The 72089-nt window shown below is 38.8% G+C and overlaps 1 protein-coding gene across 1 annotated transcript; it reads right to left on the reverse strand.

Annotated features, from left to right (window-relative positions):
* Positions 1-4692: 4692 nt before the first annotated feature.
* LOC149247867 (uncharacterized protein At2g24330-like) lies at positions 4693-45949 on the reverse strand. Its single transcript, XM_089458308.1, has 6 exons — positions 45568-45949; positions 38229-38493; positions 36410-36554; positions 8540-8649; positions 6781-7201; positions 4693-5392 (listed from the first exon to the last, which is right to left on the reverse strand). The coding sequence occupies exons 2-6, from the start codon at positions 38487-38489 to the stop codon at positions 5109-5111; spliced, it is 1221 nt and encodes a 406-aa protein (XP_089314434.1). The 5' UTR covers positions 38490-38493; positions 45568-45949; the 3' UTR covers positions 4693-5108.
* Between the last annotated feature and the right edge of the window lie 26140 nt (positions 45950-72089).

Below are 72089 nucleotides of genomic sequence, written 5' to 3' on the forward strand. Positions count from 1 at the left end.
TTAATAGGACACTTTGTAAAATGTTGTCAAAATGTTCAAGCATCTCAGCCACTTTCTAAGGCAACTCCATCTTCTCAGAACGATGACAATTGAGGATCACTGAAACAAGTTTCAATGAAAGCTACATTGGTCTCGGAGGACTCAATTGGACATTAGGACTAAGACACACCTGCTTACTTCCACCAATAACAAATTTGGAGCACTTAAATCTCTAGCGGAAGAAGATGAGGATTTAGAGCCCCATATTGGATCTCATTTACTCTTCCATTCAACCATTGAGCATTAGCTCAAGTGCAATGCATAGAGCATCAATCCTCACATTGAGGAAGATATACCATACGGGGAAAATCCAAAATCTTTATTTGAGGACTTAGTTTTAGAAAAAGAGAAATCAAAAGTTGAAAAGGAGAAAGAGAAGGTATATAATCCCTCTTTTTTTGTTTTTCTTTGCAAATGCTTTAGAAAAGAAATCCATGCTCCTCACCTCCATTAACAAAAGGCAAGAAAGATTACAAATTCACAATCTAGGACCCGACATTCTCTTGACTCTCTTGGATCTAGTTGGGGGTTAATCTTGCTCAAATCTTAAAAAAGTTTTGTTTTTGCATCATTTTGTATAAGCAATTTGTAAAAATATACTCTTAGATCTGTTAAAGACCCTATTGACCCTAAGGACTCGAAAGGTGTGTACCTTGTTCCTTGCTCCTGTGGTATCCCCTACATTGGAGAAACAGGTAGATCTATTAAATAGAGGATCAATGAGCATGCAGCAGAGATCAGACACAATCTCTATCGCTCATCAGTGTTAGTTGAACATGCAAAAAAATCGACGCACCATGTCTGCATTGAAGAATCCAAAGTTATCGCTAAGATAGATCATTTCCACCACAAGAAGCTTAGGAAGGCGATTGAAATCAAAAAGCATGCCAAAAATCTTAATAGGGATGATGGTTGGAAATTGAGTAAGAGCTAGATTCCTGCTCTTTTATCATAACTCATCATCATTTTTTATCCTTTCTCCTCTTCTTTTCTTTTTGGTCTATTTTCTTATGTTTTTGCCTGGTTCCCTTATTTATTTTTTTATCAAAAAAAAAATTTAACAATAGTTTGTCTTGATCCCCTATTTTTATTTTTATTATTATCAATTTTCTCTTTTTATTTTTTCTTATATATATATATATATATTTGCATCACATTCAATATTTCCAGTTATCCTTTGACTCTTTACTCAGATTTGTTTTAATTTATCATGGATACTTTTTAGGGATTTGAGCATCTGTCTATCAGTTAATATAAACATGATATTATTATTAATAATAATATTAATATAGAAATTAATGTTATTAATAATTAATGAATTATTTGAGATTAAATATATTTTCCTAACAGCTAGTTTTCTAATATGAATAAGTCAACCCATAACAAACAAGATGATATAAACTATTTCTACATCAATCTATAATATTGGAATATTATCTTTTTATTTAATTATTCCTTAACAACTATTTTTAACTAAATATAGAATATTTTTCCTTACCCCTAATTCCTAAATAATTAATTTCTTTACCTACTAACTAATTCACCAACAGCTAATCTCTAATGGCTAACTTTGGGCAATGTTGCATCCTTGCTATCTATTCCTTCTGATCAATGGATTTCTCACCTTGTCCCAAGGATGAACCACATTCGTGTGTTCGAAACGCCATCCAAATCTTAACAATGTAATTAATCCGAAAGACTTATTTCTACATTATAGATCACAAAAATAATAAATCTAACAATAAATAATCTCTAAAATATATATTCTTTATATCATTTTTTCCAATGTACTTCCATACAATTTCACTATTATGATTCAAAAATAATAACAGAAATATATTACTTATCTCATTATGAAATTAGGAATAAATTTTCCAAAACAATAAATGGACAAAATTGTCCTCAATCTAATCTTGTAATGATTTTCCAAAATGCCAAAACACAGACAAAAACATTACTTAAATGTAAAATACCCCTGCATACAGTAATTTAAAAAGAAAAAAACAGACCAATGGAATGTAAATTTTGATAATTTACATAGCGTGCCCTCTCTAAATAAACAACTTCAACCCAAGGTATGACCATCAATTTGAGCTCTAAATTCAAACTCCGGCTAAGTCACTGTGAACTTGGAGTCGTCCAGAGTTTTAAAAACTATCACATTCGTAATATCATTCTGAACAAGCAATAACAAAAATGTTCACATCATTGCATTGCATAACAATAATTCTAACTCAGATTCAGAACTACCCTTTAAACGTTTATTCATTAAAATTAACACTCGTACAATGATTATAAAGACACGAAACAGAAAACTTAATCATTGACATCAAAACGTCTAGTGTCCTAAAAGTTAAACATAGCAAGAAATGGGCAGTGAAATCACCTTTTTTCAGGAAGAGGAGTGGAATCACTTTATTGTTTATACATCCACAAGTTTTCCAACCAAGAAAAGAACACCCAAATCACTTCACAATTTTTCCAACAAATAAAAGAACACCCAAATCACTTCACTCTTTCACTGTTCTCTCCCTGCACCCAAATCACATCACTCTGTCACTGTTCTCTCCCTAAACTGTGGGAGAGAAACCGTGAAAAGGCTTCACTGTGAGCAAGGAAATCATAAAAATGAAAGGGGATTTACTGTTTTAAGTGTACAGGAGAGTGTTAGGTAAGTCACTCAATGTAGATTAGTTGGTTTGAATGGAATTTAGTTCCCATCAAGTCATTGGTTCAAATCGCATAAGAGGGGAGCAGTGTAGTTACCATATGTGGGTATACATAGAAACTGTCTCATGTAACATCTAGGCATGGCCAGGGTTTACACAATTTTGGTGACAGCATCCTGCAGGTAAGTGGAGCATTTTTCCATCTAACAATGGGGTTGACCCCAGCCAAGACTCATTCTAGACTGAAAAAAAAAGTTCAGATGTATTACCTATCCTTGCTATTTATGACCTTTTCTTCATAAAAAGATGATTTTTTTAAAGGAGCACAGCCAGAGTCCCCTAATGCACACAATTCGTGATTTAAGTACCCATTTTGCACTGTCGTCCCCACATTCAGGCTAGAAAGTACCCAGATTCACAAGAACCCCAGTGCCCCAGTGCCAGAGGGTTTGTGGAATGGCATCCCTTTTCCTGAATCCAGTACAGGGGAGAAGGCTCAGGAACCGGTTCAGCACCATTGCCTTAAGTGCAAGTATGCGTGCAACTTAGAAACCTGATCAATATAAATGTATTAATATTGAAAATGCACTCGGAAGGAGCGAAGCACAACAGAAGCAATTGCTGAACAAACTACTTCAAGGGAGAATGTCTAAGCAAAAAATTTCTCGAACTTGGATCAACTTTGGAGCCTAGCTGCGAAATGTTTAGCAGAAATATTTGCTACCAGAAATATTGTAATAAGCTAGATGTAGTTGAAAGTCACATTTACCTGGTCTGCTTGCAGTTGCTACACAGCCAATACAATACATTTGAGTGATGATGTTATATTCTTTGAAGGATGACATTTTACACTTTATTTGATATAATATTATCGTTTTATATACGCTTTGGGATGACCGTTACATCCATTTCATATAATCTCTCAAGGGATGATAAGTACAGTTTCACTCCAAACACACAAATGTTACTTCAATATGGAAGGAACAAATGATTGATTCTAGTACAAATGATGTGAAAACGTTTGTCCAAGGAAATTGGTATTAGCTATTACACCCCGGAGATTTAGGTAGGCATTTTAAGGTTAAAACACACTGATTGCAAAGCATCCACCAATTTTCCTCACAAAGAGTGTGTATATTAGTTTAGAAGACTAGGCACACAACAAAATACCCAATATTCTATTTGAAAAGCTTTATTTACCGTATTTTAATGCTGAAAGCAAAAGACTCGAAATGCTATGATAAGCTGTGGATTATTTTTTTCAAATTTCCCTTCATTTCCTTAAAACAATGTTTATGCAATTTAGCCCCTAGGTGTGGAGTGCAAGAAACAAAGGGATTGGTGTTGTACTAGTGCAGAGATGTGGTTCAAAACCCCCCAGAGTAAGTGTGGATAAGGCCAAGTGCAAGTTGCAATTGATTTTGATGGCAAAGAAATACCCCAGTGTGGCCGCTTAGCCAAAGGACAACTGTAAATTTCTATAAGCAGCGTTTCCAGAAGAACATTACTTATGCAATTTATTCATGGATGAAATTTATTATGTTACTTCATTCCTCTCACTAACCCAGGTTAAAGACACTAAAATTAATTCGATAAAATCCGACAGGCTGTATTTCAGACTAAGTAAATACACCAGCCTTCTCAAAATTCATATGCACAACCTACTAGAGTGATCCTGCAGTATAGATAGTTGTAAATGTTCAAAGTACGTGCAACATTGTTTATATCAAAAGCTTTGCCACAGGTCTTACCTAGAGTTTTAGGAAAATCCTCATCTTGTCTGTGCTGTCAAGAGTAATAAAAGCTTTCATAATTTGCTCAATCATATTATGGTAATGAGCTTAATATTGAACTGTTTGCCAATTTTAGATGCTAAAACCAATTTTGTTAAGAGCCAAAGATAATATTCTTTTTGGTGAGCACCATTAATCTCATTACATAGCCCATTACAAGAGTGGAAATATCAATCCAAGATTGTACTAAATGAAACTAATGGAAAAATAATTCTCTGCTTATTTCACAACTCCCTGTATAAATGAATCCCAACTCCACTGAAAGCTCAACTAGTGTACACATGCCTGAACTCAACAGGCAAAGAAATCTAAAAGCTTTCAAACATTCTAGCTTCCTGAATTGAAGAAACTGGAAATTGAATGTCAAATATCATCTGGTAGATAAAATGATTCTTCGGATTCATATTTTCAAACTCTTCAAATCAGCCATTGATGTTAGACCACTTCAGAACAATCAAATTTGATCATCAGCTTTTCCTTATTAACACACACAACTGAACTCATAATTGAACAAAGCTTTCCTGTTAACAATAAATGCTCAATTTTCTATACATATGAACTGAGATATTCGTGCTCAAGCAAGTTTACATCCAGCAAAGTGCTATCTTCAATTGGCCAGCTCTCTGGACTCTGTTCCCTCAGTTTCTTTGGCAGTCTCAGAAACTGAGGCATTCACCAACTTGCTGACGACTTCAGAATTGGATATATTCTTTGCATCACTGCTAGGGACCTGATTTTCACCAACCTTGCCTTCAATTCTATCGGTTCCTAAACTGGAGCTTCCTGACGCAGCTACGATATCACCAAATCCTGCTTGACGCGAACCATTTAGCACATGGCAGTGTGGGCAGTAATATGTTACGTATGGAAAATCTTCTTTCCTAGCCAAACCTGCAAGTAAAAAGAAAATACCCATTCAGACCTGTTACCTGCAGCAAGATCAAGTGAAACTTTCTCTCTACTAATGTGTTCATATGTTACGAAACAAATTAGACCTTCCACAAATATTTCCATGTATTAAGGTGAAACATTAGAGGAAATAGATTCCAAGAACATTTTGAAATGCATATATGAAGGGATAAATATGTAGTGAAACTAAGCAGACTTCCATATATCTGGAATAATTCAATAAACCAAATCATATAAACCTATAGAAAATCCCAAAGGGGTTCAACTCAATGATGAGGAGCAGGGAGTTTTTCACCATTGGACAAGGTTCAATTCCCATGAGAGATTTCCTTAGAGCGATGGGATCACCTTGAAGTAGTGGTTGATGTGTAGTTGCACCAAGAGGGATTATATGAAATGAGCCTGTGATCCCCACCAGACTGTGGTCTAGCAGCAACTTGGAGCAGTTGTTGTGACAATGACCCAGGTTGAAATCCTAGCAGGCATGCTCCTCCACTGCGTGGGGTTCATGGGGTTTTCCAAATGTGACTATTGATCATATTGAATATTGTTGACGTAGCTTTTGGGCAGATTATTGTATGGCACTTTATTCACTTAAAAGTGACGGGTGGAACAAGCTTATTTCCGGGTTTACCATCTATAGGAAAAAAATAGAAGAAATAAAATATGCAAGCATGGAAAACTTACCAAAGTTGCATCCAAAGTCAACAATAATACACATTTGCAAATTGCATATTTGAAGAAATACGCCACAAAAAAAGGCTTTCATATAATTGCACTGTTCATAATACAGCAAATCCTAAACATAAATAGAAATTAAAGGTAAAAATATGTGTATCTAATCAAACAATTCACCCAGCACATTATCTGTCAGAGCTTAGGATAAGTGGGGGCAAAAGGGGCAAACATGCAACTTAGAAACAAAAACGAAATAGATAAAACAATAATATATTTCGATAAAAAAAAAGGCAAACAGTCAGTACCGGCTTAAGCACAGTAATACACATTAAAGACTTCCCAAAGTAAAAATTATATAATAAACACAAGACGATGAATGTGCTTAGATCAGTAAAGACAACTTCTCAACAGATGATGCCAAGTTAATTCTAGGTTCTCAAATAACATCAATCAGCATTTTGAGAAATATAAAAACAACTAGTCAAAGTTTCTACAGTTGGCCTAGGTAGAGGCAGGCTCAAGGAAACTTCAAGCACAATATCAAAAGGCCTAACAAGAGGACTAGGATATCAGTGAAGATGAATGCCTGAGAAATTGCGATAGAACATGTCACTCACAATGCTATGTTAGAATTATTGACCACGACAAAAGATACTGCATAATGGATGTAAGCAATCATCCAAACCACTCACCATTGTGCATGTGACAGTTACCACAAATCAGGGCATAACATTGCGATGGATCTTCACCAACAAGCATGGCTGCAAGTCGAGAAATCCAACCTCCTTCACTCGCACTACCCCTTTGATGATGCTCAACTACATATCCCTGCTGCCTTGTGCCACCTTGAGGGTTTACCAATGCTGCAGAACCATCTTGATCGTCAGCCAATTGCTCAGTCGAAATGCTACCATCACTAACACTCCTTCCATGGGAATGTTTCCTGTTTCTAAGCCCAGCAGATGGTACAACTTCGACATCATGGCTTTTTGCTTGGTTTTGGATAATGCCTGCATCATCTTGTATGGTGAAATTCAAACCTGACTCTGCCCCTAATTTGGATGCTAAAACACTAGCAGCAGCTGCCTTTGCAGCAGGATCAAGGTCATATCTCTGTGATCAAAGAAAAATAATCATGTTAAAACAACACTTCTGCACTCTCATATATTTAGTCACAATTAATTGTGAAGATTCAGCATCAGAAATCAATTTGATTATAAATTTTCTAAGCCTAGTATCTATGCATTCATTAACTGATACCTCTCAATTTTTGATAGTCTGTTTCAAAAGGAACTCTTGAGTTGAGAGTACAACAAATTTGCTTCTAAGCCACATGCATCCCATATTGGTTGAGAACTTATCTCAACCAATATTGATCAAATATTGGATAAGGAAGAATACAATCTTGCACACCTGGCATTCTTTACTGAGAAATTTATAAACCTTATACAATGACATGGTATGGGATCATATATAATATGATACAATCTATTTGTAGTTGCAATATATTTTATTAGATAGAGTTTATCATTTAGTCATTATACCCATGCATAGTAGTTTTATGTTTTGTCTGTTTCAGCAGTTTAGAATAGGAAAGCCAATGTTTTCAGACAATGTGGTTTCTAGTATTCCAGCCTCAATCAACTCCAATGTTGTTTTCAAGAAAAAAATTCCAGTTTTCAATACCATTAAGAAAGACCATCAATGATATAAAGTATCACAGTATGGTTGAACAAGGGTTCAGGAGTTCGTCCTTTGTATGCACAGATATAAATAAGAGGATTTGTATCAACAAAACAGAATGTTGTGAAGAATAGAATATTTGAAACTTTGGCATGGAAACCAATGTTACAAGACGTGAATGTGGCCTGAATCATAAAGTTCATGGATCTATTTTACCCAGTAACTCCCACCCAGAATCATTTCTGAAACAGACACAAAACAAGTCCCAGACAACCCAAAATCATTTCCAGCATCCTTATCTTCATTATAACTTGCCAAAAATATTTGTATAAATAGTTGATTCAACTGTGACCCTTTTTCCAACCATGTGGGACAAAACAAGGGCCCCACTAACAGAGACCAAAGTAAGTAAACAATGTTTAAACATTTAAAATAAAAATGCTATCACCGTCCTTAACCTTTCTATTGTTTCTCCTATAAGAAGGAACTCTATTAGATATATTTAAATTATACACCGTAATTTTTGCATTTTCCATGACTCCCAGCATGTTTAGATTAGGGAAATCAACTATAATTTGGATAGCCTCAAATTGAATCAATATACACATCTTGTTTAGATGATTTGGGAGAGAAATAGTTTTACGATGAAATTAAACTTACCTTGTCTGTTTTCAATGAGGATGCAGCAATAGACAATTCCAATGAAACATGTCAAAGCCTGTTAATGGAAAAAATGACTCACAATAAAATGATTAAATTCTCACTGACCTGAATAAGCTGCTGAGTCAGATAATAATTTGTCCGCTCTTTAAGTTCATCAATTTTAGCTTGTCTTTCAGCACGCAATTTATCAAGAGTCTTTTGGTCCTTGCGCTCACCTATGATAATTATAAAAGAAATTTCACTATAGTCAATGGGAAAAAAAACATTAAATAACTTCTAACATGCAATCAACTTAAGGCTTTTAAAATTGCTTGTTTCATAGTTGCAACTCGCAATAGTGTGTTAGCCCATCAGATACTTGTAGATAAATAAGCTCCATCAATTGTCCACCAAAAAACTAAATGCAATGGCAGGTAGAGAAGGAAAAAAAGAACAAATATATTAATGTCATTGAATGACTAAAAGAGTTAATGGGAGAAGAAGTAACAGAAAGTGTAGCAAGGGATTGTGTAAGGCATCTCCAATCAGAAAGCCTATAGGCTATGTCCTAATCAAAGAGAAATTTAATGATAACTCATGTCAAAGTCCTCAACAGGCCATTCATAAGTAGATTGACCCAAGCCAACTAATCTTGAAGAATGTAGTGATCCAGGCACTCATGGCACACATTTGGATAATTTGTACACAGATCATTCACAACAGTTAGGGACAAAACAGGTTCAGATGATTCAAGTAGATTGGTATGAGTTTGGATCTTGAACGTTGGGAGCCCAGCTCAGGCCCTTCCTAGCTTATTTTTGGAGTCTGACCCATCCACGCATGCCCTCATTTAGACAATTTGGATCACAGACCATTTACAACAGTTAGGGGTAAATCAAACTTCGAACAGGTTTGGATGGATTCAAGCAGATTAGTATGAGTTTGGATCTTAAACATTGGGAGCCCACCTCAGGCCCTTCCTAGCATATTTTTGGAGTTTGACCCACCCATGCATGCCCTCAATACCCCCACCTTGTAGACCTTGTCAAGAGCTTTCCAACAGTCCAAACAGAAAATGCCCCCCATCAGTGTTTGTAAGTGAAAGTTATGACCTGGAGAATTTAAGATTCCAGTTTTAACCCCTGGATTATAAAAGACTAAATCATGTATTATTTGCAATGCAGTGGTTTATGAGAATCATGTCAATCCAAGAGGGTTGAATTGTAATGACCCCATACTGTAGAATGTGAACATGCTTTGCAAATTTTCCTAGCTCGAAGCCCAAGGCAAAGGCCCCACTAGTGAATGGTCATGAGTCCAAATGGCAGGCAGGCTAGGTTTTGATGTTATGCTTAACTGTTATAAAACCAAAGTATAATAAATAATATAATAACCACCAAAAAGATTGCTTGAGAAGCAACACAGGAGCTGAATCCAAGAGTGGAAGAGGAAAGGGAGTCCTTGGGAAGGTAAGATAAGCTACTTAATGTCCAACAAATGACCAAAAGTACATCAACAGGACTGCTCAGTTCATAAGTGGCAGTACAAAGTGGGATTTCAAAGGCAACTCCTATAAAAGCAAGAATCAAGTCCTACTAAAAAAAAAATCCTAAGCATGACTATCACAATGCTAAGAAGAAGAAATACAAAGCTTTGGAGCCAAGTGTTGGGTTGTGTTATATTCTTTCCACGACTAGCCCACGTCGTTAACCAGGGGGCCTTCGCCGATTACATAGCACCGGAGGCGTCACAAGGGGTTTGAGGGGTGTAGGTAACCCCACTCTATGGGGTCCGGGGCAGTGCCCCGGAAAATTTTGTTTTTGGACCCTATATTAGGTTGGGCAGACCTACCTATGGTTTTGTGCATGATTTTTGCACATAGTTTTGGACACAATGGTTTCCGGTCCATGGTATTGGATGCTTCGACATGTATAAATATGTATTGTAATATTGAAAGGAAAATAATGAAAAATCAAGCTAGTAGTCCCGGTTTTGGGATCCAAGGGAAAAATCTGTGTATATGTGTTTTATGTGTTATGCTCTCACATTGCTTACTTTCTGTGTTTTAGAATTCATATGCAGGTAATTTCTGTACGGGGTTAAAACCTACACCAAGTACAAGAGAAGCCTCAATGCATCGAATGCCCACTATCAAACAGAGGGTATTCCTTTGAAGTCAAAAGGGAAGCTATCCTACCATCTCAGGCTCTGGATAGAAAGCTAGGTAAAAGAGATGGATCTGGTCTGGGGGATGTCTCTTTGTATGGAAAATATGGCCCTCTACATGGAGCTAGTAGAAGGGAGCTGCCTACCAATCTAGCATGAGCTATCTTGAAACATAAAGTACTCACACTAGTACCACCAGCAGTAGAGACTTGTGCGAGCTACGGCACCAGAGGATGGCGCATATGCATCATGGAGCTTTGAGAGTACTAAGGGAGATCACTACTGGAGTTCCTGATTTCAGTGTCAAGCATTATGAGGTCTGCGAAGGGTGTGCTTTAGGCAAGTACACCAAGTTACCATTCCAAACGAGCGACAGCAGATCTACAGGTATACTAAACTTGATTCATACTGATGTTAGTGGTCGTATGTCTCATGCGTCTTTGGGTGGTTATGAGTATTATGTTATATTCATTGATGACTACTATAGGAGGACTTGGATATATTTCCTGAAGACCAAGGGTGAGGCCTTCAGTCGCTTTAAAGAGTTCAAAGCTCTTGTGGAAAAGCAGACAAGTAGGAAGATTCAGGTCTTGAGGTCAGACAATGGTGGTGAGTACATCGATGGTGGGTTTTTTTACTTCTGTGCACAGGAGGGCATTAGGAGAGAGTTCACGGTTCCTTACAACCCCCAGTAGAATGGGGTGTCTGAAAGGAAGAACAAAGCTATTGTTGGGGCTGCTAGAGCGATGATTCATGATCGGGGGTTGCCTTTGTTTTTGTGGGCTGAGGCCTGAAATACTGTTGTTTATCTTCAGAACAGGAGTCCTCACAAAGTATTGGGGAATATGACTCTAGAGGAGGCTTTCACTTATGGCACTTAAGCCTCATGTGGCACATCTTTGTATCTTTGGATGTCTCACATACTCTTATATCCCCAAGGAGCAGAGGACGAAGATAGAACCCATGGCAGAGAAGGGTATCTTTACGGGCTACAACGAGACTTCGAAGGCCTATCAGATCTTCATTCCTTCTAAACAAAGAGTGGTGATTAGGAGGGATGTGAAGTTCGCGAAGGAGAGAGCATATCGGAGATCACGGGAGTATGATGAGAGAGAGTCACAGACTTCTCCTCAGCAGGGAGGTCAGGGGCAGGGTGCAGGACCTCAGGGTTCTGGATCAACTGGTACAAGAGGTACTTCAGTGTCCATAACATCTGGGGCACCAGTGGCGAGTTCACTGAGCACTTCTTTAGGGAGTCTAGTGGTACAAAGTTCACATGGCACTTCAACTGACACAGGCACAGGTGCCAATACAGGTTCTTCGAGGACAGGTGTTGATATAGGCACACCAGGGTCAGTGGGCAGACCTTCAGGTTCACCAAACTAGGGGGCAAAGGATGAGATTCCCTATGGGGAAGCTTCTTTAGGGAAGAGGCGGCCCAAGTGGCTTCAAGACACCCTGAAGGAAGCGGAGTCTGTCGGTCCTCCAAAGAGGGTGAACAGGGAGAGTGTGCCACCTGAGCGGTTTTGCAGTTATGTAGCCAAGGCTACCAGCATTGTTGACTTTGAGCCTACTAGCTATGAGGAGGTTGCCAGCCAGGAGGTATGGAGAGAGGCTATGGTGGAGGAGTATGCCTCTATCATTAAGAACAATGTCTGGGAAGTGGTGCCTAGGCCTGAGGGCAAGTCAGTTGTGACTTCCAGGTGGCTCTACAAGATCAAGCATGTTGTAGATGGTAGCATTGAGAAGTTCAAGGCAAGGTTTGTGGCTAGAGGGTTCTCACAAATAGAGGGAGTTGACTATGATGAGACCTTCGCTCTCATAGGTAGCATTGAGAAGTTCAAGGCAAGGTTTGTGGCTAGAGGGTTCTCACAGATAGAGGGAGTTGACTATGATGAGACCTTCGCTCTCATAGCTCGGTACACTTCTATCCGGTCCCTTATTTCTATTGCTGCAGAAATGGGTTGGTGGATCCATCAGATGGATGTGAAGACCGCATTTATGAACGGAGTTGTAGAGGAGGTATATGTTGAGAAGCCATAGGGCTTTGAGGTACTTGGGCGGGAGAACCATGTATGCTGGTTGAGGCAAGCACTCTACAGACTTAAGCAAGCTCCGAGAGCTTGGTATCCGAGGATTGATACTTACTTGTAGCAGATGTGTTTCACAAAGAGTGATGCAGAGCCGAACCTATACCACATTGTTGTAGGGGATGATCCGCTCATTCTTGTGTTGTATGTTGATGACTTGTTCATTACTGGGGCAGAGAGACTGATTAGTGGTTGCAAGGATGCTCTTGCTATGGAGTTCGAGATGAAGGAAATTGGGCTGATGCATTACTTTTTGGGGCTTGAGGTGTGGCAGGAGGAGGGGCATATCTTTCTAGGGCAGGGGCAGTATGTTGTGGATGTGTTGAGCAGATTTCACATGGCAAACTGTAGACCCATGTCTACACCTATGATCACCAACTGGAAGAAGCTTCATGCTTCAGATTCTAGTTTGGTGGATCCCACATTGTATAGGCAACTTATTGGGTCCTTGATGTATTTGGTCAACACTAGGCCAGATATATGCTTTGTAGTGAACACACTTAGCTAGTTCATGGTTGAGCCCAGGAAGGTGCACTGCGTAGCTGCAAAGCACATTCTTTGCTACGTGCAAGGGGCTATTGATTATGGTCTGGACTATAGGGGGGGAGATGGAGTGAGATTGGTAGGTTACATAGATTCAAATTGGGCAAGTTGTGCTTCTGACAGGAAAAGCACTTTAGGGTGTTGCTTCGGATTGGGTTCGGCAATTATGTCGTGGTTCAGACGAAAGCAAAAGTCATTTGCTTTGAGCTCTTCTGAGGCTAAGTATATGGCTGCTAGTCAGGCTAGTTGTGAGGCCATTTGGCTTCGCAAGTTGTTGTATGGCCTATTTGATCAGGAGTTGAGACCAACGGTTATTCACTGTGATAATCAGAGTTGCATTAAACTCACGGAGAATCCAATGTTTCATGACAGGTCAAAACACATTGACATCAGATATCATTTCATCAGGGACTATGTTCAGAAGGGTTCAATGAAGCTGGAGTATATATCAACAAATGAGTAGGTGGTTGATGTTCTCACGAAGTCCTTGCCAAGAGGCAAGCATGTCCATTTCAGGGACAAAATGTGTGTGGTGAGAAACACTTTCCTCGGGAAGAGGGAGTGTTGATTTTTAATGTACCTTGGACAAGTGGTTTCCCTTGGGTTAGTCTCTACCTAGGGAAAAGTGTCCAAAATAATTATTTTCCTAAGTGTGACTTTATAAAGTGAAAGTGACTTTATAAGTGGTAAAGTCAATGTTAAATTATAAAGTGAAAAGTGACTTTAGACATAAAGTACAATGTGGGTACTTTATTTAATGGGTGAGTTAAAAAATAGAAAGTGAGAATTAAATGCACATTTATTTTCATTCCTGTGAAAAGAAAAGAGAGACTGCATTCATTCTTCATGAGTAGATTGGACAAAGGAGGCTGAGAGCTGGAGAAAAGTTTTGATGGAAAAATTTGAGTGATTTCTGGGCGAAGTTGGGCATGGAAATCAAGGCATAGAAGACAACAGAAGGTACAGTACGGACAACATTGAATGTTGTGCGCTGCATGCCGTTCGAGAGAAGTTTTTGAAAAAAAAAAAGAAAAAACCCGTACATCAGTACGAAAATTTGTACAATCCATACAGTATAGTCTATGCAGTCGTATCCGTACAGTACATATTTTCAACTTCAAGTGGGCACATAAATCGAGGCAACTTGGGCGCGATTTTCAAGGAGTTTTGGGCTGAAGAGATAAGTTGTATTTTGCTGTTTCGTTTTGTCTGCAAATGTATTTTTCTTGAACTTGAAAGATAAATAAATTTGAAGAGCTCTCTAACAAGTTTTCCCCGGAGAAGATTGAAGGGGTTTTGCCTGGGTCTAAGTTGACCAAAAATCTGTGTGTATTTTTATGTGTGTTGCTAGTCTGGTCATGTCCATATTTATTTTAAACATGTGTTGCTGGTCCCATGTGTTTTAATCTGAAAATTTCATTTCCAAAATTCTATATGTTGAATGTATGTTAATGGGAAAGGGCATTTAACTAAATGGGAATGGTAAGTTGAAATTAAAACCGGGTTGGGATTGCAGGAAAAAAAATTTAGTCATCAAATTTCAACAATTATCAGACTAGAAGATCATGAAAAATCAGCATGTTATTAAAGGGGGGTTGCAGAGCAAGTCATTTAAGACACCAATGGAGTATATGTTCCTATGATAAAAAGGTCTAATAAAGAAATCCATTTCTAGAGAGAGATGGTATCTATGGTCAAGCATGTTCTGCCCTAGAAGAAAGGGGAGTTGAAGCCCTCGAATGAGGCTTCTGACCTCAGGTTCTTTGAACAGAAGTGTAGAAGGAAACATCAGGCAAAAGAACATAGGATGCAGCCCATATGAGGAGGCCGAGGCCTCAGGTCTGTCTCAAGAGGGCCGAAAGGCCTCAGGCAGTGAACAAGAAGGTTGATTCAAGAATCCAAAGGGACATAATCTTTAGTCTCTAATTGCTAGATTGATCCAGAGAGAGCTAATCTTTAGTCTCTAATTGTTTGAAGAAGTGAATCTTGGAGGATTGAACAGGTGGACGAGTACCTCAAACTCAAGTACAATCTATACCCCTGAAAGTGTAAACAAATATGGCTAAGTCAAGGGCATTCATAAGTTTAAAGTGAGGAAGAGGCTGAGTTCCTCATCAGTTTTGGAGGCCGAAATCCTCTTGTGAAAGCTGAGTCATTTTTCAGAACTGGATTTGCTCTTGTAAAGAACAAATTGTTACTATTGCTACAATAGTTTTAAGGGCGCTGAGCTACTTGGTTTGGAAGGGTTGTGAGCAATCATCTAAGATCTGCCAAGTATTTTGTTTGTGCTCTAGAAGAGGGCCAAAACCCCTAATCGGCAAAACAAAACCTATGAACTGAATTTGTTGATGACTCTTGTGTAAAGGAAGTCTAGTGCCACTTAAAGATTGTTCATTTATTAAGGTTTGGTTAATGGAGTAAATTCTTTTGAAGATTCTATAGAGGACATTGAAATGCCATAGTCCTATTCCCTTCTTTGAAGACTCCTTACCTTCATTTGTAACTATGACTCGACTTGTCCTTGTTGATGATAGTCGGAGAGTGTTGTTTCTTTACAATGCTAAAAAGAGGCAAAATACAAGCCCTACGAAAGCTATAATAGATCATTAATCTTGATACATTTGCTTGGACGAACACCAAGATGGAACATCCTTGACACCAAGATGGAACATCCTTGATTGATTGACGGCATGATGGATTTCATCACATGTAGAGGCATGGGGACTCTATGGTTTTGGACATTTGGATATGGAAAGAAAATTTGCATATGACAAAATCTATTGGACTTACAAAAGGTGTAGGATGAAAATTGGAAATCCAGAAGCCTTGGATAATAAATCCCTAAGGTTTGTGGATAAAACCCTTAAGCTAGACCTAGATTGATGTTTCCGCAAAAAGAAGAAACCCTAGCTGTTAAAATTGGACAACTAGGTCCAAACTCCATGTTCTGATGCTCAGATTAAGAGGCTAATATTTTTGTTGGATTCCTCTTTCTGAGAGGTGTAAAATCCATATAAAAATAGTCTTAATCCGATGAGCAGAACTTATATTTTGAATTTATTATTCTTAATAAATTATATGTGCAAGGTCAGCCAGTTTTGTAATGTAGGCTCACATGCCCAACAGATGTGTCACACACCCTCATTAATGGATATATATACAGGAAAAGTTGGAGAGAATTTAAAACACAACACAACTCACATCTTCCTCTCTCATCCTAAAAGTACGAGCTACCTGGAGGGTTGTTGTGACATATGCTGGGCTGGCTGACCAAAGGAGACTTTGCTGGTTGAAGCATCCTGTTGACCGCCGAAACGAACACATACATTTTTCTTGTTTCTGATTTGTCTTCTGTAAGATCTGCTTATATGTTCTATCTACATTTTGCTTATCTACATGTATGATTGCTGTGAGAAAAGTGAAATTGCTCTTAGCATAGAACATCTACAAAACTTTACATGGTATCAGAGCTGAGGTGAAGACAAACTCACTTCAAGTGATCTCCTCTCCACATCTTGGGTTTTTGGAGAAGGAGATTCACACTAGATTTCACCGGCCTAGTATGATGCCCTAACATGATGCCCTAACGGAGAACGCAGTCATGAACTTATACGTTGTTCTAAGCAGCCCTAAACGCAGTTAATGGATGCCTTTATATAGAGGATCATATACGTTGTTCATAAAGGATTATATACATTGTTGTCAAAGCACAGTTCATAGAGTATCTTACACGCAGATAATAATGACACGCAGCCATACGCTGGGAACGCAATATATATATGCTTCGTTGTAGAAATATTATGGAGCACAATATATACATATATGCGTTGTTCTTAAGGAACTTACACGCTGTATGATAAATGGTGGACGCAATAATAAAAGGACACAGTCAACCGCAGTCTAAATTCCACAGTCCTGAGGTGTAGCTGGAGTTATATATACGTTGTGCAATTATTCGCTAGACAGTCCTGTACACATCGCATGAGGTTATATATATACACGCAGAGGCCCTGTACACGTCACAGAAGTCTTGTACGCATTGCAGAAGAGTTATATCAGCCGCAGAAGTTTTATACAATATTATATAAGTCACAGAGGTCCTGTACACATCGCTGAGGTTATATATATACAGCCAGAGGAAAGGCCCTAAATTACAGTCACGCATGCAAACCTATATGTTGTAGTGGATACGCTGGTTTCATGCCGTCATGAGAAATATTAACGCGTCAATGGTCATGCTTTCCACAGTCAACGTTACGCTATAGTGGAGCCTAGCCGCAGTAAGGGAAGGAGTAAACGCAGTCTCTGCTAACAATGAAGACACATACGCATGTCATAAAGATCCGCAGGCAAAGGAAACAAAGATATTGTTACGCTGGAGATTATATATAGTTCTCACGCTGTCCACGATGGATTACACGTTGTACATGATGAGGTTATACGATGTTATAACGCAGTTACGGAAATTCAATGAGGTCATGTATACACAGGGAAATTCAACGCTATCATGTATACAGTAATATCGCAGTCATGGAAATGTGTACGCAGGGAATAATTTGTCATGTATACGCAGACATTAATATATGTTATGTATGTGCTGAGCGTCATGGTATACGCACAACATGGAAGATCTCATACGCTGTGTATAACACCGTACATGGAGACATATAAAATGCAATCTATACATGAAGCCGCAGCAAATGCACAAAGCCGAAGTCAGCGTATGGAGCCACAGCCAAATGCACGCAGCCACAATATGTTGACCTACGTAGTTAATGAAGACTCCTTCTACGCAGACATGGAGATATCAATATGTTGTAATATATACGCAATCACCAAGACATTTCTACGCTCTCTGCACGGTCAACGTAATTCATTTATATGCAGAGAGACCTTACAGTCAATGTAATTCCCTCATCTATACACAGGGTAGAGAGACCATACTCGTTGGCAAATTTCGCAAGAAATGAAGGCAACATACATGCGGAAATTATGCAAGAAATAAACAACGCAGCAAGACGTAGTAAGATCACTCAGGCAATGGTAGCCGCAGTAAGGAAGATTGTTACTCGCTGTAAATAGAGACACTTAACCACAGCAAGCTCAGCAGTAATGTCTCGGCATCAATTTAAGGATGAGCTTCTCAAATGTTGTCACAACGGTAATCTCTCAGTTATCATTACAGTTTCTATATAGTGTTTATGTAATCATGATGAAACTGTCATTATAATAATGAAGCCCTAAATGAAGCTATCTAACAAAAAGCATAGTGAAGATCTCAATAGATCTCATCATTGGGAAGATGCTGCTGTAACAACTTCAAAAGGTACAGCAAGCATGATCTCAGTAAAGGTGCAACTGTGGTGAATAATGTAATGGGCAGCATCATGATAAATGAGATCATGAGCATGGACAGCATGATGTAGATCATGGACAGCATGATGTATGGGCTGCACAGTGATGCATGAGATCAAGAGCAGCATGATGATGCATGATGCAGTATGAGTCAAATGAGTTCAAAGACTTTTGCAGAGAAGCTGGCATTAAAAGGGAGACTACCACTGCATATACTCCTGAGCAGAATGGTGTTGCTGAACGCAAGAATAGGACTATTGTGGAAGCTGCCCGTGCCATGCTATGTGACCATGGTCTTCCAAAGTTTCTGTGGGGAGAAGCTGCAAATACTGCTGTGTACATTCAAAACCGATGCCCTCATTCTGCTTTGGACTCCAAAACTCCCGAAGAGGTTTTCTCTGGTAAGAAACCTGATGTCTCACATTTTAGAATTTTTGGATGTCCTGTCTATTTTCATGTGCCGAAAGAAAAGAGAAGTAAGCTGGATGCTACTGGGAAGAAAGGAATGTTTGTGGGCTACAGTGAGACTTCTAAGGCATATAGAGTCTATGTACCTGGTCAAAGGGAAAAGCCATGATGTCACTTTTGACGAAGATGCTTCCCTGAAGAAAGTAGTAGATCTTCCTAGATCTGAAGAAAACCATGAAGAAAGACCTGGAAATCTGGAAGAACCCCAGGATGAGACTATGCCTGATGTTGAAGGGCAAATGGACCCTATTGATCCTTCCCCTTCTCTAGGAAAGAGGCCACCATGGCTCAGGGACACCCTCGAAGATGCTGAGGGTCATGCTGCCCCAAGGGGAACATTCCGAGAAAGCAAGAAGCCGTGTAGATACCAAGGGTATCTAGCTGCCATGAGTACTATTATACAATCTGAACCTGGATCTTTTGAGGAAGCCATCAAGCATCAAGTCTGGAAGGATGCTATGCATGAAGAATATGAAGCTATTATGAAGAATGATGTCTGGGATGTGGTCCCGAGACCGAAGGACAAATCTGTTGTCACCGCTAAATGGCTCTACAAGATTAAACATGGATCTGATGTGAGTGCTGAAAAGTTTAAGGCAAGATTTGTTGCCCGTGGCTTCTCTCAAAAGGAAGGAATTGACTATGACGATATATTTGCACCTGTGGCTCGATATACCACCATCCGATCCATCATAGCCCTTGCTGCTACGCAAGGATGGAGTCTTCATCAGATGGATGTCAAGACCGCTTTTCTGCATGGTGCAATAAAGGAAGAGGTGTATGTAGAACAACCTCTGGGAGTTGAAGTTCAAGATCGAGACACTTATGTCTGCAGGTTGAAGAAAGCCCTCTATGGGTTAAAGCAAACACCCAGAGCTTGGTATGAGAGGATGGATAGTTACTTGATGAAGCTGGGCTTCACTCAAAGCAATGCTGATCCAAACCTTTACTTTAAGGTTGAGGAAGGAAAGCCTCTCATTCTAGTGCTGTATGTGGACGACCTCTTCCTGACAGGTGATGACCCTCTCATTCATCAATGTAAGAGGGAGCTTGCTGCTGAGTTCGAGATGAAAGACCTAGGACTGATGCACTATTTCCTAGGCCTGGAGGTCTGGCAGAGACCTGGAGAGATTTTCCTTTCTCAAGGAAAGTATATTGTGAAGCTTCTGGAAAGATTTGGATGGTGGACTGTAAGTCCGTGTCGACACCAATGGAACTCAACTTTAAGAAGTTGAGCGGCAGCGCTGCAGGGCCTATCTTGGCCAATCCTACTGAGTATCGTCAACTCATAGGAGCTTTGATGTTCTTAGTGAACACCCGTCCGGACATATGTTTTGCAATGAATACTTTGAGTCAACAGATGGTTGAGCCTCATCATTTTCACTGGGTTGGTGCCAAGAATCTTTTGAGATATCTTCGGGGCACGATAAACCATGGGCTGAGATACACTGCCGGGAGTGTGATACTCCGGGGATATACTGATGCCGATTGGGCTGGCAGTGTGGTGGATCGTAAGAGCACATTTGGATGCTGTTTCAATCTTGGTTCTGCTTCGATCTCATGGATGAGCAGGAAGCAGAAGTCGGTGGCTTTGAGCACCGCGGAGGCCGAATACATTGCTGCTAGTATGGCCTGTTGTGAAGCAGTTTGGTTGAGGAAGCTCTTTAGTGAGCTGTTCCAACATGTGCTAGATACCACTGTAATACTCTGTGATAATCAGAGTGGGATTCGTATGACTGAGAATCCTGTGTTCCACGACCGATCCAAGTATATTGATATCAGGTACCACTTTATCCGGGATATGGTACAGCGAGGCGCCGTAAGGCTCGATCATATAGGAACTGATGAGCAGGTCGCGGATATTCTCAAGTTCCTAACCTTCCGTGAGAGTCTTGGTGTCATGGAAAGACCCTATGATGTGGGTCCTGTTGGACGATGAGCTCTGGGAGCTCTGGGGGGCTTTGGGGATAGCTTCTCGAAGCTATAAGCACTCATAATGCTTCTGCCCCACCCTTGTGATTATTGAGCTGGTTCGCCACTCATTTAATCTGTGCCCCGTATGCATCCTACCCATTGAGTTCAGGGCTCATGGGAAGTACCTCTCATTTGGCCAATGAGGTGTGGAAAAGCTAGAGACTATTAGCAAAGACTGATGGACGCATCAGAGATTGCCGTACTCTCTATCTAGGATGGCATGGTCCAACCACTTGATCTGGGATCAAGATTTGTGAGGTCTGGGACCTCTGGACTGATTATGTCAGTCGGGGAATGATGTCTTTGTGACTGACCTACTTCTGTTCTGAAATAAAGAAGCCAGCAAAGCAAGTTTCGGCGGGATGACTCACGATGTTAATTGCACTAATAGATGGAGTTCTCCCTAGTTGAGAGGGAGTGTTAAAATTGGACAACTAGGTCCAAACTCCATGTTCTGATGCTCAGATTAAGAGGCTAATATTTTTGTTGGATTCCTCTTTCTGAGAGGTGTAAAATCCATATAAAAATAGTCTTAATCCGATCAGCAGAACTTATATTTTGAATTTATTATTCTTAATAAATTATATGTGCAAGGTCAGCCAGTTTTGTAATGTAGGCTCACATGCCCAACAGATGTGTCACACACCCTCATTAATGGATATATATACAGGAAAAGTTGGAGAGAATTTAAAACACAACACAACTCACATCTTCCTCTCTCATCCTAAAAGTACGAGCTACCTGGAGGGTTGTTGTGACATATGCTGGGCTGGCTGACCAAAGGAGACTTTGCTGGTTGAAGCATCCTGTTGACCGCCGAAACGAACACATACATTTTTCTTGTTTCTGATTTGTCTTCTGTAAGATCTGCTTATATGTTCTATCTACATTTTGCTTATCTACATGTATGATTGCTGTGAGAAAAGTGAAATTGCTCTTAGCATAGAACATCTACAAAACTTTACACTAGCTCTTGCAAGGAAGGAAAGGAAAGCAATATGTTGATGATGAGGATAGGGATGATGAGTTTGCAAATAGATTTCACTGAGTTTTGCAAGAAGGCAAAGATTAAGAGCGAGTTGACAATTCCTTACAATCTTTATTCCTTGATTATTATTATTAATTTAATTTTGGTTAGCCTCTTGTCTTTGTTTTTTTTGTTGGGTCATAATTGTTTCTTCCATGACCTCCTAGTGAGGGTTGCAGGTACATTGTAAAGGTTGCCAAGGCTCTCGCAACAAATGAAAGCATTGAGAAGAACAAAGCAAAGCTTGTGACAAGAGGATTCTCCCAAAGTGATTTGTGTTCAAGAGGGAGAAATTGTATTGACATCTAGAACTGTGCTTGATGACTATAAGAGCTTGTAGTTCAGAGGGAGCAGGCAGGCCAACAAATTCGAAAGATGCCATGATGGAGGAAATTGTGCCGAAGAGAAGACATGGTGACTTCCAAGTGGATCTACAAGATGAAGTATGCAATATATGGCAATAGAGAGAAGTACAAAGCAAGATTCATGAGGATTCTCCTAGAAAGAGGGAGAGGACTATGCGGAGGCATTTGCGCTAGTTGTTAGGTACACTTATGTTAGAACTGTTATTTTTGTTGCTTCTATTATGGGTTGGAAATTACATCAATTGAATGTGGAGACCACTTTCCTTAATGAAGTAATTCAAGAAGAAGAAGTGTGCATAGAGCTACCTCGGGTCTTAGAGGTACATGAGCGGGAATCTCATGTTTGCAAACTAAAGAAAGCTTTGTACAAACCTCGGACTTGGTATTCTCATATTGATGGATATCTGATGAGTCTTGGTTCAACTTGTTATCATATGACTTGTTTCTAACGAGAGCAGAAAGACTCACGTGATTACCATCCTTCAGAGATTTGGAATGATGCATAGCCAATCCATAACCACTCCCATGGTAACTAATCTGAAGAAGCTAAGTGGCAAAGGGAGTAGCCAAGATTGCTACAACAAGATCTGCTTTAGCATCAAGCAATTATGGTGATGGATCCAGTGAAACCAGTCAATTTATGATTGAGTCGAGGCATGCGGCACAACACGTGTTGAGGTATCGACATGGTAAATATCTAAAATGATGAAGTACAACTACATGGATATACAAATTTGAATTGGGCAAAGAACGTTGAAAACAAGAAGAGCACATCAAGATTATGATTCAGTTTGGATTCTTCTTGGTAGGAAGCAAGCATTTGTCATACTCAAGACTGCAGAGGCCAAGTATATAAGAGCTAGTTTGGCAAGTTAAGAAGCAGTGAGGCTTCGGAAGCTACTCACAAGATTGTTTGCTCAAGTGCGGGAGACAATTGTGATGACAGGTTGAAGCACATCGAGATCATGGTACACCACATTTGGAACATGATACAAAAGGGAGCAGTGAGGCTCCTATGCATTTCTACAAGCGACCAGGTTGTTGACATTCTCACAAAGCCTCTATCCCAGTATGAAGTTTATGTACTTCAAGGATAAGCTTGGAGTAGTTGAGAATACTTCTCTTGGTTAAAGGGAGTGTTGATGTTGTAGCATCAAGGACAAACATTCTCCCTAGGTCAAAGGTACTGACTAGGTTGCCATGTAATGTGGTTAGGGAGAATGGTCCCAAGATCATCAATGCCTAGAGTGCTCCCTATTGCCCAAAGGTGCTTGGCTAGTGGTTGGAGTGAGTGCCGAAATGGTCCAGAGAGCATCAAGGCCCAGAGTGCTCCCCCAGATTATCAAGAGGTACTTGGCTAGTGGGTGGAGCGAGTGCCTTTAGCATCGGGCAAGTGTTTTACCATTCAATTGGCATGCAAGAATGGTAATTGCCCAAGTTTCACCATAGGTCACATGTGTTGACCAAGTTCTAGGTGATGACTTGGATAACTGGTGACCCAAGACTAGTCTTGATCCCAGAAGGGCAAACAGTAGTTGGCTAATTGGACCCCAAAAGGCCTTTGGCCAATGCGTGACTAAATCCATTTGCAAAGGAGATGTGACTAGTGGGTAACTAGATAACTTTGCATGATGTTGATGCAGAATGCTTTCCATGTGCTTTTGGTATAGAACTAAGTTGGATTCATCAACATAGCTAGCTCATTTAACCTTTTCTTGGAATAGAGAAATTTTTCAACAAGAGTTCATCTAAAGAAGTAAAAAAGAATACCTCCCTAGCTAAGAGGGAGTGTTGAATTTTAGTACCTACAGTTGATATTCATCACTGAATTAACCCACAAAATTTTAAAAGAATGGAAATATAAATTTGATGACAAGTTGGCTCCAAATTAAAATTCAAATTTTGCCTCCAAGATCAAGTTGGCTAGCCCTAAAGACACTCCTATTCGAGCTCATTCAACCACTATATATTGCCAATCAACTTCCTCACTTGAAGACCAATTCAGATTACCACAAGATCTTTTGTTTTCTATTCACGCGTGTGAAGGAGAGAGGAGAGAAGCAGATTGAAGTTTGACCAAGTTTGACCAGCGAAGTTTGACTAGCCTTTGACTCGTGTTGACCAATAGTTTTACTAAGTTTTTTGTGGAGCAATTTGACCAAAATTCAAAGGGTATTTGACCATAGGCCTGAGGCAGTTTGAGCACAGTTGACTAGGTCTTTTGAGGCAATTGCAGGAGGCCAAAATTTGGCCTGTTTACGAGAGTTGACCAAATTTCAGAAGAAGTGCATGAGGCTGAAAATGTGGTATGTTTGACTAGGTTTGACTCATTGGATAATTGTGATTAGTTTGACCTTACTTGACTGGAAAAATCAAATTGTATCTCTTGTTGAATTGGACAATTTCTCTAAGAAAAGGTTGTCAGGATTTTCCATAGTTAGGGTTTTCCCAAGGTAAAATTTTGTCTCTTGTGATTGGTTGTCTCTTCATGATCCTACTGTCATTATTTCTTTTCTGTTGAGATTCTCTATGTACAATTGCTTGATGATGAATGTGACACAAGAAAAAATAATTAAAATATCATTGGACGTAATTATCAGACTAGAAAACTAGGCATGCATTGTGTTTGAAGAGAGAGTTGTAGAGTAAGTGCTAATTTTAGGTATGTTCTATGCTTAGAGCAATTTATTTCAATTTTAACAGTTAGCTCGATATCTTTTCCAGATTAGCAATCACATCAGCATAATAGTAAATTGCACAAAGAACATAAACATAAATCGCAGAAGACAAGCCAAGACAAGAGGACACAAGATGTGGCGCTAGCCAGGGACAAACCCTAATGTGGGGAAACCCTTGATCAATTCTTCTTATATGTTATTCAATAGTTCAATAGAGAGAGAGAGAGAGATAGTACATTTACAACAAAAGTCAACATTTTGACTTATCCAAATAAGAGCATAGATCATCTCTAAGAAGATGATACATGAGGTAGTTGAATTCAGTTGAAGACATGCTGCTTCAACTGATTCTCCAAGGTGACTCTATCACTATGTTGCACCTATCATTGTGTTGCTCCTCATCATCATGTTGCACCTCACTGTGTTGCACCATGATGCACCTCATCATCACTATGTTGCACCTCATCATGCTTCACTAAACACGATTGTACCCATCACTGTATTATTGAGTTCTTCATTGCACTATGTTGCACTGTACTTGCAGCTCCCATTGATGTACCAATGCTGCACCATGTACCATTGACCACCATGCTGCTCCATAACTTCTGTCATGCTGCCACACTACCTTAGTTGCTGGCTATGGCCTATAGACTATGATCCCTTAGATAGACTATGATCCCACAGTCCTAGGAAACACATAATGATGTCATCAATATGTACACTGCTCATCTGTGTGTTATAGGAGCTTCTATTCATCAAAGGTATGGGTAGCGGTTCCTTTATCTAAAGTTTAAACTGCTGATAAGAACCTTTTGCAACAGCACATAGGATCTCCTCATCTGAAGAGACCTCTCCCTTCAACGTGGTTGGTCTTTAGGACAGCGAACAAGGTGTGCACCTAAAACACAACAATGCCTCTTTCTTACAACAGATAGGCGGTGTAGAAGACTGCGTTTGTTGTTGTTCCTTACTGTGACTGGTTAGGGCACCCATGTGCTACAACAACCCTCAAACAGTCACCTAAAACATCCCTCAAAGACTGTGGCCTTATCAAGGAAGGGTCTCCTCCATTCGTGTCGCTATTCTAGGCACTTTTCAGCCCAAGAAGCCTCCACGCTATCCCTATTTTAGTTAGGCAAGGCCTGCGGCCTACCACAAGGATTGTTGTCACCTATAGCCAACCAAAACAGTGTCACCCTTACCTTGAAGCTGCCCACAAACAGTCCGCAATTCTCCTTACCTAACTCGGCCTCTCTGTAGCATGGAACAACCCTCCACGTAGTCACCAAGAGGCTCTAATAGCCCTAAAACATCCACGTTGTCCATACCTTCTTTGCTAGTTAGGGCAGCGAGTTAGGGAGCCTCTTTACTGCCTCTTTCCAAGTGTCGAAGGGCTGTCTCAAACAGCGTATAGATTAGGGCATCTAGGGTATGATAAGACTGCATTCAGGGTCAATTGTTAGGCCTCCTTCACCATGCTAGATCTCCCTTTGAACTGCGGCCAAACCTTCACAAGACTTGCGGCTAGGGCATCCTTCTTTTACAGCGAATAGGGTCTCCTTCTAGACCTGCATTTAGGGCTTCCTCGTAGACTTCTCTTCCACTAAAACCCAAAACAAGTGGAGAGAAATCAAGAGTGAAGTGTGTCCAAATGACTATCAAGTCACCTCCTTTTAAACTAAAACGTTGAGCACACATGGGGGTTATTTGGTTGTTGACCGACCTTGACGAATTGTCCCATAACACAAATAAATTCATACCTCCATGAATACTTATCGGAATCGAATGATCTTTAAATCAATCCTACACCTCTCGATGAGAGGGATCCAAGAAAAAAATCAGCTGCCATAAATAAGATGACCCACATGGAGTTTGGCCCTAGTTGCCAAATGACTATCAAGTCACCTCCTTTTAAACTAAAACGTTGAGCACACATGGGGGTTATTTGGTTGTTGACCGACCTTGACGAATTGTCCCATAACACAAATAAATTCATACCTCCATGAATACTTATCGGAATCGAATGATCTTTAAATCAATCCTACACCTCTCGATGAGAGGGATCCAAGAAAAAAATCAGCTGCCATAAATAAGATGACCCACATGGAGTTTGGCCCTAGTTGCCAATTTTAACAGTAAGCAAACACGAAATCTCATTACCACTTGTTTAAATCAATATTCACTGCAAAGGAGCTAAGGTATCTTTCAAATCACATTATCCAGTTGTCTGAATCATCACTGAAATGAGACAAGGTATATGAATTCCAGGGATTCCCAAAGAGCAACCAGCAGCTCAAATTCTTTATGCTAACACTGTGGAACTAGAGGGGATGGATTCAACGGAGATCATAACCTTGTGTTGTGTTTTGCTAAGTGGAAGAGATTTCTCACTGTTTGAATAATGGGTGAGACACCTAGAGAGGCTTTCCAAGAGGGAAAGCATTGTAGGTGTCTAGTTATGGCTTATATTCTTGAGTGTTGTGGGTTGGGATGGATGAGAAATAAATCTGACAGTCATCCTTCGTCCCTGTGGTCTCATAACCCAGTTTGGGGGTGGCATTTACAGCAGATGCCTATGGTTGGGCAGTTGATCACTCATTTATAACCAATTTGACGGATACATCCATGGCAAAGATGAGTGATTATCATCGTTCTCATGCCAATTATCTCTCTTTTGTATCATTGCTATATAATTTCCTTGACATGTGTTGCTTATGTGATTTATGTTAAGGGAAATGGCTCAAATTGATGGATATGATGTTGATCACTATGTTTCTTAATCTGGGTTGGATCCATATTATGTTTTATATTTATGCAATGTATTCTGCCTTGATTTTAAATATTGAAATTGTTTTGTTGTTGTTGAAGGCCAGATTGGTCCACAGCTGAAAATTTGTTTTGTAAATGAAGAAATATTGAATCGACTGCCCCAACAGCTAAGGCAGGCATCCATGTAACATTGACGAGAAGTTATCCATCGATTATGCATCTCCTCACCCCTGACTTATGGATTCTGGCTGCCTTGTCTCTTCATTTTCTTACCTTTTCATTTTCTGTTGTACTTGAACATAAATAGTGCTTCGCCAGTTCACCCTCTTGTATGAAGCTTATGGCACATCAGCATAACACACATCTTGCAGAGAGTACTAACACCATGGATCTCGAACAGTATTGAATACAATCTGTGTTTACGGTTTCACTGTTTGTGTTATGCTCATTTTGATGCTATAAACTATTTAATCTTTGTTACAAGTGCATTGTCCAACGGATACTAACCAGTGTTATAAGGACCGAACCGGACGGACCGGTTCAGACCGGTCCAACCGTTTTGAGCCAAAAAACAGTTCGAACTGGTGACTTGAACTGTTTTTGTCCGGTTTGGTACAGTAAAGCCCCGTAGAATGCAGCAAGTGGGGCCTGTTATTCTTTTTCTCTTTTAATGTTTGTCTTAGCTGAGCACTAGCCCATAATAGGTGCCTAATATTCAAGCACATGGCCCTACTATTGCTATGAAATTCATGGTAATGTTTAAGAATTTATGTGAAAGGATAAAAATGAAAGATAAAGGAGAATGTGTCACTTTTACTTAAATTCTTAAACATTACCATGAAATGACTCGGGATGTTTGAGAGTGGTTTTGAGTCTTTTGACCTCATTAGATTTCATATGGAGAAAGTAGAATTGTAGATCTCACTCAAAATCCAGCAGACTTAACAGTTTTACAGGATTTCAGGATGGGATTGCAACACTACATTGGATTTTTTCATGTACGATGGCATGGAACTAGTATTTAATCAAGAGCACCAAGCCCTGTACATACCTTGATGTTAGTGGCATTGCTTGTTGAACTCCTCTTTTAGGACCCTACTAAAAAGAATACCCATTACTCAAACAAAATCTTGACTTGACATGCTAAGATTTTTCTATCTTATTTTAATGCTTAGAGGGTGATATTGATGACGAAGATTCCAATATAGGCAATGATTTTGATGATATGTAGGTATTTGTTGTAGCATAAAAAAATTTGGATGCTAGAGGCCATGTGGATCTTGTTTGCTAATATATTTTTGGTTTAGAGATAGATTGCACTTGGTGCTATTTTGGTTATGTGCACCCTTACATGCTATATAAATGAAAACTTTAGCTTATTTTTGTATAAATGTTTTGGATTCATACAGATACACATGAATATATATGTTTTTCTTTAACATTTGAATATTTTATGTGTTTTTCGTTGACTGGTTTTTTGGTCTGGTTTTTTACCGATTTCCATACGGTTTTGACCGGTTCCCGGTCCGGGGCATCTACCGGTCCAGTTCTGATAACTATGATACTAACTAAATCCATATCAATGGTACCAGACCTTTCTACAATTCTGTGCATGCCTCCTCTAGGCTCTAACAAGGTCTTCCAACACATGACTCATCTAACTACCTTCGTAACCAGTCTAGAAAACCTTGAATGGCAAAAGAATTTTGATTAAGAGATCCTATCAAGTTGCTTCTCAAATGAGGCCCTGGAGACATAAAGAAATGAGATGGCATGACCCATCTTACTACCTTCCTTACCACTCTATACAACCTTGAATGGAAATAGAATTTGGAGCAAGAGATCCTATCAAGTTGCTTCTCAAATGAGGCCCTGAAGACATAAAGAAATGAGATGTTCAAATAAGTTGCTCAATTCCACAATGAATTCCCACTGCTGCAGGTGCATCTTCTTTGGCAAACTCTTCACAAGAAATATGCCATTCAATGTACATGTAAACTTCGATATTCCCCAAGTTGCTCAATACTACAATGAATTCCCACAGCTGCAGGTGCATCTTCTTTGGCAAACTCTTCACAAGAAATATGCCATTCAAGGTACATGTAAACATTGATATTCCCCAATTTGAAGGCAATTCGCTCAATTCTACAATGAATTCCCACTCTGCTGCAGGTGCATCTCTTTTGGCAAACTCTTCACAAGAAATATGCCATTCAAGGTACATGTAAACTTTGATATTCCCTGATTTGAAGGAAAGACAGAGGTAGAAGCCTTAGAAAAGTGGCTCAGTAAAAATAAAGTGTATTTTTCTGCCAATAGTTTTTAACTTTTCAGAAAAAGAGAAGGTTACATTTTCTCTTTTGAAGTCTGTTCCCCACATCAAACATTAGCAGGATAAATATTGTTCGGTAGAAGCCTTAGAAAAGTGGCTCAGTAAAAATGAAAGGTACTTCTCTACAAATAGTTTGTCAGGTAAAGAGAAGGTTACATTTTCTCTTTTGAAGTCAGTTCCTCTTGTCAAACATTAGTGGGACAAATATTGCTCATAAGGTTTAGGACCAAGAGGGAAGTCCCTTGTTCGACCACTCTAAAGAACCCAGTTGGGGGGATTTCATGGATGAACTTAAGGAGTAATACCTCACCGTGAAAAATTATGATGACTGATACACTAGGTGGGCACGGGTTTGCCAAGGTTGGGACAAGTATGTTCAAGAGCACACAAATGCCTTCTACAACTTGGCTAAAAAACTTGGCATCGGGGATAGCAAGTGGTTTTGGGTCCAAGTGCACAAAGTGGGAGTATTTTTTAGAAGCGAAGCGTCGAGTGTGCTATTTTCCAAAAAACCTTGGAAGCTAAGCAACCCAAAAGAATCCATAATGAGTGTGTGTGTGTTCAGAAAAACCATCCAAAATGCCAAATTAGTTGCAAAATATATGAAAATATACATATTTGTACATAAATCAAGATAGAAATGACATCCATAGTACATTAATAATTAATTATTCGAGCATCAACCATCTAGATTCCAACAATTACAAGCAAACATCAAATTTTTAAACATATAATAGAAATTAGACCATTAAATCATTGAAATAGCTTATCTAGCAAATAAACAATTGTCAACATGACCAAATAGTAATGTTTACAACATAGGCCATCTACACACTAAAGTAGAATGACTGAAAAGTCCAAATTCAAAACACTAATCTACCATATATGACAAATAAAGGAGTGAATCTATCTACTATTCTCTCCTCCTTACACCACCACAACGGAAATTGTGCTGAAAACATGTGCCAAACCACGAGAAGTGTGCCAAAATTGTGTGCTGGACTGCGGGAAGTGTTCCAGACTAGAGGAAGTGTGCCAAAACCATGTGTCCAACTGTGGACCCATCTACCAAACCGTGTACAAAGCCATCACAGTTCCATAGTGGCCAGAAACATGGAAAGAAACAAGAAGCATGGTTCCAAAACATGTATATAACCATGACAACGGTACAATGATACAATATACTAAATGAGTTTGTCCAAGACGGGAAAAGTGGACAACTTAAGAACCTATCATGACTTGGATCTCCCATGTTCCTTTGGGCAGAAGCATGTTACGCTACAATCTACATATTGAATAAATGTCCTCACAAAATATTGAAGAACAAAACTCCAAAAGAAGCCTTCATTGGGGAGAAACCAACTATTTCACACTTTTAGGTGTTTGGGAGTTCTATTGACATTCATTTCTAGAGGAGAAGAGGATGAAGCTTGAACCCTCTAGTTTGAGGGTAATCTAGTTGGCTACAGTGAGTCCTCTGACGCTTTTACAAGATCTAGATGTTCAAACTCAAAGAGATAGTAATATGTCAAGATGCAAAGGTTGATAAGGATGTGTGGTCTTCCATAGTCTAGTTGTTCCCAACAGAGATTTAGGAGGGCACAATACTTTCTACCCTAATTGTTGATCCACGGGTTCCAAGGAGTTCAGGCTTGAGACATACAAATTCCAATAACAAAATCAGAGATAGCCTTACCACCCAATACAATTAGGAGGCTTAGGTGGCTTACATAGAGATTGTTGGAGGCAAAGGAGCAAGTTGGTGCTCTAAAGACCTTTTTTCTAGTAAGCCATCCTTTAAAGAAATTTCCTAGTTATATTGCACCGATGCCTTCCATCATTGATAAAGAGCCTTTTAGCTTTGTAAACATGACACTACATTCATAGAACATTCTATTACAAAGCTCCTCTCTCTTCAAAAGTTGAAACACAATGGCCTAGCTACAGGAAGCTACAATGGAACCACAAAACCCTTGACAGATGGATTTTATGCTAGCGAGTTCCCCATCTCAAAGGAGAAATATACTTCTACGTTAGCAATGAAGGGTTTTATGCTTTTTGCTTTCAACTAAAATAAAGAGATTTTGTAATTCAAGAACGGGCCTTTGTCATGTGGTATGTGTTCTCTACCTCAACAAATGCCTTAGATTTTGAATGGAAAGCAGAAGTTCACAAGAACTTTTGTAGGTAAGGCTTCCCCGCCTCCCTTTGACTCTTTGGGATGATGAAACTTTTAGAAGCAATTGGTAATCAACTTGAAAGGTAACTTGACAAAGGATAATCGAGACCAAGTATGTTCCCCTGCACCAAGATCTCTATAGAAGTTAAACTAAGGGAAGACTTACCAGAAGTGATTGATATTTGGATAGTTAATTAGACAACTATTCAAATACTTGTTCGTTTGCAAGTTAAATGGGTGGCATGAATATCGACACTTTGTAAATAACTTTGCAAGGAAGATCATTCAACTTGTACCAAATCAACACCATTAGATGCAAAATAGTAGTAGGATTTCCAAAATGTGGTCATAATACAAATTTGGGAAAACTTACCACAGTTATGGTGTTTTTAAATCTCATGTCCACCTACATGAGTTAGTTGGAGCATTTATTCAAGGCACACTTATTCCTTGAACATGTTTATGGCCACATGTGTGTGTTGTTGAGATTGTTAGAGCATTCTTTAAAGTACACACTTCTCTCCTTGGACAATGGACCATGCATGTGAGTTATTTGTGCTATTTTAAGGAGATTAGTTGTGGTTTGACCTCATCTATGTGCCACCTTGGAAAGGAGTAAGGTTCCCTCCCTCTCCCTCGTATTCCTCTCATGTCATCTGCCTTCAAGATCACAACACATCCTATATCATTTGCTTAGGTGTCTCTATAGACAATCTTGGGTAAGGAGCCACCTTATTGTTGCTTTGAGTTATGGATCTAGATGAACCCTCTCCCTCATAACCTTGTAGATTTAATCATCAAACTTAAGGGTACACCCATTCACATCGCTTGTTTGTTTGTTGGACCTTAAGTCATTAATTAAACCAATTTAAGGAGTTAATAGGGCACATCTTATGGCTACTTAAATCCCTTGATTTGCCCTCCTAAAATAGCTTAAATGACTCAACCCAAATAGATAGGCAATGGACTCCTTTTCATTCATCACACCAAACCCATATACCTTTTTTATTATTCATTTCATTGTTGCTAGGTTATCTTTACTCCCACTCATTACAACATGAAGTATGCATAGTGACCAAAAAAGAAATCCCTCCTCCACTAGGAGAGGAGTTTAGATAGAGGCTTAGTGCAGAGGGGAGCTAGTGAGGTGACAACAATGGCCAACCTTCTAAGTTCCACAAGGTTAATACCCTATCTTTACAACTTTATGCTAAACCCATATACCTTTTTTATTATTCATTTCATTGTTGCTAGGTTATCTTTACTCCCACTCATTACAACATGAAGTATGCATAGTGACCAAAAAAGAAATCCTCCCTTCACTAGGAGAGGATTTTAGATAGAGGCTTAGTGCAGAGGGGAGCTAGTGAGGTGACAACAATGGCCAACCTTCTAAGTTCCACAAGGTTAATACCCTATCTTTACAACTTTATGCTAAAGGTGTTGGTTTGCGTATTAACATACCTCATGCAATTTTTCACCTAAATTTAGATTTTCAATCATGTTTGATTTTGAAAATGTAATTGATTAAAAATGAATATTAATGCAATTATTCCTTCAAGCTTTAACAACGGGTGTATTTTTTTCCTCTCAAATTCACCCAAGACTTGTACCTATCCTCTTCCTCGCCCACTAGGGGGGAGTTGAACAAATAATTTTCAAAAAATTGGAGGTCGAAGTTAAATCCTCACTAATGCAAATCACCATTTATTGGTAGCTTTAATTTTTAACTCCAACTATTATCAATAGTGTGCCATGTTCCATTTAATTTTTTTTATAGCTTGGACTACCCAATTGACCTCACAATTGTTACTTCTTCATTGTCAAGCCCACATTGTGACTGCAATTTTCAATTTATTGTTTTCAGTTCGAGTTCGATATAAAGTGCCACTTCTGGAAACACCACAGATCCCCATGAGCATTGCTCAACTCCCAGCAAATCGATTGCAAGAACAACAGCATTAAAGCAAATCCTTCATGTGGACCCTTGCTAGCCAATAGCAAAAATGAATTGAACACAATTGATGATCCAACAACAGTAGCAACAACAGATTCAGGCCAAAAGATGCAAGATATTATGGGAACGTTTTGGCAGCCATCACCATTTAGTAATAAGCGCGACAGCAAACCCTGCAACATCACAATAACACTTCAAGCTTGACATGACACTTCCCATTACACATTGTAATGGAGCTATAAATGGGGAGACATTGACTCTTGGCTTCGCAATCAAATAACCTACTTCAAAACTAACTCTTCTAAAGGATGCACAACCGCAAAGTTCACATGGAAAAGCATGACCTTGCATGGTGGCAATCACAAAGCTAGTGCCTTACAACAACCATACCATAACACTAAGTGGAAGGCATGTATTCACACATGGAATTAGCAATGCAAACTTATCCAAGAAGATTCTGAAGGGTAACAAATCCTGACCATAATAAAAAATTGGGATGTGAAAACCTTCACCTTAATCCTAACAGGTATCAAGCTATGTTGTATGCGTTGGCGAACCCAGGGGTGGGGTTCTTGAACCCATCCCGAGTTCTCGTCCCCAGTTACCGTATTCGGGTACGGGTGCTTCTGAGAAGAACCCATAAGAACCGGGTTCTTCATTAAAAAAAATGGGTTCTTTTGTCTGGACGGGTTCTGGGAACCCTGATGATGGGTACTTGGAACCCCAAAATCGAGTTCTTTTGGGTTCTTTGGGGTTCATTTTAGTTTTTATTTTTAAAATTTTAATTAATTTAATAGACTTCCCCTAATATCCTAGGTAGCTAGTTCTTCATCTTGCAAGAGGAAATGGAGTACTTATGCCTTTATCCATTCAATAAAGAGAAATATGTTGGGCTCAAAGAAGGCAGAGAACTTAGTGTACATTCATAGCACACTTTGTCTCATATCTCAAAAAGACCCTGGGTACAAGGAGGGTCCTTTCAAGAGATGGGACCAATACACAGATGATGCTATGTGTGTGGACGAGGAGATACAACTAGATGGCCTTATTGAGCTACCTCCAGTTGCTATGGATGAGCAAGAGCCTCAAGATGAGAGTGATTCCTACCTGGAGAGCATGCTAACTGAAGATTTGAGTGATGCTGATGACATGGCTTGAGGAAGCCATTGTTCACTATTAGCTATTTTTATTTTAGTATTTTAAAATTTCCTAGTTCTTGTTTGGAGATGCCTTTAGACAAATTTTGAATGTCGTATGACAATGGACATATATCATGATTCTTATTAATATGTAAACTCCAATTTGCACTTGATATCAAACTAGAAATCTTGAAATTTCATTGTAAATGTTGAATGTTCAATGATGTGCATGTTTAAATATTTAAAGTTTAAATCATAAATATTTTAGTTTTCTTGTTTAAAGTTGAAACATATACAAATTCATATATATATATATATATATATATATATATATATATATATATATACATATATATATATATACATATATATATATATACATATATATATATATATATATATGATAATTTATAAAACATAATATTTATATATTATATATATAAATTATAAAATTCCCCCGACGAACCCACGCACCCTGTTTCAAAAAATGACGTCCCCATCCCCGTCCCCGAACCCACGTTTCCTGGCAACATAGGTATCAAGATATGTTAAATATTGGGTTGCAAGGGAATAAAGGGGTTATTGTATCGATTTAGTGTTCCACAGCCAAGCAGAGGAAGGAGGAAAATCTGTAACATCTTATTCATGACAAAGTGTCCATCCACTCCATAGTAAACATTTTTTTTCTTTGTAATTTGCACTGTAAATCTGCACAGCTGTCTATAAATCCACCAACCAATTGCAAGTAAAATTTATGGAAGGATTCAAGAAACTACAGACTAACAAAAGATTCAAAATAGATCCATAGCCATTAATCCTACATGTTAGATTGCCGACAAAAGAATAGAGAAAACAAAGGGCAACAGGCATATGCACACCATCATTCTGTTAAAACTTAAAACTTTAAAAGTAAATATCCAAGTAATTAACTTTGTTCAACAGTTATTTACTTACACATGCGAAAATAACCAGAGCATGTTGAATACAGAAGAGCAGAGAACCCTGGCAAAGCAAAGACAGGCAGTACTCGCAAGGCTCGCATTTGCCAAGTTAAATCCGGAGTCTTTGTTGACATTATAGCAATCACTATAGCAACAACCTGTAAAAATAAACCACAGACTTTGGTTCAATAGGTCAATTCGGTCTTTTTAAAAAGCAAATACAAATTATACAAATAATGCTTTGACAAAAACAATACACAGCTTCAAAAAATGTTTAAACAGGGGGGTTAAAACAATTTGCTATTTGACACTTACTCTGCAGGCTTTGGCAATGCATTAGGTAAAATCCATCACATTAATGATTAATCTAGTCAATGATTATCTTTAAATGCCGCATTAAATATGCATAAAAGGTCATTATATACTATGTTGGTTTTGAAGCTAGCAATTTTCTATTCCCATCCACTAGAGCTGTGAAAAGGGTTCTACATCTTGAACTCGAATTTCTTCAACCTTCAGACTCCATGCTCAAACTAGAAATGTGCATCCATGGTGCAGACAAAGAAAAACAATATAAAAAATCTTTACATGAAAAAGGGTCAATATGGGGTATGAATGATGAAAAAGTTTATGACAGATCAATCGTAAGATGGGAAAACTGAAGAGAACATGTACAAAAAGCTGTTGTTTCTATTGTTTCAAGAATCTTCTTAAGAGAGGCACTTGCATCAAAGTGATACGCTCCCCGCATGTGTTCTCCCACATGTGACCTCGAATGTGACCTCGATAGGCACAAGTCATTCCAAGAAATCTTTCTGAAAACAATTTCTAAATGCATCTCATGTCTTCAATGCCATTTTGTTAGGCTCATGCTTAGGCATGTTTAGCAGGTACTGCAATTATAAAAATGGACAAAAAAACATAATTTTCCTTTAGGCTTGTATCTCCAATAACATGTAAATATGCTAACAGTAGCCTACCAAAGAAAGAGCCGAAACACGTGGAACAAAGTGAGAAGCATATTCATCCAATTTTCAATAGAAATCTTTGGGTAACACACATGCATAGCAAGTATCTACGTTACCCAAAATGAGAAATGGTAAGGATATGAAAGGAACAAGAAACAGGGTTAGATGGTTTCAGGAGATGAGAAAAGTGAATCCCACCCCCCTGGTGTATATTATGCATATATAATTGTTCAGAATTGTAGTAATGTAGTGTCAAGATAGGAGAACAGGAACGAGAACAGAGTAAGAAATGAGTCTCCCGACCATGTTTCTGGTAACATGGGCTAGTACTACTCTGAGAAAAAAGATTCCCCATGAAAAATAGATCTCAAGTATTGACTTAAACAAATAGAGTTATCATATCATATCCTCATATTGATCTGACATAAAATGCGAGCTAACCCTACTGTAGAACTAAATAAAATGATGAAATGAATAGCAGAGGCATAAGGAAGCTGATGGCAAGGAAATTTTGGGTAATGGGGGAATTGGTACACTAGTGTCAGGTGATGAAAAATAGACTGGGATTCTGGTAACCGGATTAGTGCAGATGGTAATAATTTGGGGTTATGCTTATGTAAATGTCTAAAACTGCAGGACTGTAGACCTGAAATTTATTTATATAGACAGTTTCTTTTGTTCCTAGAAAAAAAATATATTTTATGTAATATATATTCTTCCAAAAGAGAAATTGTCACATATAAAGATAAAAATAGGCAGTTGGAATCAGTCTTCAAATAAAAATTAGGAACATGTTTGCAAGTAAGAAAATGTCAATACATTTAATATTATCTAGTCTAGAGATTTTTCAAAATATCGGCACACCTCACAGATGACAGGGTATATTATAAGAGCTCGAGCAAGCTTGCGCCAAGTTTCAGATCGCCTCTTTGTCCTAGCATGAACAGAAGCTTCTTCTTTGGAAAGGTGTTGCAATCTCTTCTCAAAATCCTCATTGCTACTCCTAAAAATTCCATTCCAGATACGAGAGAGAATGCTCTTTCGGGGTTGTGATTTTAAAGCATTTGTAGCAGGCACTGGCTGTGTGTTCTCGGTAACAGCATTCTCTACCTCAGATTGCGCCATAAATCTGCAAAATGCCACAGCCTTCAAATGTGTAACATGTTTTATTTAAGACATCAAAATTATGAGGAACAGTTATATCCCTTATTGACTATCTATAAATATTATACATCCATCTAGTACACACTACCTACAGTATCATCCAGCTTGAGGTCATATACCATACTTTGTCCTAAATTATGGCAAAAACTTCAAGATTTCAACAAGTTACATAGTTAAGCCATTAAAATTTGTAGAACATGAACCTAATTTTTTTTCAAATTGAAATACACACTAGCAGATTAGTTCCAATCCAACCAGAAATTATACTTACATTATGATGCAAAAAATTGTAATAATGGATATCCACAATTCATAGTAGTTAAGTTGTAAATAGTATCCAATCCAACCAAGTTAATGAAATCAATTTTGAGCTGCAAAGCATTAAATGCAAGGAATGTTGCAGACAATGGACCAATGTTAAAGTAACTTACAAAGTCAGATGGATATAATTTTGCAAGTTAATATACTTGGATTAGTGGCATTTCAGAGACAACTGTCATTTTAAGAAAACTGAAAGAGGATGTATGTGGCATGATAACAAAAGGAGATCTAAACTGGACAAGGATGATATAACCTGTATATGGTGTAGGGGTGGGGAGATAAGGAAGGCATTATGCATGCCTCTTCATGCTACAGGTGGCATACCTTTCAAATGATGATGGCATGTGCAATTAGGGGTGGGAAGGGCAAGGGAGGTTACCTCAACCTACACCCTCAGTGCTTCAAGTGGGTTTCCATTTACTCCAGTCCCTGCAAGCATTATCATTTTGTGTGGGCAAAGAATGCATGACACCAAGCAATCCATTACCGAAATGATCACCGAGGGAGCTTATGCAAAGGCTTTGCAAGAAAGGTATGTCTCTTGTTTCAATGGTTTGTATTTCATGGTTGTTTATGTAGCTACTTTAGGCAGCACCAAGATATCCTCTGATTTAGGCTGAAGCTGTGACTAGAATTTTCAAAAATCCCTCCCAGTGCAATCTTCTTATCTGGTCAGTGCATTGCAAGAGAAGTAAAATAGGGGACTGGTTCAAAGTGGCAGCATTTACAGTGAAACCAACAGACAAAGATGACAAGGTTTACAGTGAACAGGGGAAGGTGGTTGTTTTTTCTATTGAAGAAAGCTGACCTTTTTAGTTCAGGTTGAAGAATTCAATCCTGAGATACGTTCTAAAAGAACAAGAAGGGGATTCAAGGTTCACTCCAGTCTTTTGTTTGTGATCTTAGAAGGGAACAAAATCAATTTCCAAGCATAAATGGCCAACTTGATGAAGGGAAATCAGCAATGGCAGGTAGCAAAACATTGACAGCTACTGCTGTTAAGATCCCAATAGTGTCTGTGAGTGTGTCTGAAATTTGAATGTATTGTGGATGTACAGGCTTTGATCTACTGATTACTTTCAGAAGCAGGGATAAAAGGGGTGATAGCTCTGATGTTTAAATGCATGCCAAAGAGACATCTGCATCATACAGTACATTGTAACCTTGGTCACTTGGGGATGAAACTGTCAGTGGTTACCTTTTTTATTATAGAATTCATAGCACTGGAACTGACAGGTCACATCTCAGCTATTCCGATTGAATAGTCTGTTTAAAAGCATAATTTACCTTGAAGGAGCAAGAAAACAAAATAGTAAATACCCTATTATTCTGTAAGCTTTATTTTCCATAAAATGTTCATTTTTCCATATATCTCATATGCATTCAGATATAACAGGGAAAAACTTTCAAGTATTATAGTATGAGCATCTGTATTTCTAAATACTACCAAATAAGATTCTGTATAATTGCTTAGACTATTTCAATCAAAGATATATCTTAAACATCAAGAAGCCAAAATTGATGGTTATTATATCTGAATTTCCATGCTTTTGAGTGTATGTCTATTTTTAAAAATACATGCTCCTTTAGATTAGATTTATCATAGAGAAGACGGTCCATGCAGTTATGATAATTGAATATAAGATTAGTTGGATGATGAAAGATGATTTAGCATGCAATATGTAATTAGCGTACAATGCACTTGCATGTCAATCTTTAACGATAGGAAGGCCATTATTATTATTATAAAAAATTATATGTACTTCAATATATAAAATGAAAAAAACCTTATTACATTCAGCACTATTATAATGTGTGGTTTATTGTACTTTTATTGTGCTCAGTGATTATCCACTCCATTTCTCTCAAGTTCCCATTTTCCTCGCATTGTATCAGAGCTAGTCAGGATTAGAGAGAGAATGTCTTGCACTGCAGATTTGAAAGTTGTAAAGCTCTTTCAACAAAGAATTTTCTTAAAGATTAATTCAGTTTCCTAAAATAGCTGCAATGACTGCTGAGCAAAGAGCGGTCAAGAAATTTGACAGATTAATGGCACACAAGCAAAAACCTGGAATTGGAGACGCATCAGTGAAATGGGAGCAAAAAGATAGCGAAGGCTTGGCCACAGAATATTACAACAAAAGGTTTTTTCTTTAATGGAGGTTCTTTCAACTAAAGACATCCAAAGGATTGTCAGCGGATTCCCATTCAGCAACTCCAAATCATTGCTAAATGAATTATCTGTAATTGAGTGTAAGGTTTCAGAAGAAGACAACACTTTCATTCTTCCAGGGAGTCCTCTAGATTTCTAAGAAAGCTCGGTAGTCTGTTTAGGAGCTTGAGTTGGACTCGCACTTCAAAAATTATCGATTCACAGTTATAGGAGGTGAGAAGAAAAGACAAAGGATCTGAAATTGAATCTGTGCATAAAATAGAGTTGTTCCTACAGCAAGGAATAAAAAAAGGTGTTTCTTCTGCAAGAAGGGTGGAGTCTGAACAGCATAAAAGAAACTGTTGGAAAAGTGTAGCTAATAAGAAATCCAAGGAAAAAAATAGCATGCATTTAAATTACAAACGTTGATGGAGTTTCTGATTATGACTATGTCCCTAAACGACTGTAATGATACCAACTTCTGGTATGATGATTCAGGAGCCTCTTGTCATATGTCTCTTCACAGCGACATTTGTTAAAGATATAGAGCTCCTAGCAATCAAAGGGTCGAGCTGGGAATTGACTCTTGCCAAGAAATCAGTGGTTAAGGTATTGTTGAAGTCTAATTTTCCAATGCAGTAAGCAGACACTCATAATGTCTTGCATGTGCCAGCACTAACAAAAAAAAATATTGTCTGTCAGAAAAATAGCAGATGTTGGCATTCAAACAGAGTTTGATGCAAACTTCAAATACCTGTCTTCAAACCTTACTAGGGAGAGTGGTGGCTAGAGGAGCATATGATAGATCATAGAAGCTTATATAAGTTTTGCTCCTACGCATCCAAGGCACAAGATAATAAGTAATACTTCTTTACTTCTGAAAAGATAATAAGTAATACTTCTGAAAAGGTAATAATGATTTCTGACAGCAAATGCACATAGGCTTGTTAGTAAGAAAAGTCTTAAACTAATGAGAAAAACTACGATCATCTTAGATCTAGACTTTGGTGTGGATTTTGAATACCTGTAAGACCCATGTGCTTGGAAAAAAAGAAAGGGAGAAAGTTCCAAAGGATGGAGGTTCAGGAGCACAAGCACTCTTAGAGATGGTGTACATTTGGCAGAAAATAGATGTCAAAAGCAAGAAATGCACCTTTCTTGGATATGTCACTGTTGTTAAGCATGCAAATTACATGATCCCATAAAACAATCAGGGATCGTTCTGTAAGCTTCAGAAATATTTATATAGGCTCAAGCAATCTACAAGATCCAGGCATCATCAAATTAACAAAACTCATCAGTTCAGCCAAAAAACCACAACCCAATGCACCAATATAAGGCTTTATAGCCGCACACAATGAGGGATCGTTCTGTACGCTTCAGAAAGATTTATATAGGCTCAAGCAATCTACAAGAGCCTGGCATCATCAAATTAACAAAACTCATCAGTTCAGCAAAAAAACCACAACCCAAACTCACAGGGAAAACTCTGATCCATGAGTACAATGTCAAGTTTTTCCCAAGTTTTTGTCACATCCAAGTTGTTCCCAAATGAAATGATATTATTTTTTCAATTATGTTTCTTGAGTTTTTCACCAAGCCAAGTTTTAAAACTTTGGAGAGAACATAGCATTTAGTTTTAAAAATGATCCAAAGGGAGACATCCCCTGCATTTTATGGATGCCCCTTACCATCCCCAAAGTGAAAGAACAGGTTGTGAGGATCCTTGAAAGCTGAGACATCCATGGAAGATGCCCCGATGTCTCCTGAGGGGAGGGGACAAAGCGGGGCAGGAAAATCCCAAATAAAAATAAGAAAGTGGATTTACAGAATTTGCATGTTGCAGTCCCACTCATAGAAGACTGATAAATGCAATCAGATTTGGTTCATTGTAAATAATTTCCTGAAGGCCTTCAACAGTTGCTTCCTTTGAATAAATTTATATTAGTGAAAGCTTTGGAGTGGCAATTATCTCAACAGATGAAATAATGAAGTGACTTTATAACACAGGTATATATATTGTTTCTATATTGAGCAGGCCCCCCATGTTTTGTGCCTTGTCATCCCCTAAAATTCGGGGGTGCTCTCTTACCATAGCCGAATCTCATTCCCCCATCCCCCTATCCCATAAATGTTATTAAATAGAGTTTCAACATGATGAATACTGGAGAAGTTCACTATTGCTTGGGCAGATGAATGGAAAGAAATATGAGCTCTCGTTTGTTTTATTATTTCATATCAATCAGCAGGCATATGTAAAAAGCACAATCAAGAGGTTTGGAATGTATAATTGGAAACCTGTTACTACGTTTATGGAAGTAAGATTAAAACTAACGTGTAAGATGTGCCACCAAAATGCTGAAGAGAAGCACAAAATGTTAGTGATTGCTTGTCAATCTATAGCCAATAGCCTCATGTATGTTATGGCTTGTACATAACCAGATATAACTTTGCTGTGAGAGCAATGAGTTTGTTATAGCCAATCCTAGAGTGTAACGTTGTGCAACTATAAATGAAAGATTTAAGTACTTCAAATCGACAACTGGTCATGGAATTTTCTTCTACAGGAACAGACCCTAAAACAAGTCTCTCCAAGTTGTTAGATATAGCAATGGCAATTGAACAGGTGATGGGGACAGGAGAAGCATCACCTAATAGATATTTCTTTCAATTTGATATTGGTACAATAATCTAGAAAGCAAGAAACAGTCAACTGCACTCTATAGCATTGAAGTTGAATACATGGATACCACATAGGCATTAAAATAAGTGGTATGGTTGACTGTTTACTTGGAGACTTAAAGTCATGAAAAAAGTAACCTCTCGTCATCTAATGTGATGATTAGAGTTGCATTACATTGACCAAGACTCCCCAGTTTCACAGAAAGACAAAAGATCTAGAAATACCTCATTTTGGGAGAAAAACCGAATGAGGAAGTTGAACTAGTGATGCATGGGAGAATTTAGTCTAATCATCTATTCCAGAGATCAACTATCTTACTCTTCAGTCTCCAAATTTGCCACAAACTTGCATTATAAATTACTACTGTTGCATAAAATTTTAAAAACGAATTCTCAATTTCCAATGCTTTCACTGTGTGCCCGTATCAGGATCTAAAATTTTGCAGTACGGAGAACATGCATGCTGGTATACTCATTAAAGGTAATAGCAGGAAGAAACTCTTTGTTATGTAAGCAGTAGATATGAATAGTAGGAAAGCGATAATTAGTAGAAGCTTGGTGATGTGGAATGTTGGGATTGCAACTGTACTGTCACGTTTTCTAAGTGTTTATTTTTAAGATACATACCCCTTTAGATTTTCCTTTATATTAGATTTATGTTAGAGAAGTTGGTGCACTGAGTAAGATTTAACGCTAGGATCAAATAGACCTGTTACAATTAATGATATAAGTGACAGATGACATCTCGGCTATTCAAAATGAATTATCAGTTAATGGCACATTTTAGTTTCAGCATGTAGAAGAAAAGAAGTTAGTGTCCTCCTAAAGTTTTATTTTACAACAAGTCTTATTTAGTTGTTTTACTCTATCCTAGGCAATCTAATACAATGTTGAGGGTAAATGCTCCCATGTTATATCCTGTCTATATCTGTACTTACAGATAATTCAGAATACGATTTTATGGAGTTTTAGGCACTATCTTGAACTCAGAATTCAAAATCGAAACCTCTTAGACATGGATACGGATACATAGCCAAGAGACCACGGATAGATGTTAAACACCATGATGTCTACCAGATCGTGCCCTCTATTGAGTACAGAGGACTTATACAATCGTTCTTTATGTATTGTTCATATTATTGAAGTATATCTACCTGTTTTTGGACTCCAAATATTTTGATCTGGAAGAATCATGATCTAGGAAGAGCATAAAATAGTTAGATGGCTTCATTGAGGTCGCAGTTTTTTTCAGAAAATGCTTTGAAATTCTATTAACATATACAAAGGATTTTTTACAAGTACACGAGGGCTATAAAACTACGTCTGGAGTCCCACTGCTGGATATCTGGTTTTGTTGCTATATTCCAATATAAACCTAGTGGTTTAAATTCTCACATAAAATCATATCCAAATGATTCCAAACTGTCAAAAAGTATAAAAATGTTAAACGGACATGCTTATTTGTTTATTCTAAGATTGTTAGCTAAAACGATGCGTCCATCCTAAACGTCAGCAAACACCTGGAAACTAAATCCTTGTAAATCAAACCTCCGCTTCTATGAATCCAACATTTTCAATCAATCAAACAGATGTCGCCATTGATTTGCAAATATTGAATCAAAAGAAAGCTAAATTGGACTCCCGACACGCAGGAAAAAATTCAAAAACATAAAAATCTATGAACAAAATAGAGCAGAGCGCCTTAAAATCGCGAGTTACACAGCAAATCTATGTAGTCTTTAACCATTTACGATGCAGAAACTCTTCAAATATCATTCAATTGCGAACATTTAAACAAAACCCCTGATCGGCAAATGCAAAGCAATACAATAATCGGAGTTTCTCAGAGCAAGAAAGAAGGCGATTCGGGGCCAAATTCTATACCGTGAAAATCAATGAAGCTCCGGCGCTTAAAAAGAGACCAAATCTGGACGAAATTGAGCGAAATTCAGATCTACTGGGATAAAAATCTGCACCAAAGAAGCTCGCGAGCCTTGTCTCTGCGGCAACGCGGCTTCGAGGTTACGGATGGATCCAAATCTTTATGTATACCGCTGCAACGTTCAAAACCTCGAAATGACCGGAAAAGATTGACGGGAAGGAAAAGTTCCGCAACGTGCGAGGCGTAGTTACTCGAAGCTCGATCGAACGTTTGTTGATCAGTTTTTGTAAATTTCTTTGATCCCACCCCTTCTCCAAGAAATTGGAAGATTAGGTCTGTACGCGCATCGGACATTCATTTTTGGTTTGTTTTAAATAAAGGGAACAATATAGTTAGAATGTTGTAAAGGTTATTTAGTAGAGAAAGGAAGCATATTTTTATTAATTTTTTCAAATAAAGCTAACCAAGATGTTGAAAAAGTAAATTAGTAAAGAATTGCCTCAGACTTTATGTTCGTAGAAGGTTATTTAGTAGAGAAAGGAAGCATATTTTTGTTAATTTTTTTAAATAAAGCTAACCAAGGTTATTTAGTAGAGAAAGGAAGCATATTTTTGTTAATTTTTTTAAATAAAGCTAACCATATATTTAAGATGTTGAAAAAGTAAATTAGTAAAGAATTGGCTAAGACTTTATGTTCGTAGAATTTATGAGGAGGTATGAGACCGACTTTATGAAACTGAATTTTAAAGTTGAGAAAGAATAGATTGCTCTAGGTTAAGAATTAAGTATAATAATTAATAATTATGATCCTAATTAATAATTATAACGGATCATAGAAAAAAAATTTCATAAAATTTAATATGGATTACAAAAGCCTCAATTTAATAATGGAATGGTTTATTAGATTATTTTTGAAAGCTTAGTTAAATAATTTGATTTAATATTGAAATTTTATAATAATAAAAAGAATTAATAATTATTTAATTGGTTTTAATGTTCATGAAAATAAAATATTTATTTTTAAGTTAAATTTTGAATAAGTGGTTTTTATTTAATAAATTGTTTTCGTATAAGATTTAATTTATGATATTTTTATGTGTTGGTAGCATATTTAATAAATTTATTGTCTACATTGTGAAGTGTTTTAAGTGGATAATGTTGGTTAGATTGGTTAATGATATTAAGATATTAATAAGTGTTAGTTGGAATGGCCAATGATATCGAGATATTAGTTTATGGTTTTCTCGAGATTTCATGTTTGTGTTTATCTCTCTTACATATGTAAAATATAACATGATAGACTTGGATTTTCATTGCTAAAGAGAATGTCATTGCTTGAGAATATCCCATGATGATACGAAATTAAGATAACTTTGTCATTTGGTGGGGGCTTGTGTCATAGGGTTTGTATCGAGGAGTTTTATCATATGGTGTGATAATAATTGACTTGAAAGAACATGATAAGAATGAGTATGTTATATGTATATTGAGATAATCGATAAATGATATGTTAGTTTTATATAGTTGTGTGTCAACTATAAAAACTTGGTGTTTATAACTTGTAGTGGCATCATAAGTGACATGAATATTAATAATTGAAGGAATTTCCCTAATGGTGATGGTTGTCTAAGCAAAAGTTGTGTCATGGGGAAATGATGCAAGGAGTTCTAAAGAAAATTCAAGACAAATTATTATCAAGATGGAGTCTTTTTTGTTGAATTTGAATATAGGTTATTTACTTATGTAAAGGGTATATTACTATATGTTAGGTCCCTATAATACTAGTGTATTCCCTTATTATTATTATCATTGTAGCCCCTTATTGTTATTGTTGTACCCATGTGTTGAAATTTGGTACCGGAGGACAAGTGGTTCCCTGAGGCTTTGATCTTTGGCCTAGGGAAAAGTGTCCAAAAGAATTTAATTTTTTCTCCTAAAGTGACTTTATAATTTTTATAAAGTCAAATCTAATTTAAAAGTGACTTTAAGTGATAAAGTTACTAAAGTCTAATTTTAAAGTGACATCAATAAAGTCAATGTAAAATTAGAAAGGAAAAGTGACTTTGGAAATAAATGACTAAGTGGGTCTTTATTAAAGTGGGGTGAATTAAAAAAATAGAAATTGAGATTTAAATAAGCATTTAATCTCAGCCCTAGATCTCAATCTATCTCAGCCATTGGATTTAGGGATTCCCCAAAAATCACTTAGGATTAGATTAAAGGAGGAAAATGTCATTCATTCTTTCATGAGCAGATTGAGAAAATGAGAGCAAAAGAGCAAGGAAGATTTCTAGACAAGGAGGAGAAGGAGGCAGCAACTTGGCACACATTCCAAGGCAGCATTTTAGCAAATCCATACAGCTGAGTTAGCACATAGTGAAAGGCAAATATTGGGCACGATTTTCTAGAAATCCGTACAGCAAGTGCACAGAAATTGAGGAGCAGAAATTCGTACAGCAAGTGGTTGTACCTTGGCACTCAAATCGAGGCAAATCCATACAGCTGTACTGCTGGTTTTTTCTGCACGTAAATCAAGGAAATCTATACAACATATTTATGGCAGCTTGCACGCTTATTTAGACAGGCCGTACAACAGCATTTAAGACTGAAATTTGGGCACAAAAATCGAGGAGGCCGTACAGCATTTATTGCTGTTCTGTTTTGCTGTTTGCAAGTTTTTCCAGTTGGCTGTGAAGCATGGAAAACGAGATAAGTTGTAAAAGTTTGCTTGCTGATTTTTTGCTGAATATTTCTCACTGTAAAAAGCATTTTCTAGAAATAAGAAGGAGCTTTCGAACTGGTTTTCCCCAAGAGTTGTAGGGGGTTTTTCCAGGGTCACCTTGACCAAAAATCGTTGTGTTTAAATGTTTTGAATGGCTGTTTGTATGTGTTGATTTTTATATTTCTACATTTTCCAGCATTCTGTAGTTTTTCCAGAATTTGTGTTTTCAGCAAAATTTATTTTCCAGTTGTTGAATGTATGGATATGGGAAAGGGCATTTAACTATTTTGGAGAAATAAAGTGAAACTGAAAACCGGGGTGGGAAATGAGAAAATTTTACATGGTATCAGAGCTTGAGTGTTGAAGTGCAGTTTGGGACAGCAAGGAGGGAAATTACAGCCTGCTGATTTTTCACTCTTAAAATCCCAGAAAGCTGATTTTTTACAAACAACAGTTTTATCTTTACTACAGTAGTGCTATTTTTCAGTTTTAGGACAACAGGATGTCATTGGGATTGAGGGTGGAGGATAGGTTGGATGGGCATACCAATTACAGTGTTTGGAAAGAGAGAATGCAGAGTATCTTTGAGGAGGCAGAAGTCTGGGACATCATGGTGCATACCACACAGAACCCTGTTGTTGTGCCTACTGATGCCACTCAGTTAGCTAATTATAATAAAAAGAACAACAAGGGTAAGAGACTAATTCTAGACGGAGTCAAAGACCATTGCATTCCTCATGTGAGAGGAAAGAGAAATGCTTATGAGATGTGGACAGCATTGTCCAATCTCCACCAGAGTACCAATGAGAACCAGAAAATGGTCCTGAAGGAGAAGTTGAAGACCATTAAAATGGGTAATGGTAGTGCAGCTGGATATCTCACAAAGATTATTAATGTGAGAGATGAGTTGGCAACAGTTGGAGAGGTCATTCCACCCACTGAGTTGGTGCGTATTGCAGTGAATGGCCTCCCCCGTTCATGGATGAACTTTGTTGATGGGGTTTGTGCACGTGAGACCCTTCCCACATGGGAGAGGTTTTGGGATGATTGCATTCAGAGAGAGATCAGGAAATGTCAGCTTGGGGCAGCCAAGCCAGTTGAGCAGAATGAGGATGTAGCATTGTTGGCATGAGGCAAGAAGGCAAAGGGAAGAAGCAGGCTTCCACAAGCAATGGTGGGGGCAAAGGCAAAGGTAAAGGTAAACAGGATAACACACAGAAGGACTATTCCAAGGTGAAGTGCTGGAATTGTCAAAAGATGGGACACTATGCAGTTGTGTGTGCGGAGAAGAAGAAGAAGAAGGGGAAGAACCAGAGCATGGCAGCTTCAGCAGAGGTTGAGGACTTTGCAGATCATTTTGACTGGGAGTTTACGTTCACTGCGTGTAAGTCCTCTAGTGCAGGATCACCTGCCACACAGGTTCAGAGGGAGCTTGCTTTTCCCTTGATTAGCGGAGCATCTTCGGGTATCTGGTATGTGGACAGTGGGGCTTCACGTCACATGACAGGAGTCCGTGAGTACTTCTCAGAGCTTTCAAAGAGTGACACTGATATAGAGGTAGTACTCGGTGATGACAGAGTTGTTAGAGCAGTCGGTGTGGGGACACTGACATTTCAGAGGGAGTCCAAACCTCCCTTGAAGGTGTCAGATGTTCTTTATGTGCCAGGGATGAGGAAGAACCTCATAACCGTCTCAGCTTTGGGGGACAAAGGATATGAGGTACTATTCAGGGGAGGACAGGTGTTGATGTATCCCAGGGGCACTCCAGCTGATTCAGCTAGAGTGATAGGTGTACGCCATGCAAAGGTGTACAAGTTTTCATGCCAGCCTCTTTTGGCATTGAGCAGTAGTACTGACAGCAGAGCTAGCAGTTCTGACCTGTGTGAGATTTGGCACCACATGATGGGGCATATGTATCATGTAGCCTTGAGGACCTTGCGGGAGATCACTACAGGTGTTCCAAATTTCAGTACTGACCACTTTGATACTTGCAGAGGATGTGCGATGGGTAAGTTTGCCAAATCCCCTTTTCCCAGCAGTGACAACAGAGCGACTAGGATACTTGATTTGATTCATTCTGATGTGAGCAGTCGGATGTCTCATGTTTCCTTGAGTGGATATGAGTACTATGTTTTATTCATTGATGATCACTCCAGGAGGACCTGGATTTATTTATTGAAGACCAAGAGTGAGGTCTTCAAGCGGTTTCGGGAGTTTAGAGCTCTTGTGGAGACATAGACAGGTAGGAAGATCAAGTCCCCGAGGTCGGACAATGGGGGAGAGTACACCCTTGGAGAGTTTGTTGACTATTGTGTGGAGGCAGGCATTAGGAGGGAGTTCACTGTTCCTTACAACCCCCAGCAGAACGGGGTTGCGGAGAGGAAGAACAGATCCATCGGAGGGGCTGCCAAAGCCATGTTACATGATCAGGGGTTGCCATTGTTCTTGTGGGCAGAGGCCTGCAACACAGTTGTTTATTTGCAAAACAGGAGTCTGCATCGTGCCTTGGGGCACATGACTCCGGAGGAGGCTTTTTATGGGAAGAAGCCTGATATTGGTCATCTTCGTATCTTTGGGTGCATTACATACTCCTACATACCCAAGGAGAAGAGGACAAAACTAGAGCCCACTGCAGAGAAGGGTATCTTTGTGGGCTACAGTGAGACCTCAAAGGCCTTTCGGATTTACATTCTTTCACAGAGAAAAGTTGTTATTAGGCGGGATGTGAAGTTCGAGGAGGACAAGGCCTTTAGGAGGTCATGAGAGTTAGAGTATCTGGATCAGCCAGACCCTCAACAGCAGTTGAGTCAGTCGCAGGGATCCAGTGGGGAGGGATCAGGAGGATCCGGAGGTACATTTATGAGGATGTCAGGTTCGTCAGTGAACAGTGGCTCACCGAGCCAGAGGGGTGGTGCTCCGAGTATCATGCAGAGCAGTTCACAAAGCAGTTCACTAGGGAGTCCACTGATGGACAGTTCACACGGTACCTCAACTTCTACAGGTTCAGGTGCAAGTAGGAGGACAACAGACAAACAATCAGGAGTTCAGGCTCCTGATGATGATGAGGAGGAGGAGTTTCATTCTCCAATGGGAGAAGTACGCTCAGGGAAAAGGAAGCCCAAGTGGCTTCAGGACACCTTGAGAGATGCCACATCTGTTGCTAAGCCTAAGAGGCCAGTCAGAGAGAGTAGTCAGAGAGAGTAGACCACCTGAGAGGTTTTGTAGCTATATGGAAATGACTACCAACATCCTTGACTCTGAGCCTTCTAGCTATGAGGAGGCAGCTAGCCAGCAGGTCTGGAGAGAGGCCATGCAGGAGGAGTATTCTTCTATCATGAAGAATGATGTTTGGGAGGTGGTGTCGAGGCCTAAAGGCAAATCCATGGTTACTTCCAGATGGCTTTACAAGGTAAAGCATGCTGCAGATGGCAGTATTGAGAAATTCAAAGCAAGGTTTGTGGCTAGAGGGTTCTCCCAAGTAGAGGGAGTTGATTATGAGGAGACCTTCGCTCCTGTGGCTCGATATACTTTAATCCGCTCCATTATATTGATAGCAGTAGAGATGGGTTGGAAGATCCACCAGATGGATGTGAAGACTGCATTTCTCAATGGCTTCATACAGGAGGAGGTGTACATTGAGCAGCCACAGGGCTTTGAGGTGCATGGAAGGAGTCCCATGTGTGCAGATTGAAGAAGGACCTTTATGGCCTGAAGCAAGCTCCCAGTGCTTGGTACTCCAAGATAGATACATACTTGCAGGGGATGGGTTTCACAAAGAGTGAGGCAGATCTGAACCCTTACTATATTGTGATAGGTGAGGAGCCTCTCATTCTGGTGTTCTATGTGGATGACTTGGTCATTATAGGTAAAGAGAGACTCATAGAGCACTGCAAGAGAGATATTGCGGCGGAGTTTGAGATGAAGGACATCGGCTTGATGCATTACTTTTTGGGTTTGGAGGTGTGGCAGGAGGAGGGGCATTTCTTCCTAGGACAGGGGAAGTATATTGTGGACATCCTTAGCAGATTCCACATGGAGGATTGTAAACCCATGTCGACACCGATGATCACCAACTGGAAGAAGCTTCATGCTTCGGATTCCAAGTTGGTGGATCCCACATTGTACAGGGAGCTAATTGGTTCCTTGATGTATTTGGTCAACACTAGATCAGATATTTGTTTTGCAGTCAACACGATGAGTCAGTTTATGTGTGAGCCTAGGAAGGTTCACTGGGTGGCTGCAAAACATATTTTGCGGTACTTGCAGGGGACAGTGGATTATGGTCTGGACTACAGGCAGGGGGATGGAGTGAGATTGGCAGGTTATACTGATTCTGATTGGGCAGTTTGTGCTTTTGATAGGAAGAGCACTTCAGGGTGTTGTTTTGGGTTGGGTTCGGCAGTAGTGTCATGGTTCAGCCGAAAGCAACAGTCAGTAGCATTGAGTTCAGCGGAAGCAGAGTATATGGCGGCCAGTCTAGCTAGTTGTGAGGCCATCTGGCTTCGCAAGATGTTGTTTGGCTTATTTGGTCAGCCGTTGAGACCTTCAGTGATTTACTGTGATAATCAGAGTTGCATTAAACTCACGGAGAATCTAGTATTTCATGACAGGTCAAAGCATATCGGGATCAAATATCATTTCATCAGAGACTATGTTTAGAAGGGAGCTGTGAAGCTTGAGTATATTCCCACTAATGAGCAGGTTGCAGATATTCTTACCAAAGCCCTACCACAGGGCAAGCATGTCTACTTCAGAGACAAGATGGGTGTGTTGAGGAACACCTTCCTCGGTAAAAGGGAGTGTTGAAATTTGGTACCGGAGGACAGGTGGTTCCCTAAGGCTTTGATCTTTGGCCTAGGGAAAAGTGTCCAAAAGAATTTAATTTTTCTCCTAAAGTGACTTTATAATTTTTATAAAGTCAAATCTAATTTAAAAGTGACTTTAAGTGATAAAGTTACTAAAGTCTAATTTTAAAGTGACTTTAATAAAGTCAATGTAAAATTAGAAAGGAAAAGTGACTTTGGAAATAAATGACTAAGTGGGTCTTTATTAAAATGGGGTGAATTAAAAAAATAGAAAGTGAGATTTAAATGAGCATTTAATATCAGCCCTAGATCTCAATCTATCTCAGCCATTGGATTTAGGAATTCCCCAAAAGTCACTTAGGGTTAGATTAAAGGAGGAAAAGGAGGAAAAGGTCATTCGTTCTTTCATGAGCAGATTGAGAGAAGGAGAGCAAGGGAGATTTCTGGATAGGGAAGAGAAGGAGGCAGCAACTTGGCACACATTCCAAGGTAGCATTTTAGCAAATCCGTACAGTTGAGTTAGCACACAGTGAAAGGCAGATATTGGGCACGATTTTCTAGAAATCTGTACAACAAGTGCACAGAAATCGAGGAGCAAAAATCTGTACAGCAAGTGGCTGTACCTTGGCATGCAAATCGAAGCAAATCCGTACAGTTGTACTGCTGGTTTTTTCTGCATGCAAATTGAGGAAATCCATACAACGTATTTATGGAAGCTTGCACGCTTTTCTAGGCAGGTCGTACAACAGCATTTAAGGCTGAAATTTGGGCACAAAAATCGAGGAGGCCGTACAACATTTATTGTTGTTCTGTTTTGCTGTTTGCAAGTTTTTCCAGTTGGATGTGAGGCACGGAAAACGAGATAAGTTGTAAAAGTTTGCTTGCTGATTTTTTGTTGAATATTTCTCACTGTAAAAAGCATTTTCCAGAAATAAGAAGGAGCTTTCGAACTGGTTTTCCCCAAGAGTTGTAGGGGGTTTTTCCAGGGTCACCTTGACCAAAAATCGTTGTGTTTAAATGTGTTGAATGGCTGTTTGTATGTGCTGATTTTTATACTTTTTGCATTTTCCAGCATTCTGTAATTTTTCCAAAATTTGTGTTTTCAGCAAAATTTATTTTCCAGTTGTTAAATGTATGGATATGGGAAAGGGCATTTAACTATTTTGGAGAAATAAGGTGAAACTGAAAACTGGGGTGGGAAATGAGAAATTTTTACACCATGTTGTCCCATACTGTTATTATTGTGCCCCATAGAAGTTCACTATTGTTATTTTTGTGCCCTTACATATTTATTGTTATGTCGGCTCTGATTATATTGTAACCCCTTAGACTCCTATATATAGAAAGGAGGCCTTGTCATTTGTATCATTCAAGAATTATTCATTTGTGTAATGTAAAGGAGGTTCCCCCCTCGAAGAGGTTACTTTTGAAGTCGGTGATCTATCTCTTTCTTCTATTTTGTGAGTTGGTTGCATAACAATTGGTATCAGAGCTTTGGATTCTAGGGTTTCGCTGCTCCAAACAGGTCATCGTGGAATTTTTGCGGTGAATTTTTTTCTTCGAAGCTTTAGAAGCTTAAATTAAAACCCATTTGAGCTTAAATCGTGATGAACCTTGTGACCAAATTTTAGATCTTGTCTCGCTATATTTTCGGAGATATGAACTGAGAAAGTTGGGGTTTTTGCAAGCTCTCGAATTTGATCTCAAACAAGTCACCTTGGGAAAATCGTCATAACTTTCTCTCTTAGCATCGGATTAAAATTTCATAAAAAGTGACAGAAATATTGACTGTAGTTTGTTGGGTATTGTTTTCAGAGCCGAAGGTGGAAACAGTGACATGTGGCATGTCGTACAAGTTCACTCTACTGAACTAGTCGATAATTAGGTTATCGTGGGAGATTGGGCATAACCCTTTCTTGGAGAATCCAATCGCGATTAGACTTGTGGGGTTGGAAAGAGGACTCAGAGGGCTATCACGGGCCAAATTTTCAGAACTTGGAAATCCGAAATTACAGAGTTACAATCACTTCAAGATTGAGCTCATACAAAGCTCAAAAAAAATGGTGTTGTTTTTTTTTTTAATTGCATAAGTTGTGTTTGAGAAAGTAGTTTGAAGTGATTCAAAGGGAATTGTGAAGCATAATTATCATTCACTGATGACCCGAAGAAAGAAAATGGAAACACCTAGTAAGCAACCTGAAATCTCTACTTTGACACATGAAGAAGAGGAAGAAATGTAACATGATATAACAAAACGAGATCAAGTGCAAGAAATTTCGCTCTCACAAAAAGTAACTGAAGCTAAGATGGATGGTTTAAAGAATGGAATGGAAGCTAAGATGGATGGTTTATAGAATGGAATGGAAGCTAAGATGGATGGTATATAAGCAAAACTTAAAGGCAACATGGAAGATTTGAAGATAGATTTGACAAAGTTGCTACAAGAAATACTTACTAATGGTGAAAGGGTAGTAAAGGAAACTCATGATGAGAACAAAAGAAATGTTAGTCATGATTTCATAGACTCTAATGTTGGATTGAAGACCCGCCATGTTCCAAAGACCGATATGAAAAAGTTTGATGGCAAGGATCCCGTAACATGGATACTACAGATGGAGCAATATTTCGATCTCCATAATGTGCAAAACACACAAAAGGTACACATTGTAACTTTATATTTGCAACCCAATCAGTTTGTATGGTATTGATGGTTTTGCTCTCATAAACAAATTTTCAATAGGGAAATTTTTACGGAAGAAATGATAACACATTATGAGGATACAAAAAACAACACCCTTTTTAGCTAATTAATAAATCTCAAACAAAAGGGTTCAATGGTGGAGCACATTAAGGACTTCCAAAAATTGAATATAAGGGTAAAAGATATTCCAAAGGAGCATAGGATTGATGTGTTCATATGGACTTTAAAGAATAGCATCCAACATGAGGTTCGCCTTTGGGAACGTAATTCATTGGAGAAGGCATTCAGGTTGGCAAGAAAAATTGAAAGCAAAATTATGGAAACAAGGAAGCCTACCACTCACAACTATAAATATGGAAGGGTTGTTGCCCCTAGCCTTCAACAACCTACAAGGTTGACACCACAACAATTGGAAGAAAAGAGAGAAAAGAGCTCTGTTACAGTTGTGATAACAAATACACTAAAGGTCATAAGTGTGCTGAGAAGAAATTATTTTACATAGATTGTGAAGAGGAGGAAGAAAAGGAACAACAAACATCAAAAGAAGAGGATACACACCAGGAACAAACCCTAGAGAAAGAAGAATTGAACCCGACCATACCTTGTAATGCATTGACCGAAATTATTATTCCTCAAACTATCAAGATAGAAGGACATCAAGAAGAAAAAGGTAATAGTGTTGATTGATTCGGGCAGTACCCATAATTTTATTCATTGTAAGATAGCCAAAGAATTGAATTCCTTCCTATATCCAACACTAGAGTGTCAAGTGATGGTTACAAATGGAGGAACCATAAATTGCTCTGGAAAGTGCCATAATATTAAGCTATCCATGGGTGAATATGTGTTGGATAGTCCAATGCTTTCCATTTTGATGGGTGGTGTTGATGTTGTATTAGGATTCCAATGGCTACAACCTTTGGGTACTATAACTTTTAATTTTCTATGATTACAACCATACAAAGAAATGTCCCTCAAGCAAGCTAAGAAGGATAATAAATTATCACCAAAGTATTATGGTTCGTACAAGGTGTTGCAAAAGATTGGTACTATGGCATACAAATTGGAACTTCCTGCATCTTCCTGAGTCCACCCAGTTTTCCATGTTTCATGCTTAAAGAAGGTTATAGGTGACAAGCTCCTAGTTCAAACAATATTGCCAAAACTTGACAAGGAAGGAAAAATCATATTGGAACCTGAAGCAGTCACTGAAACAAGAACTCGACAACTGTGAAATCGATCAATTTCAGAGTATCTCATTAAGTGGAAGAACTTACCCACTGAAGATTCCACATGGGAGGATGAGAATTTTATACAAAATCATCCAAAACTACTCAAGCACTGAGGACAACATTTTTTTGAAGGAGAGGGGCATGTTAGGTCCCTATAATACTAATGTATTCCCTTATTATTATTGTCATTGTAGCCCCTTGTTGTTATTGTTGTGCCCATGTTGTCCCCATACTATTATTATTGTGCCCCATAGAAGCCCACTATTGTTATTTTTGTGCCCTTACATTATTATTGTTATGTCGGCTCTGATTATATTATGACCCCTTAGACTACTATATATAGAAAGAAGGTCTTGTCATTTGTATCATTCAAGAATTGTTCATTTGTGTAATATAAACGAAGTTGCCCCCTCGAAGAGGCTACTTTTGAAGTCATTGATCTATCTCTTTCTTCTATTTTGTGAGTTGGTTGCATAACAATATTGAGATATTCATTTATGGTTTTCTCGAGATTTCATGTTTATGTTTATCTCTCCCTTACATTTGTAAAATATAATATGGTTGGCTTGGATTTTCATGGCTAATGAGAATGTCATTGCTTGAGAATATCCCCATGATGATATGAAATTAAGATAACTTTGTCATTTGGTGGGAGCTTATGTCATAGGGTTTGTCTCGAGAAGTCATCTCATATGGTATGATAATAATTGACTTGAAAGAACATGATAAGAATGAGTATGTTATATGTGTATTGAGATAATTGATAAATGATATGTCAATTTTATATAGTTGTGTGTCAACTACAAAAACTTGGTGTTTATAACTTGTGGTGGCATCATAAGTGACGTGAATATTAATAATTGAAGGAATTTCCCTAATGGTGATGGTTGTCCAAGCAAAAGTTGTGTCATGGGGAAATGATGCAAGGAGTTCTAAAGAAAATGCATGACAAATTATTATCAAGATGGAGTCCTTTTTGTTGAATTTGAAGATAGGTTATTTACTTATGTAAAGGGTATATTACTATAAGGCTAATTGGCATATATAATCATTAATTGTTTGATCACTTTCAAAGAGTTTTGAACACTTGGAGTGGATATGTGTTAGCTTAAGGCTTTGGAAGTGGACCACTATTTGGCTATGGATCACTTTGGTTGATAGAATTAACGAGGTGTATGGCATAATGATCATGGTTTTCTAAAAAACTTAAAGAGGTACCAATTTGAGCTTGATGTGGGGACTTCTTGATTGGATCAATAATATGCCATAGGTGGTTTACTATGTAACATTTTTTTAACCCATGACATTCATGTGTTGGATACTTATTTAAGAAGCTCATTGTATACATTTTAAAGTACCTTAGTATTTAGCATTGGTTGGATTGGTTAAAGAGTATTTAATATATTTTTGTACGATTTTCCCTAGTTTATGTTTCCATGTTAGATATAGTCTTTATGTGTGCGTACATGAGGTTGTATGGTAAGTACTCTAGAAAGGCTTATGTAGACCATTACTTGGACTTGTAAGTAGAATGCACGGTGGGTTTAACCTCTCTCCTATATGTGTAAAATTGAACACAACTTTTCTTGAACATGTGTATGATTATCCTCAACTCTTCGCCCTCCTAGGGGATGTATTCCAACATATTTGATAACATCAATTACTAGTTAAACTAGCATAGGCCCATCTTAAATATGGATCTAACACGAGCCGAGAGGGATCCAATTTCTTCACTTGCAATTTTTTTTATGAGCAGACATTATTTAAATGTTTTGTGTAGTTATTTAATTTTTAGATTTTTTTTAAATTTTATTTTGGCTGACATGAGAAAAATTTCAACTTTGATTACAGACGGATAGAGTTACACATCATATTGGGCTGTAGAATGAGCCTCTCGGCTCAATAATCAAGAGATTACCAATATAAAACAACAAATGGATTATATCGAGAAGCATCTTCATTTACCTTAAAGTTTCCTAATGAAAAATATGCATAGTTCTTATGTTGTCGCTGGCATAACTCATGACGACACATTATACATCATCATTCATAATAATCTCCCATAAATATTGCCATTGCATATTTAATGTTGACGCATTTTCTCTCTGACAATGAAGTCTAGTAGTTGAGTTTTCTAGTTGTAAGTAACTAATTCTCTGATCCAAGTGGATATCGGTGGCCACCCGCCTATTCCACTTGGACCCCCACCAATGTTTCTTTCAATTTTTCAGTGTCCTTATTTGTAGCACAATTTACCATTTTTGGCAGTTTTTCAGGTCCTGAACTTCCAGAACCGTTTTGAGGCCATAAACGACATTTTTTGGGAAAACTAGGAGAAATATGGTTTATAGATCGATGTTTCACTCCAAAGTTGTATTGCTCGGATAGATCTTTCTAACGAGGTATTGTGCGCATCAAACGAAGATCATGTGCCAAAGTTACGACCCCGGGAAGTTGATGTACCAATTTACCCAAACGGGGCCCATATTTTGGTGCTTCATCTCCTAGGGTTAGGTTTTTGGATGTTTAGGGTTTTCCATTGTTTCTCAACAATAAATAGGCCTTTGAGCCTCATTGTAACACAATTCAGAGGCATGTAGCCACCACATCTCTTCTTAAAGATAAGCTACCATCTCCCGAGCTAGTCTTATTTCCATTATGTCTGTAAGCATATTTCAAAATTTGATATTAATGAAATGAAGTGTTATTTCTACTGCATATTTGTATTTATGGTTATATCTGTAATTTGTTGCATTCTTGTTTAAATTTGGATCAGTGGTATCAGAGCAGTCTTCTCTTTCTCTGTTTTTATTTGCATGTTCCCAACAAGGTCGGGATATAAGGAGTTAGGGCTTGAACTAGTCGAACCTTTTCAAGACCAACCTCGCAGTCCCGACGGTCTCCCATGGCGAATGAAAAGAAGGACGAGGGGGCAGGAGATCTTATCAAAATCTTGCTCAAAGAAGCCCTCGAGTGACAAAGGAGCACGATGATCGACAACTTTGCCCAAATCCTTCAGCGGGAACCCAAGGGCGACGCATCTACTTCTGACAGCTACTCTGCCACACCCTTTAAGGTACAAGTTAACTTTGACATTTCCATATTTGAGGATAAAATAGATGCAAATGTTGTTAGTCAATGGTTAAATATGCTAGAAGGATATTTTTTCATTCATGATTTTTTTGGCCAGGAAAAGATCACTTTTGCACTTCTCAAAGCAGCTCCCCATGTCAAGGGCTGGTGGGAAACCTACTGTGAGCAGAAGGATGAAAGTATGAACTCATTGTTTTCATCTACACCCACTTGGAACTTGTTCCGGGATGCCATCAAGGAGCAGTACTACCCTGTCAGGAGCTATGAGGATAAATACATCAAGTGGACAATGTTGTGACAAGGAAGGGGCCAAGATGTGCTGGAGTTTACCAATGTTTTTCATACCCTTCGCATGAAGTTGGGTATCAATGATTGTAAAAAACATTTGGTTTTCAAGCATCGCGGCTGTAGGCACAAGTACATCCAGGATGATATGGAGTTCTTGGACATCTCCTCGCTCAGCACGGCATATCGATATGCTGTCAAGATCGAGAAAATTTTTAAACAGAAGAAGCAATACTTTGGATATGTGAATCTGAAGCAAGGGAAAGGTCCCCCCAAACCGCAAAACAAAGGATAAAGTCAAGGTGGGGTGGCCTAGGACAACCCACCAAAGCCGCAAGCAAAGAACAACACCGCGAAGTCGAAGAAGGACATGGGAAAGTGGTGTGAGTTCCATAAGAGCTCCACTCACAACACAAGTGAGTGTCCGGCCAAGCAGTCACTGGTGGGGGAGCTAAAGGCTTCGGAATCAGATGCATGTTCCAACTCTGAGTCAGAACCCGATAAAGGGAATGACAAAGGGAAGCAGATTATCAATGAGGAGCCCAACGCCAACATTGCCACCACGAAGATCCAGAAGGAGGAACATGAAGATTTAGAGTTGGAGGAGTGCCTCTTCCACTCCCATATGTGGGTAAAAGGTTCCCCGCTACAGTTCATTGTCGACAGCGGGAGCCAAAAGAACCTCATTTCAGCAAAGGTCGTGAACCGGTTAGGCTTACCGACCATAGCACATCCACAACTGTACACCATCGGTTGGCTTCACCAAGGACGAGATCTTTGCATGAGCCAACAGTGTTGCCTTCCATACATCATCAAGCCCTTCATGGGTGAGGTATTATGTGACGTTTCTCCCCATGATGTTTTGTGATATATTATTAGGCCAACCATACTTATGGAAGTGACATGCTATGTATGAGTCAAGGCCTCGTGTTGTTAATGTTACTTTGGGCAATAAGTTGTACATGATATCAGAGGTAGCACTGCCTACCGCCATCTCTTTGGTTACTACAAAACAATGCAGTAAGCTCATTTCCAAAATTGGGAAATTTGTTTTCTTGATGATACGCCCTTAGGGAAAGAAGAAGACGGTAGCCATGACCTCGTGGAGGAGTACAATGACATCTTCACCTCCCCCAAAGGGGTGCCTCTGCATTGTCAAGTCAAGCACTCCATCGATTTGACCCCATGTGTGCCGCTGCCCAATGGACCAATCTATCGGCACTCCGTTTTGGAGAACGATGAAATCAACAGGCAAATTCAGGAGCTGCTGCAGAAAGGTCACATCCGGCCGAGTTCATCGCCCTGTGGAAGCTCGATCATGTTGGTATAGAAGAAGGATGGGACTTGGAGACTCTGTATTGACTATCAGGTGCTGAACAAGATCACTATCCGAAATAGGTACCCGATCCCATAGATTGATGACCTTCTGGACCAACTGAAGGGGAGAAAATATTTCAATAAGTTTGATTTGAAATCAGGATATTACCGGGGACCAATCAAACCCTCTAATGTGTGGAAGACTACCTTCAAAGCCAAGGAGGGCCTTTTTGAATGGTTGGTTATGCCTTTCAGGTTGACGAATGCTCCTGCAACCTTCATGAGGTTGACGGATGACATCTTGCAGCCATTCACCAACTCATTTGTAGTGGTATACTTGGATGAAATCTTGATCTTCAGCTAGAGTTGGGAAGAGCACCTCCACGACATCCTACAGGTTCTCTAAACACTGCGACAACACAAGCTATGTACCAATTTGGAGAAATACACTTTTGGCATGACCCAGGTTTAATATCTGGGATATATTTCTAATGAATGTGGGGTGCATGTGGATCCAACCAAGATCCAAGTCCTTCGGGATTTGCCAACTCCAACCACTCTGATAGAGCTCCGCAACTTTCTGGGTCTTGCCAATTTCTACTGCAGGTTCGTGTTGGGATTCTCTCATATCACTTGGCCCTTGAGTCAAGCCACCAAGGGAGGAGCGAAAGCAAAATTATTTTGGTTTGAATCTCAACAGAAGACATTCACAGAGTTGAAACATCTCCTTTGCTCTACACCAGTGCTCACATTACTAGACTTGCAATAGCCATTTAAGATCGAGACAAATGCCTCTAACTATGTTATTGGGGCAATCCTTACTCAACAGGGGCATCCAATGGCATATCACAGTGAGACACTTTTAGAAACATTCGGAAGTATCTCACTTATGACAAAGAGATGTGTTCCATTGTGCAGGCCTGCAGACAATGGAAGCATTACATTTTGGGGAAGGAAACGGTCATCCACACAGACCATCGGCCCTTGCAATTCATACAGACGGAAGGGCAGTTGCAGAATGATCGCCATCAGAAGTGCTCCACATACCTGCAACAGTTCCATTTGAATATAACGTATAAGAAGGGCGACACCAATAATGTTGCAGATTGCCTCAGCTGACCACCCATCATGGCATTAACCATTGTGCTCAACTCTTATGGGCACGAGACTTCTGATTGACCATTTCTCTACAAAAGCGACCCAGAATTCGGTTGCACATAATAAACACTCTTTGAGGGTCAGTATGTAGATTTTCACCTCCGGGATGGCCTATTATGCCACCTAGGACACCTTTGTGTTCCTTCAAGCGAGCGTGCCAAGATGATTTTGGAAGTGCACTATAGTCGGGCCGTTGGGCATTTCGAGGTCAAGAAAACGGTGGTAGTATTGCAGAAGTATTTCTATTGGCTAAATCTTCGACAGGATGTCGGGAAGTACATCAGATCCTACATTGCCTACGCCATTACCAAACCGACCATCAAGAAGCAAGGACTCTATACTCCGCTGCCTACCCCTAGTCGACCTTGGGAATCCATCTCCATGGATTACATGTCGAGCCTTCCTTCTACTAAGCATGGTAACGGCTATGTTTTTGTGGTTGTCGACAGATTCTCGAAGATGGCCATTATGGCGGCCTGCAAGAAGAATATCACAACGGAAGCCACTACTAAACTCTTCTTTGAACGAGTGTGGGTACACTTTGGGATCCCATAGTCTATCATCTCAAATCGGGACAACAGGTTCCTCAGTACATTTTGGTCTAGTATCTGGTCGATGCTAGACACCAAGCTCACTAAGTCCACAACTTTCCATCCCCAAACTGATGGCCAGACAGAGGTTGTCAATAGGATGATCGTACACATTCTGCACATGTACAACTCAAAGCATCCATGCACATGGGATGAGAGCCTCCCCTATGTGTAGCACAACGATAACCAGGATCTCCATAGCTCGACTGGCCACAACCCTTTTTAGGTGGGCTTGGCATTCCAGCCACTATGTCCCATTGATGTGGCCATGCCATTTGCAGTTACTCAGGCAGATTCGGCTCATGTCCAGTTCGAAACCGATAAGGCAAACAACTTTATTGAGCACATCCACATATCCACCAGCAGGTCCACGACATGCTGGAGAAATCAAATGCCAAGTAAAAGCAGTAACATGATCAACATTGGGCGCCACACAAGTTTCAGGTGGGCGACAAAGTCTGGTTGCATTAGCAAAAGGAATGCCTTACCGAAGCCTATTGGAAACTCATACCACTTCGATATGGTCCTTACACCATTACCAAGGCTATGGGAGCCAATGCATTTGAACTCAACACTCCCCCATTCCTTGGCCTGCACCTAGTGTTCAATGTGGACTGCCTTCGACCATACTTCCCACCATTGCTATACACATCAGACATTGTAGAACAACTCACACCTATAGAGTTAAATCCAGATTGCATGGAACAAGCCACAACTGATTAGATCATGGACATGTAGATCAAGAACACCTGACAACAAAGGATCGAACTATACGAGTTGTCAAAGCAAGCCAACTCCTTCATCAGGGTAAGTGGCTCACCAGGGACCAAGTTCAACAGAAGTTTCTTCATCTCATGGATGAACTCAATGCAATGGGGACCATTGCTTCCTAAGGGGACAAGAATGATCCAGGTGGATATTGGTGGCCACGCGCCCATTCCACTTGGAACCCCACCATTGTATATTTCAGTTTTCCAGTTTCCTTATTTGTAGCACAATTTACTATTTTTGGTAGTTTTTTCGGGTCCTGAACTTCCGAAGCTGTTTTGAGGCCCTAAACAACGTTTTTTGGGAAAACTGGGAGCACCATGGGCTATATATTGATGTTGCTCACTCAAAAGTTGTAGTCCTAAAATAGATCTTTCTAATGAGGTATTGTGCACATCAAACGAAGATCATATGCCGAAGTCACGACCCCGGGAAGTTGATGTACCAATTTACCCAAACGAGGCTCGTAGTTTGGCGCTTCATCTCCTAGGGTTAGGTTTTTGGATGTTTAGGGTTTTCCATTATTTCTCGACAATAAATAGGTCTTTGAGCCTCATTGTAACACAATTCAGAGGTATGTAACCACCACATCTCTTATCAGAGATAAGCTACCATCGCCCGAGCTAGTCTTATTTCCATTGTCTGTAAGCATATTTCAGTATTTGATACTAATGAAATGAAGTGTTATTTCTACTGCATCTTTGTATTTATGGTAATATATGTAATTTGTTACGTTCCTATTTAATTTGTTACGTTCCTATTTAAAAAGAATGGTCCTAAATCAAACAAGGGTCCTAAGAAATTTTAGTCTCAAAATGTAAGCATTTCAACAAAATGATAAGGAAAATAAAAACAAAGGGAAGAAGACTGATAGACATTGCCACTTTTGTAATTGAGATGGCCACTTAAAATCCAAATGCTTTAAGAAGATGGAAGCCTTGGAACTAGCAATGAAGAAGCATAACATCCATTTGGAGCACTCTTCAACTTCAACTTCATCTTCATGAATAAAACTTTCTGCATGTGGTTGTCAAACATCTCGGTCTGGATATTCACTAAATGTATCTTCTTCTTCTAATTCTCATGAGTGGCTCATTGATTCTGGAGCTTCTTATCACATGGCAAAAAACAAAGCCATGTTTTCTTCTTTAAATGATTGTAACACCAAAAATATATATGTTGGTGATGATAGATCTCTTAGTGTTGTAGGGACTGGAATTGTTCATATAGACAATGGTCAATTTAATGATGTATTATGTGTTCCAACCTTATCCTGCAACCTTCTATTTGTATATCAGATAACTCATTTAGGTGAAGGTAAATTCATTGAATTTTCACCTCATGATGTTGTAATTAAGGACCTAAGAGATCCTAGACAGATTTTAGCTACTGGCATTGCTGATGATTCTACAAGGTTGTATAAGTTTAACAACTTTGGGTCATCAAATCTTCCCTCAGTATTTGTTGCTCATAATGATGAAGTGAGAAAACTCTGGCATGAGAAATTTGGTCACTTAAACTATCACTCCCTTTAGAATCTATGTAAAGAAAATATGGTGGCAGATCTTCCAATGGTATCTTGCAGAGATGGTGTTTCTTCCGGATGTGTACTTGGAAAACATTATCAGGATAGTTTTGAAAAACATGCCTCTTGGCACGTCTAAGCCCCTTTACAGCTTGTGCATAGTGATTTATGTGGTCCACTTCTAGTTGTTTCATTCTCTGGCTACAAGTATTTCTTAACATTCATTTTTGATTTCTCCAAACGCACTTGGATATACTTCTTAAAACTCAAGAGTGAAGTATTTCACATGTTCTTGGCCTTTAGGGCCTTTGTTGAAAAACAATCTGGACATCAAATTCTTAAGCTAAGATTTGATTATGGAGGAGAATATGTTAACAACAAATTCATCAACTTTTGCATTGAGAATGGAATTCAAATGCAACATACTATTCCATATACTCCAAAACAAAATGGTGTAGCTGAAAGGAAGAATCGCACCTTAAAGGAAATGGCTAATTGTATGCTTCAATCTAAAGGACTTAGTCTTATTTTTTGGGTAGAAGCAATTAACTGTGCAAATTACATAATAAATCACACGCCTACTAAGGTTTTAAAGAATATCACTCCAGAAGAAGCATGGAGCTTAATTAAACTAGATGTAAGTCACTTTCATGTTTTTGGAAGTGAAGCATGGGCCCATATTCTAGATGAGAAACATAAAGCTTTAGAACCTAAGAGTGAAAAATGTATTTTTGTTGGATATTCTGAAGATGTCAAAGGATACAAACTTATTCCACTTAAGTCCGAAAATGTTATCATTATAAGAGATGTAAAGTTTGCTGAAAATATATCGGCCTACAAGTCTAGTTCGGCGAATGTTCCACCTCTCTCTATTCTTTCTACTTCTGAAAATATTTCTTCTTCAGATGATGACAACGAGGATGACAATCCTCCTCCACCTTCTTAGGATCCTCCTTTAGCTCCTTAGATTCCAAAATGGGTTCGTGCTACTGGGGATGCAACAGGTGCTCTTGCCGGTGATCCTACAGATCATCAACGTACACGTTCTCAGTTCGATAGAGCCTCTACTTTACTGGCTCAAGCTTCAGCTAATTATGATCTTGACACCTTTGCAGAAGCTTCAGGCCATGTAGATTGGGATGCAGCTACGAATGAAGAATATCGTTCATTATTGGCAAATGATACATGGGATCTTGTTCCTCTTCCAAAGGGACGAAAACTTGTTAGATGCAAATGGGTTTACAAAACCAAGTATGGCCCAGATGGAAAAGTTGATAAACATATAGCTCGTCTTGTTGCTAATGGTTTTTCACAAGTTGAAGGCAGTGACTATACTGAAACCTTCCCCCCTATTGCCAAAATGAACTCTATCCGCCTTGTTCTTTCCCTTGCCTCTTTCAAATGGGAAGTCCATCAGATGGATGTTAAATCTGCCTTCTTGGATGGAGACTTGCATGAAGAAATCTATATGGAACAACCTACTAGCTTTATACAAACAAACTCCAGCTTTGTATGTCGGCTTAAGAAATCCCTTTATGGTCTCAAGCAATCCCCTCGAGCTTGGTATGCCAAAATGGATATCTTTCTTTTAGAAATTGGCTTTTCTAGGTGTCATTCCAACAATATTGTCTACACCAAGAAAGTGGGCAAGTCTCTTATCATTCTTGTTCTTTATGTTGATGATCTTATCCTTACTGGTAGTGATACCAACCTTATAAACCATGTGAAATCCATCCTTAAAAAGAAGTTTGAAATGACAGACTTATGACACTTGCATTATTTTATTAGTCTTCAAGTCTTGCAATCCAAGGAAGGTATTTCCCTTTCCCAGTCCAAGTATGCCTGTGATCTTCTACGCCATTTTCACATGGAAGACTGTAAGCCAACTCCTTCTCCCTTTCAGTCTGGAGCCAAACTTTCAGTCACTTGTACTTCCCTTGAAGTTGATGCTACCTTATACCGTCAACTTGTAGGAAAACTTTTGTATCTGACCCATACTCGTCTTGACCTTTCCTTTGTTGTTGGCCTTATTTCTCAGTTTATGTAAAACCCACATGAAATTCATTCGAAAGCAGCTAAAAGGATACTTCGTTATGTTTGAGGTACAACTCAATTTGGGATTCATTACAGTGTAAAAGCATCTCCTCTATTAGTTGGTTTCACTGATTTCGATTGGGCTGGTGACCCTGATAATCGGAAGTCTACTGCAGGTTATGTGTTCACTCTTGGTTCAGGAGCTTTTACATGGGCTTGCAAGAAACAAAGTGCCATTTCTCTTTCTTCAGCAGAAGCAGAATATCATGGTGCTGTAGAAGCTAGTAAGGAGGCCCTATGGCTTCGTCAGATCCTGTCAGAGTTTGGCTTTCAACAACAGCATCCGACACTACTTTGGTGTGATAATCAAAGTGCCATTCAACTATGCAAAGATCCAGTCCAACATCAGCGTAGCAAACACATTGAACTGCACATGCACTTCATCAGAAAGCTCATTCATGACCATGTTCTTGAGGTGCAATATTGTTCAACAGATGATCAAGTTGCAGACATCTTTACAAAGGCTCTCACAGAGGCGAAGTTTACTAAACTTCGATTGATGGTTGGAGTTTAGGAAGTTGTCACTAAGGGGGGATAGGCTCTAGTGCCTCCTTCCTTCTCCTATTGTGTCATATTTGTACATCCTTCAATCCTATCCCAAGTTGTTCTTAAGGGGGGATGTTAGGATATTCTGACACATAGGAAATAGTTAAGTATAACTTGGTCTAGTATAGAGTTAGGTAAAGTGTGTTTCTTTACTATGTACTTTTGTAACTTACAATCTGATGGTCACGATATGTTCTAGACATGAAGTGATTTGATGGTTTATTCTCTCCTCGGTATTACCGATACTTGATCAGTGGCTTAACAGGTAAAGTGTGTTTCTTTACTATGTACTTTTTTAACTTACAATCTGACGGTCACGATATGTTCTAGACATGAAGTGATTTGATGGTTTATTCTCTCCTCGGTATTACCGATACTTGATCTGTGGCTTAACACTCGATTGGTCCATGATCTCTATTTAAAGAGCACAGAGGGTCATTTGTAGGGTAACTGTTCATGAGAGAAGCTTATGTAAATTTTCATTCTTTTATTAATAAATTGCCTGAAGTGGCCACGTTGGCTCGGGCCATGGAATGTTTCCCTCTTTGAGGGTTTTAACCACGTCAACAATACTGGTGTATTGATCTGTGATCTGTTTGTGAGTGGTGTCCTTTGGGGTTTTGTCTGAGGAACTTACCCTGTAAATTTCTACATATTGTGGAATGTGATGCCTCAGGAAATGGAATTGGTGTTGTTTTAATGAAAGAAGAAATATCCATTGCTTTCTAAAGTCATTCAATCAAAAGAAAGTATTTACACAAAGCTATTTATGAGAAGGAAATGTTGGCAATACTACAAGCAGTTAGGAAATGATGACCTTACCTAATGGGAAGACACTTCAAGGTAAAAACAGATCATGATAGTCTTAAATACTTTTTAGAACAAAGATTATCTTCAGAAGAGCAGCAAAAATGGGTCACAAAGATGTTGGGTTATGACTTTAAAATCATCTACAAAAAAGGGAAGCAAAATGTTGTTGCAGATGCACTCTCAAAAAAGGATGAGGATGTGGAAGAATTTCTCTCTGCCATTTCTATTATCCAACCAGATTGGATAAACGAAGCAAGAGTTGAATGGAAGAATGATGAAGAAGTGTGGGCACGCATTCAAAAGCTACAACGAGACTCCAGTAAATATGATACATTTAGCTGGAAAAATGATTCGTTATGGTACAAATATCACTTATACCTTTGTAAGAATTCCCAACTCAAATAAAAGATTCCTATGGAATTTCACACCTCTCCCTTAGGAGGGCACTCAAGATTTTTAAAAACTTACCACAAGGTTAAGAAGGAATTTTTTTGGGATGGTCTTAAATATGATATTCAAAAGTTTGTGGTGGAATGTTTGGTTTTCCAACAAAATAAAGTTGGTCTATTAAAACCTTTATCCATTCCAAGTCAACATTGGGGGAGGTTGCAATGGATTTTATCTTAGGTTTACCCAAGTCTAAAGGAAATAGTGTCATCATGGTGGTAGTTGATAGACTTACCAAGTATGAATAATTTTGTGCATTATCTCATTCCTTTAAAGCCAATACAGGTGTTACTGCATTTATGGAAACAATTCAAAAGTTACATGGAAACCCAAAGATTATTATAAGTGACAAAGATCCCATTTTCACTAGAAATTTTTGGACATAATTATTTTCTTGTCTAGGTACTCAGTTAGCTCATAGATCATCTTATCATCCTCAATTGACGGGAAAACTAAGATAGCGAACAAATGTTTGGAAGGATATCTTCGTTGCTTTGTATCTGATAAAAAGACATAATGGGTCAAATGGTTTCCTCTGGCTGAATGGTGGTATAACACTTCCTTCGAAACTGTAGAAAAAATGACCCCATTTATGGCACTTTATGGATATCATCCACCATCCATCACATAATATTTAAGAGAAAATTCTAAGGTTCAAGTAGTGGAAGATCACATAAAGCATCAACAACAAGTTCTCCAACTTTTAAAGGATAACCTCACTTTGGCGCATAATAGAATGAAACAACAGGCATATCAACATCGCAGCGAAAGAAGTTTTGATATAGGTGACTGGGTATTTCATCGGCTACAACCATACAAACAAATGTCCCTCAAGAAAGCTAAGAAGGATAATAAATTATCACCAAAGTATTATGGTCTATACAAGGTGGTGCAAAGATTGGTAATATGGCATACATATTGGAGCTTCCTACAACTTCCTGTGTGCACCCAGTTTTCCATGTTTCATGGTTAAAGAAGGTTATAGGTGACAAGCTCTCAGTTGAAACAATATTTCCATAACTTGACAAGGAAGGAAAAATCATATTGGAACCTGAAGCAGTCATAGAAACAAGAAATCGATAGCTACGAAATCAATCAGTTTCAGAGTATCTCATCAAGTGCAAGAACTTACCCACTGAAGATTCCACATGGGAGGATGAGAATTTTATATAGCAGCACCCAGAACTACTCAAGCGTTGAGGACAATACTTTTATGAAGGAGAGGGGCATGTTAGGTCCCTATAATACTAGTTTATTCCCTTATTATTATTGCCATTGTATCCCCTTATTGTTATTGTTGTGCCCATGTTGTCCCCATATTGTTATTATTGTGCCCCATAGAAGCCCACTATTGTTATTGTTGTGCCCTTACATTATTATTGTTATGTCAGCTTGGACTATATTGTGACTCGTTAGACTGCTATATATAGAAAGGAGGTCTTGTCATTTGTATCATCCAAGAATTGTTCATTTGTGTAATGTAAAGGAGCTTTCCCCCTTGAAGAGGCTGATTTTGAAGTTGTTGATCTATATTTTCTTCTATTTTGTGAACTAGTTGCATAACATAATTATCCAAGAAGAAAACCTATCCGATGTAGTATTTCTTGGGCCCTGCCTAAATCTCTGCAACTCTGGTGACTAAAGTTCAATGTCACCCCACTTCTCTCCTGGAGGTATAACTACAAATAGTGTGAATTCATCCTCCAACCTGGAATACAAATTGTCTATCTCCAATGAAGCTATTGCATGCTTCCTACTTCTCCTTCTTGTCTTTATTTCTCTTTAGACACTGGGTACTATAATGAATGAACTCACCACACTTGAAGCATTTGATCTTGGACATATCATTTTCCTTGTTTTCTCGTCCCTATGAGCATTTTCCCTAATTGGGAACTTTCTCTGCCTTCCCCTTTGATGCAAGGGAAAAAATCTCCTCTTGCTACACACCCTTCAGTCCTTTATTACTGCTGCCATTAATATCTCTCTTCACTAGAGAAATCCTCGTCTCCTCCCACATAAATATGCCCACAATAGATCCCAACCAGGTAGCTAATCTCATCGAGTGATACCTTAGACGAAAGTGGGCTACTCCAATCTGAAACCATTAAGAGTTGTATGCACCAGTTCACTCTCTTAAGGTGCTTATCCAACAACGACAAGCTCACCACGAACATCCTGAATCTTGATGAGATAAGGAGTAACGACTTCACCGTTATTCATCCTAATCAACCTCAATTTCTCCTTCAAGAACATCTTCCGATTCTTTAAAGGATTTTGGAAAAGCGTAGCAATCAAATCCCACAATTCTTTGGTTATGTTCTTGGCTGCTAAGTGTGAGACTATATGATCCTAAACACCATCAAGGATCAACCTCTTTGCCTTGGCCATATCCTTATTGTAGTTCTCTAGCTGCTGCGAGTCTGTAGGTATA

This window comes from Pinus tabuliformis, chromosome 7 (genome assembly GCF_031772625.1).
Source record: "Pinus tabuliformis cultivar Carrire ecotype Pingquan chromosome 7, CPIR1, whole genome shotgun sequence".
Lineage (NCBI taxonomy): Eukaryota > Viridiplantae > Streptophyta > Pinopsida > Pinales > Pinaceae > Pinus > Pinus tabuliformis.

Excerpts from the sequence above, each read along its gene's own strand:
- LOC149247867 (XM_089458308.1), bottom strand. The coding sequence starts at position 38,489 with ATGGCGCAATCTGAGGTAGAGAATGCTGTTACCGAGAACACACAGCCA. Across the intron at positions 8,650-36,409 it reads CTCTGGTTATTTTCGCATGT|GTGAGCGCAAGGACCAAAAG; the intron begins GTAAGTAAATAA and ends TAATTATCATAG. Across the intron at positions 7,202-8,539 it reads TGACTCAGCAGCTTATTCAG|AGATATGACCTTGATCCTGC; the intron begins GTCAGTGAGAAT and ends CTTTGATCACAG.